At 40.3% G+C, this 63,973-nt stretch overlaps 1 protein-coding gene and 1 long non-coding RNA gene across 2 annotated transcripts in view; both read right to left on the bottom strand.

Annotated features, from left to right (window-relative positions):
- Positions 1-8,109: 8,109 nt before the first annotated feature.
- On the bottom strand, positions 8,110-55,675 carry LOC124115119. The gene is made up of 3 exons (XR_006857943.2): positions 55,535-55,675; positions 13,594-13,641; positions 8,110-9,233 (listed from the first exon to the last, which is right to left on the bottom strand). It is a non-coding gene; the product is annotated as an uncharacterized LOC124115119 (long non-coding RNA).
- Positions 55,676-60,323: 4,648 nt separating this feature from the next.
- LOC124115117 (histone PARylation factor 1-like) overlaps positions 60,324-63,973 on the bottom strand; it is a 27,429-nt gene continuing 23,779 nt past the window's right edge. The window contains exon 7 of the mRNA XM_046475938.2: positions 60,324-60,706. Within this exon, the coding sequence (XP_046331894.2) occupies positions 60,402-60,706 (305 nt within the window). The 3' untranslated portion in view covers positions 60,324-60,401. The remainder of the gene's footprint in view (positions 60,707-63,973) is intronic.

The following is a 63,973-nucleotide window of genomic DNA, read 5'->3' as shown; positions in this document are numbered from 1 at the left end:
TCCAAGAGAAGATATATATTTGCCATCATTTACTTGTGGGCCTGCATTTTGTTGTGTTCACGGAAAAAAAAACATTCCCGTGAGTCAGTGCGCTCATACCACAATAAGTCCAGTTTGGCCCTTCGATCGCCCGGAGCTACCCCCGTTATGTAGCTCCGTTATTGCAGCTGGCCTTTGGTTATTCTTCCCCACCCTGAAGGGAGTCTGTAGCATGAACTGAGAGTGACTTCATCTGGACATGTTTTTAACCAATCGCCTGTCCCATTATGTGTCGCAGCCATGTTTCGTAATGCAGATAATTCATGCAATTTGTTCATTAGGTTTTTAAAAGAGTCAAAACCGTTTGGGGAAAATATACATTTAACTAAAGTTAACTGGTCTACATTTTGTAAAAATAAACTATTGCGCATTGAGCGATTATCTCCTTTAGTTATAGGCGTAGTATATAGCTTTATCATGCACTGGACTGCCTCCATGGTATAATGGTAGAGCGTGCGCCCGTAGAGCGGAAGGTTCGGGGTTCGATCCCCGGCGGCGTCATACCAAAAGACGTTAAAAGATCGTACTTGTTGTTACCCTGTCGGCATTAAGGTGCTTTTAAAAAAGGACTGGTCGGCTCGGAGTCAGTATACTGTGTCTGAGAGGGGTATTCATGTTAAACTGCGGCATGGTATCTCAGCAGTCCAGAACTGTAAATCGGCATCAGTCCAGACTAATACAAGTAGCCACACACGCACTCACACATGTTCACGCACGTCGCTATATAAGTGAAATAATCTTGGACCCGACTTTAAACCCCATTTCACCTCAGCTTCATCACCCACTGACCTTGCAATGCTGTACATCTTATTCAAGCCGTATCACCGAGAGTGACTGATTAGCTCCCTTACCCGAACACCTCTATTGCGCTATCTTTGCAATGTATCGTATGTTATTCAGGCAGACAGAGCATATGTTCGAGGGAGCAATTCAGGTCAAGCATGTAACGTGCACTCAATCTTTTCCCTTCACGCTGCTATTGCAACTTATTGTTAGACACGATTAAATACCAGACTTCTATAAAGTATGACTTTGTTTCATAAACAACTCATGTAAAACAACGAGTTTTGTGATGAGTTGTCTTCATAATCACATGTATGGTGAAGTGAGGTGAAATTGGGTTTAACGTCGCGTCCAAGATTATTGCACTTATATAGCGACGTGCATGCACGTGTATGTGTGTGTGTGGCTGCTTGTACTAGTCCGGACTGATGCCGATTTATAGTGCTAGCTCACTGAGATACCATGCCGCAGTTTAACATGAATACCCCACTCAGACACAGTATACTGACTCCGAGCCGACCAGTCCTTGTTTTAGCCCCTTAATGCCGAGCGCCAGACAGGGTAACAACAAGTACAATCTTTTAACGTCTTTTTGTATGACGCGGCCCGGGATCGAACCCTGGACCTTCCGCTCTCCGGGCGGACGCTCTACCACAAGACCACGGAGGCGGTCTCACATGTATGGAGCTTGGGGTGCATAGTGGTGCACAGTATTGTTTCAAGTTTTTCACTGTATGTAATGTATGATTCATACCGTTTCATGCAGCAGTTTACAGTTCTGCATGGTTTATTGCTTTGACAGGTTTCTTATCTTGTGAGTAAGTTGGGTTTTAACGCCGCTTTGAATATACTGAACCAAATTAAAAACTTCACAATCCTAAAATTTTAACATTTTGACGAGTTATCATTGTGGGCCCTTATTGTGTATTTAAACAGTAATGGCCACATATTGTCTTCAGATAACACCCGTTTTTGTGCAGGTGAATCGATCCAAATTATGTGCACAGCACTATAGTGGCAAAAGTGGTTTTTCACGTGCAACTGGTCACGTGGCCATAATACCGCACGTGTTTTCAGCCATACTTGTTAGTAGTCATTAACAAAAAAAGAAAAACACAAGAAAACAAAAGTCTTTACGGCCATTTGTCATGCCATGCCTTTCAAATGTGCAACGTGAACGTGGCATCGGCATGTTGCAGACGGGAACGTCCGTAGCTGAAGTCGCAAGGACGATGGGTTGTAGTCGACGGACTGTTTATGATTTACAGACGCGTCTACAGCTGGCTGATTCTGACTCAATTACACAGACGTCAACATCAATTGTGGGCACAGCGACACTTACGATGGACTCAGAGGAATTGGAATCAAGTCATCTTCAGTGATGAATCCCGATTTAATCTTCGATTTGCGGATGGTAGGGCGAGGGTGTGGAGGCGCCGTCATGAACGTTACGCCCAGTGTTGTGTACAGGAAGTTGACAGATTTCGAGGCGGAAGTGTCATGGTGTGGGGTGCTTTCTGTGGCAATGCACGTTCCAGGCTTCTTGTCATCCGTGGCAACCTCAACGCTGCTGTTTACTGCAACCAGGTACTGGCACCAGAACTTCTGCCTTCTATGGCAGCACATGCACCCGGTTTGATCTTCCAACACGACAATGCCAGACCCCAAACAGCAATTTTGACAAGGAATTTCCTTCAGAATGCGGGAGTCAACGTCAAGAACTGGCCGTCAAGGTCTCCTGACCTCAATCCCATCGAACACGTCTGGGATGCTCTTGGCAGAAGTCTGCGCACTCTTCAGAACCAACCACAGAATTTGCAAGATCTTGGCACCATTTTGCAGCAACAATGGCGTCGTCTTCCCAATCATGTGTTCACAAGCATCACAAGATCCATGCGGAGGCGTTGTGTGGCAGTTGTCAAAGCACATGGTGGCCATACACGCTACTGAACTTGTGTGCCATCAGATTCTCGTGCTTGGGACTTATGATTTAAACTGTTCATGTTATTACCGAATACCGTAGGTGCTTGGAACAAATTATGGTTACCACCGTTAATTGAAATCCTTCTTTGGACATTAATCATTAAAAATTACCTTCTCTGATACATTTGTCCGTTGTATATCATATATGTTCGTATATATATAAGTTTTTAATTTGACTCAGTATAGTATTCCACTTATATCGCGGAGTGTCAGCTTAATGTGGGGGAAAGCCTGAAGTGATGAAGGTCTTAGTTGGTTCTCATTAAGTTCTCCTAGTTTTGAGTATGTTTATGAAGTTCTCACGCAGTTCTTACTACAACCACCCCGTCTGAAGTACGATAGGACAAGCTAGGGTATAAATACGGCTAGGGTTTCAGGTTCATCAGATGGGTTTGAGATTTCAGGCAGTGCACATCGTTTTCTGACGTGAAGATTTTCAAGGTTTGTGCCCAGAACCATGGATAACTTTGCATACATTAACATGTTGAATGTTGGTTTTATCCAAGGAAGAGTACATTGAGATGGTAGAGGAAGAAAGAAGGGGAGAAGTTGCTGAGGATTTCCGCATGCGCTGGAAGCTCCCACATGCCTGTGGTGCCCTCGATGGGAAACATGTTGCCATCAGAAAGCCTCCCAGGCTGGAACTATGTACCACAACTATAAGGGCTTCTTTTCAGTCGTAATAATGGCCCTGGTAGATGCTGACTACAAATTTATGTGGAAGGATGTTGATGGTTTTGAAAGCCAGTCTGTTTAGAAAATGACTCTGTTGGACTCCCTCCACCTTCAACTTTTCCAGGACTTTTGCTATTTCCTGCTCGAAGCTGATGCTTTTGGTCTTTGCACATACCTCATGAAGCCATATTCAGGCCATCACCTGACTAGAGAACAAATGATTGCAAACTATAGGATTTCTTGCGCCAGACGTGTGGTTGAAAATGCATTTGGCATTCTGGCCCAGATATGGAGAGTCCTCTGGTCAACAATGCAGCTGTTGCCAGTGACTGTACAGACCATTGTTGAAGCTTGTATGTGCCGTCTCAACCTCATCCGTATCTGAAACCCAGCCATTCAAAACATTCAAGTGGATGCCGAAGATGCTGCACACAACCTCATCCTTATTGTCTGGAGACAAGATGCCAACCTGGCAGACTGGCACGTCCCACAGGGAGGAAATAGGAACACTGTTTTGGCCAAGAGACAAAGGCATTAAAAAGCTTATTGGGTGCCATGGCAGGACGGGACGATTGAACTATGAGAGCCATGATTGAAACACTGTTTGGTGTTGAATTTTAGCTAATGACTTTATAACATCATTTCAAAATGTACATGAGATGTCAAGCTGTGCTGTAATGAAAGTTTTCTATATGAAACGATGTTGTTTTAGTTGTTTCATTCGCGTTTTCAACAATAAACATGGCATTGTATCTATCTATGCCCTGTCTATCCGAATCGACTTCTGTTTGGAGGCATGATGTGTACAGCTCGGAGCCCTGAACTTGAATGAAGACTGGCTACAACGTGCTCGGTATCCATAGGAGTCGGGCCAGGACGCGAATACACACGCAACAAGGACGAGATGAGGACGTAGTGCGAACGAGTTGGTCGGGTTAAGAATTAGTTAGAACTGGTTTGGACGTATTGTGAACGAGATAGAACGAGGTTGAACTGGTTAAGAACGGGTTGAGAACGGCAACAGACGTGCTCGAACTGCTTCAAAACGTTGTCGGCAAGAGGTGAATGGGCACTTTTACACGATCTGAACTGGATACAAACGGACTGCAGACTGGCTAAGGATGAGATAAGAACGATATAAGAAAGTATTGAGGACTGCTTATGAACGAACTCGTATCGTATTTTATGCCAAACTACGGGTTCTACCGTGATCACAGCCCCTTTCAGTATTTTTTTTAGAACTGGGTAGAACTACTTTGGTGTGATGGTAGCATTATGAGTTATACCTGTTTGTCATTAATCATGACCCTGCGTAATGGCCAGTACAGTGCCTGTAAATGGAAACTTCAAACATTAAAATTTTTCCTCAGATCCGAGCAAATTCCGACCACTGGACGATATATGGATTTGCAAAATTGTTAGTTTAAATCATAATTTCTAGATTATATAAATAATAAGAATAAGAGCCCCTAGAAAAGACGTCTTTAGAGGAGGATAGAATTTCTTTCCAAGACCGTATTTTTCGGCCCTTTGATGGTAGCTCAGGGTGATGAAGGAAGACAAAACTCAGTGGTGAAGTTTAAGATGACAGCAGGCGTGTTTATTGATGATGAGTTGGAATAGGTCGAAAAGGTACATGTTGTTATAACGTGACAGAACACACACAGGGACCAAGTGGCCAATCTCCCTGGTGCGGAGACCCGCTTCTGTGGAGATTTGGGCCCGTCTCTCTAATTGACCATGTCAGTCAAGTTTTGAAGATGGCGAAATTACGTAACGTGGGTCAAGGTCAGTGACTCATGTACATGTGTTTAACTTCTTTCAGTGGCATTTAGAAGTTGGTGTGATGAAGTAAGACGAGTTCTATGGATGAACAACTTCTTTATTACAATGAGTGCAACGTTTCGGTGTAGATTCTAACACCTTTATCAAGCCAGTGATGGATAGTTCTAAACAACATAGGTACATATACTTATTAACATCAATGTTTATACAGTAAATTGATTGATGGACACAGAGAGCTGATTAAGATAACTGGAAGCCAGTGGATGACTAATGAACACAGTCAACAAGCAGACTGATAGAGATGATGGAAGCCAGTGGATTAATTGGATGGACATAGGGATTAAGCAATTAGGTGATGGTAAAGGTTCGTGAAAACAACGTCTGTCTTGCATCGAAGAACTTCCCAACGAAAACGTAGAGAAACAAGAATAATTCTTTTCAATGCAACAGCAAATGAATGAAAACAAAATGCAAATGTCATAATTACAACCTAACAAAGTTATGTGTAAACATTTAGGCAGCTATACAAAAAAAACTTATACGATGTCACGTGTCTCTGTAACAATCAAATATTTTAAAATATATATAGCGTTTCGGGATATTATAACCTGTGTTCGTTTTTCAACTGATCACTTGGTTTGTTTCAGGTGTTTCACATAGGTGTCAAGTCTCAAAGGTCAGCTGAGAAAGCCCACGTGACACAAGGGAGTTTCGCCAAAAAATGAGTGGTTGTATCAAGTCTATTTATGAAAGTGTAAAATCGTGCGTTAAATGTAATACTTTAGTTTCAGATATGTTTGACTGTAGCGAGTTCGTCAGGGATGTGTATTAAGCCCCTTGTTATTTTCATTGTTTATTAATGATCTTGTTGATGAAGTAGAAAAATCATGCTATCCTGGCATCCAGTTGCATCCAGACTTGATTAATTTATTCTTACTTTTGTTTGCGGATGACGTTGTTCTTTTTTTCATACACTATTGGTGGTTTACAAAAACGAATTAACGTGTTACAACAGTATTGTCATCAATATGACCGAAACGTAAATCTAGATAAAACTAAAGTTGTGGTTTTTAAGAACGGTAGTATCCTTTCTAGGTGTGAAATGGTATTTTGAGGGCAAGCGCATTGAATGTCTTTCATCTTACAAGTATTTGGGTATAATATATTCTAGTAAGTTAACCTGGAATATGCACTTCATGAATTCTTCGTTGCAATCTAGAAAGGCATTATTTGGTATCTTAGAATATCTGTCGTAACTTAGACCCTTGCGTATGATGTTTTCTTCAAAGTTTTAGATGGTAAAGTGATGTAAATTGTATTGTATGGTGCCGAAATATTGGGACTAGAAATCGACTCAGATTGTAAACTCAGCAGAGTTATTGAAGGCGTTCATGTCCAGGCATGCACATATTTTCTGGGTGTGAATTCGTCAACTCCAAATCATGTTGTACGTGGTGAATGTGGGAGATACCCTGTATATATTTATGCCTACAAGCGGTGTATAAAATACTGGTATAAATTACTATCCATACTAGACTCGCGACTAACAAAGAAATGCTATAATATGATATTGTTAGATATGAGTCATTGTAAAAGCAATTGGGCTTCAAAGTTAAGAAGAATGTATTGTTTAAAATGGGATTTGGCTATGTTTGGGATAATCAAAGCATTGATAGTATCCCATCATTTTTATCAGAATTTATTATAAGAGCAAAGTGTATTTATCAGCAAGACTGGCATGCATCCTTGTCACATTGTGCAAAAACGTTCAATTATTCTATGTATAAATCTATAGTGTGTCAAGAGTATTATATTAAGTATATTTCGATCCATAAGTTTCGTGTAGCTTTAGCCAAGTTTTGATGTAGTTCTCACCAAATTGAGACTGGCAGATATGCAAATGTTCCAAGAAATGAAAGGTTTTGCAATGTTTTTAAAAAAGGTTTCGTTGAGGATGAGTATCATTTCTTGTTTGTATGCAAGTGTATGCCGAATTGCGTTAACAGTACATTCCAAGAAACTACTATGTATTTCCCACATTTCATAAATTCAATGTCTTCATGTCAAGTGATAAATGTAATATCATAAGAAATTTGGCTATGTATATTTATAAGTCAATTAAGGACAAAACTGCTGATGTAAATTTCAATTTCAAGAATGGCTGCTGTACAACTGCTGTGACATGGGTCGATGGCCCACGTGACCTTGATGAATAAACATAATAACAATAATGACAACTATTTTCATAATGTCCACGGTTCTTTAAAACCAATATAGTTAGATAAGATGAATAATCAATCAACGTATTATCATTCCAACTTCTAAATGCCACTCAAAGAAGTTAAACGTATTATCGGCTAATCCTGTGAACAAAGTATCTTGTTTTTACATCGGCACTTCACGCCCAGATATGGGTGTATTCCGTCTCACTTTAGTAAACCTACACATGTAAACAATTACGTTTGACAAATCCACTGTGCAAGGTAACAGTGATTAATCAATCACAGTATTTTCGGTTGATCCTTTGAGGCGAGGAACGATCAACTGACTTACAAAAATGTAAATCAACTGATCACTCCTCTTGCTGGGCTGCCACGTGCATATTACATAACATACAATTCACCCCACTTCAAACCTGGATTCAGATTAAATAATTACCCCAGACACAAGAGATGCCATGTGCTGCTACCACTGATTATACACTCTTCAAAAAAAAGAAACGCATAGTAAAAAAATAAGGATATTTATTAAGCAGATGTAAAAGTATCTACACAGAATATGCGTGAACACAATCAAATGAAATTACACACAGTGATCGACAAAAGCATTGTCGTCATTGTCAGCTTTAATTCAGTTCAGTCATTGCACATGTGTAGCCACAAGGGGGCGTCATGGTAAGTACCTGGTCACACCACCTCTTGCAGCCGTCACTGCTCGACACCTCCCTGGCACAGATTGCACAAGTCGTCGGATTATTTCGTGGTGAATTCTTCGCCATTCCTCCTGTAAGGCGTTGGCGAGTTGTGCCAGTGTGTGGGGATTCTGGTGACGTTGACGGACGCGTCGATCAAGTTCGTCCCATAAATGTTCAATCGGATTGAGATCAGGCGATTTGGACGGCCATGGAAGGACATTGATGTTCTCATTAACAAGGAAATTAAATGTTGCACGTGCTGTGTGGGGCCGAGCTTTGTCATGTTGGAACAGCTCCCTCTGGCGGTCCAAAGTTGGGAGGAGGTGAGGACGCAGAATTTAGTCTATGTATCGGTTTGCTGCAAGATTGCCCTGGACTAACTGTGATCTACCCATGTAGGATATGGCTCCCCACACCATGACACTCCCTCCACCAAATCGGTCCACCTGTCGAACGCAGTTCATGTCGACGTCGGTATACACTTTATCTTCCATCCCGTCGCTGAACCAAACGCGTCGCCAGTTCCTGAGATCCCGTGCCTGAACTCTGTTGCACCACCGGACACGTCGTTGACATTGTAGACGTCGCAAGACAGGTCCAACTTTTGGTCGTCTCGCTCGAATTCCCACTTACCTCAGACGATTTCTGATGGTTTGGTCGGAAATTCTTCCGAACCAGGCACTTGCCCTGCAGTGTCCGTTGCTGTAGCAAATCGATTCCGAAGGTAATGCAACCGGATGTACCGATCCTGAGCAGGGGTGGTCACTCTTGGTCTTCCACTTCTGGGATGATCTTGAGTCGAATTAGTGCGGGTATATCGATCCCATAGTCGAGATATGGTGCTTTGGTGAACGTTGACGTGTCTTGCAACGGCAAACTGGGACTCCCCTGCTTCCAAACGTCCCATGGCGATATTTCGGTCAGCTGCTGTTAATCTTGGCATTTTTCGATCTCTATTCACGTCAGAAAACTCGTAATGAACTGATGAATTTTGTACGGTCTTTTATAGCCAGTGTCTCTACTCTTGTTTCCAACACTTTGCACGTGCATTGTGCTGAAAACAATGAAAGCACAATCCGTGCATCCTTTGCATTTTTGCTGATAAACGTTTACAAAAAACATTTTGAGATGTGTTTGCGCGCAATGCACAATAAACATAAGAATTGTCTTTATGACGATTGCTGGGGAAAAAATCTGGGTGTGCGTGTGTGTGGGGGGGGGGGGGGGGGGGGGGGGGGGGGGGGCTTTTAGGGCTGCCTACTTAGTAGTGAGAACAAATCTGGAATTTTGAAATAAAAAAGTGCGTAAAACAGATATTGCCTCAAAGTTTATTTAGCGGTCATAACAGACGAGAGCCCAGTCTCTTGTCACGCTCAGTTGCGTTGACCGCGCGTTACGGCAGCCAGTGAGCCCTAATTGGCAGTGTCAGACATCCGAGAAGAAGTCAGAGATTAGTGCACTTATAAACATGGGTCCTCCTTTGGTCAAACGTTTGTTGCCTCTCTAATGAGTGTGTCGCGCGTTGCCCATGCGTGTAAGGGGAATAAACTTCTGGGCAGTAGAGTACCTGCCACTTTTTTAAATTTCGATAAGTAGCCACAATTTTCCCATTGCGACCGGTCGATGACGGTCTATTCCGAAAGATGACAAAGACTTCACGTTACGCAACTCGTCCTTCTGAAGAGATGAGTTCCACTATGTCGTTAGATGTGCTCTTCACCAACAAAAGTTATTGAATATACCAAATAAATATCAACAATGATCGAATATACCCGCACTAAAGAAAAATGGAACGTCTAAATCTGAATAATATGAAAAAAACCATAACAATTCGAAATGTGCTTAATAATTATTTAATCAAACTAAACATTAGATACTAGTAATTAAAAGCATTGGCAAATGTTACCTCTACAGTGTATGGATAAATTTGACAGTGTATACAATTGCCTATGTACCATATATATATATATATATTAACTATAATGTAGGGATTGGAACATATTATTGATACACGTCCATGTTTTTCATGCTGGGCAATGGTGAGGACTGACACCACTACATTTGTGCCATAATGTTTCAGTGGTTTATTTAGGATATCAAATGACTTGTCTTTGAATGTGTTTGAGACGGGTTTGATCTGCATACGCTGTGGCGGCATACGCTTTGGATGCACATAATTCACAAACTGTTTTTCATGATCGGCAATAGTGAGGACTGGCATCACTGTATCGGTACCATCATGTTTCCGTGGATTGGTTATGAGACTTGTCCGTGCATGTGTTTGTGACGGGTGCCACAATCCAGTGACTGATATCATCAACATCGATCCACGCAGTTGGGATACGCTGACATGCATCAGCCAAGTCAGCGAGTCTGACCACCCACATCTTACGACAAGCATAATCGCCTCTTACAACAAGCATGGGTTGCTGAAGACCTATTCTAACCCTGATCTTCGCGGGTTGTCAAAAGTATGTGTAGTTATGTAATGCTATATGTACAAGAAATCGTATTCAATTATCCAGTTGAATTGATTAGAATATACTAGCGTCGGTGTATATTGTATTAACGCCCACAAACCGTATTTTTAAACACATATTATTACAACTCATAAACATGCATGGTAAGATGAATTTAATTACTACTATATCATCCAGTGTTGGGAATTTGCTGGGGTGAGAGCAGATATTGTGACGTTGAAGTCACCAGAGTAGGTTCCGTTTACAGGCTCTGTTCTGTCACTTATGCAAGACCATGGCAGATGGTGACAGCTGATGATTAATGTCTATCAGACGACAAGCAGACGGCGCATTAATAATTCCACAAGAAGAGAGAAATACAAACATACCCACAAACAAATCTACTCATCTTGTAATTATAAGAGTTTTCAAGACAACAAACTGCGCTTAAGCTCATCACTTTACTGAGACTTTATTGTATTAAAACATGTATCGTCCTTGTTTCGAACTATAATTTTGGTTTATTTTCCATCATATCTGCAAATGAACGTATTTCCAAGCAATCATCCGAAATATTCTAGCATGTTTTTGCAGCTCTGTATTGTAAGGTCTACTTTCGCCTACAGGGAAGTTCGCCAACAGTCATATAATTACACCCCTTTGTTGGTAATGGATCCGTCCCAACAGCAGCCAGGCGTATTGCAATTGGTCGCGATGTATACAGTGCTAGTAATGTGTTTTGTGATAGAAATTATAAAGAATGAAATTTTTTGTCACTTGACGTTGAGTAGATGACAGGTAAGACAGCACCTTCCTTAGGCAAGAGAGTTAACTGACTTTAAAAGTCCAGTTTCCGCCCTTGCCGAACAAGGCTGGAGTTACTGGGCTCGATTGTTGCGCCACCAGTGGCTATTACGAGTTATGTCCCCTCTAAGCCTCTCCTATGGGCCAATCAGATTCCACCTCTCGTATCACTTGCGTTTGCTTCAAACAAAATGGCGCCGCCCAGTCAGGACGATCTGATCGATAATCAAGATCTATATTGTGATAAAACGGGTCTTACATCGCGAAATGCATTAAAGCACGTGAGCATCTTCATTATAAACATGAAAAGATTTGGAAAATATCTGCTGACAACGAGTTGGCGGTGCACATGCTTTGCAAATCCTGCAATCGATCGAAATATGCACGACAGTTTACGAACCGGATTTCGATTTCGGTGCACGATTTTGATTGGACTATGCATAGACTCGTTAGTCCAGCCAAAATGTAACTCTATAATACCAGCCTAGTTCGGCAAGGGTGGAAACTAGACTTTTATAGTCAGTTAACTCTCTTGCCTCGTGAAGGTGGTAAGACAGTTATGATATCAATGAATGCAACTGATCTGAAACAATAAATAGTTATAAGAGATTTACACAAGAAATTGCCCTCCTGAGTAGATTCCGATTGTTGTTTAGTAGCACAAGACCACTGATCATACCAAACACAAAGGTCAACAAACAGATTAGTTATTTAACACACAATTAATTCGAGATAACATTAGAGGGAAATAAGTGTTAAGTCAATGTGTAAACCCAGGTTGTACCACAATGTATCAACTGGATTTCGATGGATTTATGTGTGATGTGAAATTCATTGGAGCTTGATGGGATATGGGTAAATATTTTAGCTAGAAATAAGACTTTTGAAATTTTATTTACTGACAGCAAAACATTGTTCTTAAATTGTTGTGTGATCTCTCTTTGTTATGGATGGATACTGTTATGGATCCACTCGTAACAGCTCTATTTATACCGGCTGCCTGGGTGAGTCGAAAATGTAACTGAAGAGGTAAACTTGAAATTATATAAATCACTTGTGCATAAAGTTATTTTGATAACACTGTTGGCGAACTGCACTGATGACGCCCTTTATATGGTATATTTCATCTTGAAGATAGATAATTAAAATTACAAACAATAACAAAGACAATTTTGAGTGTAAATAACTGAAAGACTAAAGTAATAAAATAGTCCATTCTAATCGTTATAAGAAGCATCAGTTTTCATGTTTCCCAAGATTTACTTTCATTTACTGTTGTATCAAAATAATAGGCAACCGAGTGTCCGATAGAGCTAACTGTGCATGGCAGGGGATATGTGATGCCGGTAAACTTGTTAACATAGTTCAGGTTTAATGACAGTTTAAATATCCTGAAACTGACTGATCAGCAATCTATCTCGCTGCACTGCGGGGGACAGATACCAGAGAAAAGCATGCGACCACAGCCAGAAATATAAACCTCCTGCCTCCTGAGGGACAGATACTTTCTTAACCCAAATTGTCTATAATTGAAGCCAAGGACTTCCTAAGTCTATTCAGTGTCTGAAAAAGTGAAATTTATTTGTCTTTTATAGTGTTGTACAGAACGGTTTTTGATGAATGTTAAAACAAATGTCATCATGCGCTAAAAGCATGTAAAATATGTATGAAGTTGGACTGCTTGAAATAAGTTCACATGAATTTATAGCTCTCAGCTCCAAATTATAACGGCCATGTGCTAGATGTAGCCAGAAGTTGTTGAAGCTAGATTGTTCTGTTTGTCGGGGTCAAATTGGGATCAAATTGATTATGCTAACCTCGATAACATATCTGTTGCATAATTAATATTAATATTTGATCGCAAAAAAACTACTTGTATCACATTAGTTTTAGAAACTTAAGTCTTGATAATTGTAGACCTAAACAATGGTGGCCACATATAAAAACATTAACTGCTCCCTTTTGAAAAACGATAGATGAGAGTTATCCTCCTGAAAAGCAGACGACACTGCTCAGATTCCTTTTTGAGAACCTTTTTGTAATGTGACTTGCAAAACGTGTATTTGATCATTTATACGCTCCTACATGTTAAGGAGAGTTAAATATTTGAAATCGTTTTCCTTCATAAAAAGGTTCAATGAACATACTCACAAAGTGCTCCTGGCTCACATCCCTGGTCTTGTTCTCTTGAGGCAGCCACTGAAAGGGAGCAGTCATTGTCTCAAAATTCAACATTAGTACAAAACATTAAGTTTGTCTTTTCCTTTGCAGAATAAAGGTCCAGATGCTTTCCTTCTTATTCTAACTCAACGTATATGTGAAAGAGTTATATTTGTAATATAAACTGACGTCCACAAGAAACTGTACCAACTGAAAATATAAATTTCAGACAAAGTATCATTTTTTTTCGATGAAGTCCATCTAATACACATAACCTAAATACAACAATAGTGTATGCAATAAATATTAATCGTCTGTTACATGTTTGCGAGATAACACGCGAAAAAGTGAAACGGCAAGTCAGACATCCACAGTGATAAAAAAACACACAAAAGAAATGCCACGACTCACAGTCGAACAACGTGAACGAGCCTTGGGTATGGTACAGATTGGAGCCACCCACGCCCATATTGCACGAACCTTCGGTTGCTCCCGTGTTGCCGTTACCAACTTGATGCAACGTTACAGACAGAAAGGGCGGACCGCTGCCAGGCCAAGAACAGGCAGACCCAGGGTGACCACGCCCCATGATGACCGGTACTTGCGTACCTTGCACCTCCGAAATAGAGGACAGCTATTGGCAACGCAACATCGTCGTCTGCGATTGAGATGGGCACGGACTGTACGACGTTGGCAACGACGTGACTGGCAGAGGGTTGTCTTCACTGACGAAAGTCGATTCTGTATGTTTAGGGCTGATGGAAGACAACGCGTTTACCGCCGAAGGGGTGAACAAACGGCGGCGTGTTGCGTGCAGGAGGTCGTACCATATGGTGGAGGGAGTATCATGGTGTGGGGAGGGATCTGTGGGCAGGAGAGGACTCCGCTGTTCATCGTTGACGGAAACTTGACAGCTCAGCGTTACATGGATAACATTCTTCGTCAAGTTGTCCTACCATTTCTCCAACAGCAGCCACGTGGTGTAATTTATCAGCATGACAACGCCAGAGCCCATACAGCCAGAATTGTCACTAACTTCCTCTCGCAGCCAACAACGTCAACGTCATGCCGTGGCCTGCACGCTCACCCGACATGTCCCCAATAGAACACCTCTGGGACTTGATGGGTTATCGTGTTCGACAACGACCACACTCTCCAGCCAACCGGCAAGAACTGATCTTGGCCCTCCAAGAAGAATGGCGTCAAATCCCACGTGACCTCATCAGACGACTGACTTTTTCTGTGCGTAGAAGAGTTTTTGCGTGTATTGAGGCATTTGGTGGTCACACACGCTACTAAAGACTTTTTATTGAACGTGAGCAATTGTTTATGTACTCTGCTTATTGTCCATGATTCTGAAAGCTCGAGTTTTGTACCACACCCAACTTTGGGGGGCTCTGACGTCATTCTCGGTTGCGGTATGATTGTCATTTTCAGTGTTAATTATGTTGATATATTGATCTTCTCAATACACTTTACTTCATGCATGTATGTTTTGTTGTTTTTGAGCAAGAGTGATTTCAAACTCTGGTAAAGTTTCTTTTGGACGTCAGTTTATTCAGTTTAAAACCAAGTTCATATTTGGTACTACATGGCATTAATCTTGGATTAGTGGCAACCAAATTACAACTTAACAAAAGGTAACTTAACCAACATCTGAATACATATAGGACATGACTATTACCAATAGGTGGGTTTTTTTTATCGAAGCATAATGACACATTTCAAGAAGTCCAACCACACCACAAAAGACAATAAATTCAAATTTTTCAGTTTTTTAGCAGACTTGAGTACTTCTTGGCTTCAATTATAGCCAATTTGTGTTAAGAAAGTTCCATTGGTGTGGTATCTGCAGTATATTTTCTGACAGGTGGTAAGATTTTAAGCAGAGGGCAAATTTCGTGACCTTTTGACCTCTGGTGACTTATGTGATAACTGTATTAGCCCTATCTTATATACCAACATGTAGAACATCAAGCTACCAATATTTTTTTGCAGGTCATACTTCATCATATGACTATTGCTTTAAAGTTATTCCATTTTCGAGTTTCACCTACCCCAAAATCTGGTCCCGTGAATTCGATAATTGCTTTCAAAGTTGTATTTTCATCAATGGATATATGACTTTCAAGAAATCATACTGAGATTTTGCCACCCCAGGTGGTACCGCCTTATGTTGTTTTAGGATCTGGCTCATGGACTAGTACATCAACCAACGTCTCCCGACTGATCGGTGGACAACGAAAATGATTTACCGCACACCTAATTATATTGTAGGTATGTCTTATGCCTGAATGCTTTGGTCCGAATCGGTGAGAATACCATATTTTGGTATTTATCCACCTCGCCGACGAAAGAAAACAGAGTTATTCTCCCGAGAACAGTTCGGCAATAAGAAATGTACCTAAAGTGTTATCGGAGCACATTGAAAACAAGAAAGAAGTGAGAAAAGCTCACATACCCCCGTTATTCCCGCTGGTCAACAACAAATAGTAAATAGTATGTTACTTAATGAAATATTACATATTTCTAACTGATTTTAACTTCAATGTTTTATAAATGCAGATTGAGTTCCAGTGACAATCAATAAATTAATAATTTTCATCTAGCCTTAAGAGATATGGTAAAGAATTCATAAATTCAAACTAACACAAAGCACAGATACTTATGATGATCTACATGAGTGGAAACAATTTATGAAAATATATTACCTATACAAAACCAGTAATCAAAATTTCTAAATTCCATCATGTTTCCATGAAAACAGCAAAAGAGAAAACTTTCAGAATCTTATAAAAGATACAAAACAATCATAGTGGTTAATGTAGCAAGTTTGGTGAAGCTAGGATACATAATATTGTAAACATGGATCGTACAAAAACTCTACACAAAGTTTCTGTTTCACCACGATTCTATGGAAACGGCAAAAATAAAAAAAATAAGAATCTTCAAACTAGCAAAAGGCACAAGTACTCATTGTGGTAAATGTGTGTAGCAAGCTTGATGAAGCTAGGGTGCATAGTTAAAAAGATATTGGCCGTACAAAACACCCACCCTAAAGTTTAAGTTTGTTAATGTGTCCATGGAAACGGCAAAAATTAAAAAGTTCAGAATCTTCAAACTAGCAAAAGACACAAGTACTCATTGTGGTAAATGTGTGTAGCAAGTTTGGTGAAGCTAGGGTGCATGGTTAAAAAGATATGGGCCGTACAAAACACCCACCCTAAAAGTTTAAGTTTGTTAATGTGTCCATGGAAACGGCAAAAATTAAAAAGTTCAGAATCTTCAAACTAGCAAAAGGCACAAGTACCCATTGTGGTTAATGTGTGTAGAAAGTTTGGTGAAGCTAGGGTGCATAGTTAAAAAGATATAGGCCGTACAAAACACCCACCCTAAAAGTTTAAGTTTCTTAATATTTCCATGGAAACGGCAAAAATTTAAAAGTTCAGAATCTTCAAACTAGCAAAAGGCACAAGTACTCATCGTGGTCAATGTGTGTAGCAAGTGTGGTGAAGCTAGTGTGCATGGTTAAAAAGTTATGGGCCGTACAAAACACCTACCCTAAAAATCTTACCGCACACCTAATTATATTGTAGGTATGTCTTATGCCTGAATGCTTTGGTCCGAATCGGTGAGAATACCATATTTTGGTATTTATTCACTTCGCCGACGAAAGAAAACAGAGTTATTCTCCCGAGATCTATTTCATTCGGAAAATATCGTAAATATCCGGAGAATGGCATCTGGGATAATTAATTGGAGGTACAAAGTTGCAGCTTGTATGTTTCGAATGTAATGCCAACAGTTCGGCAATAAGAAATGTACCTAAAGTGTTATCGGAGCACATTGAAAACAAGAAAGAAGTGAGCAAAGCTCACATACCCCCGTTATTCCCGCTGGTCAACAACAAATAGTAAATAGTATGTTACTTAATGAAATATTACATATTTCTAACTGATTTTAGCTTCAATGTTTTAAAAATGCAGATTGAGTTCCAGTGACAATCAATAAATTAATCATTTTCATCTAGCCTTAACAGATATGGTAAAGAGTTCATAAATTCAAACTAACACAAAGCACAGATACTTATGATGATCTACATGAGTGGAAACAATTTATGAAAATATATTACCCATACAAAACCAGTAATCAAAATTTCTAAATTCCATCATGTTTCCATGAAAACAGCAAAAGAGAAAACTTTCAGAATCTTATAAAAGATACAAAACAATCATAGTGGTTAATGTAGCAAGTTTGCTGAAGCTAGGATACATAATATTGAAAACATGGATCGTACAAAAACTCTACACAAAGTTTCTGTTTCACCACGATTCTATGGAAACGGCAAAAATTAAAAAAATAAGAATCTTCAAACTAGCAAAAGGCACAAGTACTCCTTGTGGTAAATGTGTGTAGCAAGTTTGGTGAAGCTAGGGTCCATAGTTAAAAAGATATAGGCCGTACAAAACACCCACCCTAAAAGTTTAAGTTTCTTAATATTTCCATGGAAACGGCAAAAATTAAAAAGTTCAGAATCTTCAAACTAGCAAAAGACACAAGTACTCATTGTGGTCAATGTGTGTAGCAAGTTTGGTGAAGCTAGTGTGCATGGTTAAAAAGTTATCGGCCGTACAAAACACCCACCCTAAAAGTTTAAGTTTGTTAATGTTTCCATGGAAACGGCAAAAATTAAAAAGTTCAGAATCTTCAAACTAGCAAAAGGCACAAGTACTCATTGTGGTAAATGTGTGTAGCAAGTTTGGTGAAGCTAGTGTGCATGGTTAAAAAGTTATGGGCCGTACAAAACACCCACCCAAAAAGTTTAAGTTTGTTAATGTTTCCATGGAAACGGCAAAAATTAAAAAGTTCAGAATCTTCAAACTAGCAAAAGGCACAAGTACTCATTGTGGTAAATGTGTGTAGCAAGTTTGGTGAAGCTAGTGTGCATGGTTAAAAAGTTATGGGCCGTACAAAAGCTCGGACGGAAGGACGGACGGACTGAAGGACGGACGAACGGAACGCTATATACCCCCGATTTACTTCGTAAACGGGGGTATAATAATATCATGGGTCTCAGCCAATCAGAATCCGACATTCGTGTGTAAGGCGAGATACATCATATGCCGATTCCAATTTTCAGCGGCCATTTATATTTCTGCACGGTATTCGTCTGTCATATCAAAAGGAATGTGTACCAAATGATGCTTGTATTCAAAAACTGTCTATAGATCCAAAGAGGTACAAATTAAATGTCTAGCATCAGCCATATAGAGACAATTCATCTTTTCACAAGCAGTAGATTAACAATGATTCTTAACTGATACTATTTCCCCCACGCAACTGATGGATTATACATATCAAGAATTTGAATGACATTTAGAAGTGATACACATAAAAGATCACAACGTCTTTATTATGAAAGAACACAAGGTCTCGGAGCATATAGTTACTCCTTTATCAGATGAATAAATGCTGGGATGCACAGAGCACATACATGTACATGTGAAAACAAGAAAATTAACCCCTGCCTTCCATATGGCCATTGCCTATTACCAATCAGTGCTAATTGCTGGCTTACATTTGTCCATTGCCTATTACCAATCAGTGCTAAGTCCTGGCTTACATTTGTCCATTGCTTATTACCAATCAGTGCTTAACTCCTGGCTTACATTTGTACATTGCCTATTACCAATCAGTGCTAACTGCTGGCTTACATTTGTCCATTGCCTATTACCAATCAGTGCTAAGTCCTGGCTTACATTTGTCCATTACCTATTACCAATCAGTGCTAACTCCTGGCTTACATTTGTACATTGCCTATTACCAATCAGTGCTAAGTCCTGGCTTACATTTGTCCATTGCTTATTACCAATCAGTGCTAACTGCTGGCTTACATTTGTCCATTGCTTATTACCAATCAGTGCTAACTCCTGGCTTACATTTGTCCATTGCCTATTACCAATCAGTGCTAAGTCCTGGCTTACATTTGTCCATTACCTATTACCAATCAGTGCTAACTCCTGGCTTACATTTGTCCATTGCTTTTTACCAATCAGTGCTAACTGCTGGCTTACATTTGTCCATTGCCTATTACCAATCAGTGCTAAGTCCTGGCTTACATTTGTCCATTACCTATTACCAATCAGTGCTAACTCCTGGCGTACATTTGTACATTGCCTATTACCAATCAGTGCTAACTGCTGGCTTACATTTGTCCATTGCCTATTACCAATCAGTGCTAAGTCCTGGCTTACATTTGTCCATTACCTATTACCAATCAGTGCTAACTCCTGGCTTACATTTGTCCATTGCTTATTACCAATCAGTGCTTAACTCCTGGCTTACATTTGTACATTGCCTATTACCAATCAGTGCTAACTCCTGGCTTACATTTGTCCATTGCCTATTACCAATCAGTGCTAACCCCTGCCTTCCATTTGTCCATTGCTAATCACCCATCAGCCCTTATTTAATGTTGGCTTCCCTAGTTAAGTTACCATCTTTGTTATCTTATTACTTCTGTATAAAGAAGAGTATTTTGACATTGTAGTTACTTTGTTAGTTCTGTGTACATATATACGATAATGTGCGCGTAGAATACGAGTTATCGTTCTAGATTAAAGTATTTCTCGTTTCATACGCCCCATGGAAACCTTCGACAGGGTCACGTGTTTCCATTCGGTTTGTTCCGGAATGGCACGAGTTGGTCACAAATGCAGCAAACCTTGAATTTCTAACCAATTCCATCCTGGTAGAGTTCGCCTGATTGGAGCTCGGCGCGTTGTGCACGTGCACAGGACCACGTGTCACCAGGTATCACTCAATAACATTCTAAAGAAATATTCAAGATAATAATGCTTTTAAGGAACCTATCACACCTTCTAGGTAATACATTATTAGTTTATAATAAATCGATGTACTTGTGGACGATATGAATTAAACTTTACACTCAAAATAGTTTCAAAGACACATGTATACCAGGTCTTGACGCATTCTGTCTGAGGTTATCTCGCCACCCTTGTGCGATTGCAGTTATCCAACATATAATCTTAGATGGCAAATTGATGAAAACTGCTAACCAGTTCTATCGTTTGCGTATATTTATCAAAACAGGACTTTCCAAACTGGGATGTATCACATGTCAGACACTCAGCAATGTGCCAGCTATAGGACGGCGGTATGTAGATAATCCAGTCTGGTTCAGACATTCCAGTGATTCATATCATGAGTATAGACCCACGCAATTGGGACACGATGACATGCATCTACCAAGTCAGGGAGCCTGACCACCATATCCCGTTAGTCGCCTCTTCTAGGCCTATTCTAACCCAGATCTTCACGGGGGAAACAAACGTCTAGAACCACACAATTACAACATGGCAATTTGGGTTACACATAATCAGTTGATCATGTGGTGATGGACTAAGGTCCATTGTCAGCCACCTCACAGCACTATTTACCTGTTGGCTTCCCTCGTTTCCACCTTTGTTATTTTATTACTTTTGTTTTTCTTACATGTACATATACTAGTATATGCTCTCTGTTTCTTTGCATTCGTTCACCTGATGAAGGAGTGAGAATGCACTCCGAAACGTTGAGTTCCCCTTATTATGAATTGACATTCATAAATTATCTTCCTCATGTGTAGCACTCCTAAATGACTTTCAAAGACTTGACAGTCGTTCAGTCCATGATTAATTCATTGAAACAAGTCTCCAGATTTTGATGAGTGACCGTATTTACCTGACCGTATGTAACAAGGCGGGGCCATGTCGACCCTGACTGCAGTATGACATGCAGGCACAAGTAGTGAGTTGCACATGGATAGCAAACCTCTTTCTACTGCGTGAAATCGGAACAAGAGTTTTCACATCCCCCGACAGATAAGAAATCGAGTGTCCTATCGCTATCAGTTACGAGTTACCAACATAAACGTGCGTTGGAGCGTTGATTATCCTGTCAATGTATCAACCAGCCAATGGTATCAACATCGTCGCTATATGGTTGAAATAGTGCCGGTGCAACGTTACATTTGGCGCAACGTTCACTGATTTCGCATCATTTGCCGAGGCCGTTGATATCAAGTTTGGCGACACATGTCTTGACAAAACTCACAGACTGTTCAGCGCTGTGTACATATTCAACAAACGACTTAACAAGAAATGTTAAGCTTGACTATTATGTCATTTGGTACCAAATCAATCATGCCATTCATGAATCACAGCAACGACCAAATACATCAACAAAACGCTACAATACAGAACTTTACACCGCAGGAGAACCGCTTCATCGGTGCAAATGAAAACCAACCAACACGAATAGACCAATATAAGCGTCTCCTATCTATTTGAATAAAGCGTTGAATGAGTTTGAAATGAAGGCGTATTGATAACGAATTCATTTATAATGCGAACGAAATGCTATCGGATTTGACAGCGGTATACATGCACAGCCGCTATGGGAAACTCGCATGTTGGACAGTCAAGGCCCTGCTGGTTTCAAACATAGCTGAACTAACACGCAGTGTGATGAGTGAGTCAGTCAGTATCGTTGACGCCGCTTTTAGCAACATTCCAGCAATATCACGGGGGACACACACACAATTTACACATATTGGGAATCGAACTCGGCTCTTTATCTTAACAAGCGAACGCTTTGACTGCTACGTTACCCCACTCCCCAACATGGCTAGTTTGCAAACTATTCACATAGGAGTAAAATAATGGCATCGCATACCTAAACGGCGAAGATCGATGTTCAAACTGTCAAGCACGTGATTGTCTGGCCCCGGCTTGTTCTACAGGACGATGTGATATAGGTGTAATGTTGATTAGTATCACAGGAACTTCTTGTTCTGAGGTCTGACTACTGTTCCGAAGGCTCAACAGTCCACTGTGTAGACCTGTGTAAGCGCAGGCATGTCGACACTGGCGGATGCATCAACAGCTGGTGTGACTGGGCCATATCATAGCGGTCCCAGATGGATGGGCAACACCCTATATGTATGCTGAGTGTCAACAAGTGTCTTGTGCACCGACCACAGGATTTCATGTTTACTTGACACAGGCTTAAAACTGCCAGGCCAAAAAACTATACACTTGAACCTTGGGCTGAAACGTTACAAGGCGGAAAACAGTAGCCCAAACACTGCAAACTTAAGACCAAAACACACGTATGATACCCGTAGCATTTACATCACCATCGAATTACCATTTCTTGTTTGTATCACCTTTAGCCAACATCAAACATGGGGATATTTTTTTCCCGATAGTTTATTTATTTTGTCTCAAACCAAATCCTGCTATCCCCGCTACCCACCCACAACCCCTGACATCAGATTGCCCCTTATCCTGTAAGGACGTGACTATGATCCGAGTACTCGATATGGATGACATCCAACTATTGTGACCTGCATAGCAAGAATGAGTGAGTGAGTGAGTGGTTTATTTCAGTTATATGCAGATCACAACAACACTTGAGTAAAACCCACGAGCACAGGCTTGGCCCTGACAAGCCAAGAATCATAATCACGGCGAATCTGAAATTAGAATCCACGACCACAGGTTTCTGGCTCGCCTAAGGGACGCAACTCTGCACAGCGAATTGCAGGGCTGTCGGGTGAGAGAGTGCTGTGACGCCCCATCCGACAGTTCCCGCGTGAAGTGAGGCGAGAGTGTATCTTGGTCGCATTAAAAGAAAGCCCCAACCAATATGTACCTGGATGATATTGTGCCCGAGCTACCTGGTAGATGTCATACATTATGTTTACACGAGAGCTTCAGAATATAGTCCATGAATGCCTGAATGTATATAAATGCATATTATTGGAGTGAGTGAGTGAGTGGGTGTGGTTTAACGCCGCATTTAGCAATATTCTAGCAATATCACGGCGGGGGATACCAGAAATGGGCTTCACACATCTTACCCATGTGGGGAATCGAACCCGGGTCTTCGGTGTGACGAGCGAACGCTTTAACCACTGTCAGGAACCATCTTCGCGAGGCTAGAATCCGACCCAGAAGACCAGTTATCGTCCCTGATTTGCAACAGATCCATCGATAGCGAAGCTTGCGTTGGTGCCATACCTTACAGCCTTGGAATTTGAGAAACTGCAGACGAGTGCGGTTTAGCGATGAATCACGATTTCTTCTTCATAACGCCAACATGTTTATCGAAATGAGCGTTTTGCCTCACATTGTGAAAGATGAATTTAAAAATTCAAATTCGGTGGCGGTACCGTCATGGTGTGGGGGGGGCCATATCCTATATCACGAGATCTAACTTGGTTGTGGTTCAGGGAAATTTGACAGCATATCGCTACATGAATCAACATCTTCTTCCAATCATTGACCGCCAGAGGGAGCTGTTTCAATAGGACAACAGTTCGTGTCACGGTATACTACCTTTATAATGCCAACATCAACTTCCTGCCCTGGCCGTCGAAATCTCCAGATCTCAACTCAATCGAACACCTCTGGGATGAACTCGATCGACGTGTACGTCAACGTAAGATAACGCCACAGACACTCCCACAACTGGCCAACGCGTTACAAGCAAAATGGCGCAGAATTCCGCACGACAGAATTCGTACACTTATCTAGTCAGTGCCGAGGTGATGCAGAGCCATGATTGCTGCCCGGGGCGGTCACACGAGATACTGAGTTCAGCGCAACCTTGTGGCGTTATGTGACATGACAATGAACAGTTTTCAATGCCTTTGTACAACGACCACATGTGACTATTGAGCTTCAAAATTTCATATTTGTATCTATGATATTAAATTAAAAACATCGACTTTATTAGGTACAATAAATTTACTAAAAATCTACCTGCATGTGCGTTTCTTGTTTTTGAAGATTGTATTTGCAACAACTCTTCTCGTTAAGACAACACCAACGTATCTCCCGATTACTCATGTGCTTATCACGGCCTCTCCCCGGCCTCGGTATTCCTTTATGGCGCAGTATCTCACATCCGGGTCCTGGGTCAGGGCGTGTCAGGACAGTGTTTCTGCTAACACTAGGCACCAACTGTTCATAACGGTGTTCACACGTACTTTTGTGATATCGTTTGACCAACTGTTCACTTAAGTAGACACTGGCTACCTACAATACTCCCTAAGTGTTGGACCGCCTCCGACATGTCGGCTCGGAGTCAGTATACTGTGTCTGAGTGGGGTATTCATGTCAAACTGCGTCATGGTATCTCAGTGGGCTAAAACAAGGACTGGTCGCTCGGAGTCAGGATACTGTGTCTGAGTGGGGTATTCATGTCAAACTGCGTCATGGTATCTCAGTGAGCTAAAACAAGGACTGGTCGCTCGGAGTCAGTATACTGTGTCTGAGTGGGGTATTCATGTCAAACTGCGTCATGGTATCTCAGTGGGCTAGCACTATAAATCGGCATCAGTCCGGACTAGTACAATCAGCCACACACACACACACACACGCACGCACGCACGCACGCACGCACGCACGCACGCACGCACGCACGCACGCACACACACACGTGCATGCACGTCGCTATATAAGTGCATTGATCTTGGACGCGACGTTAAACCCCATTTCACCTCACCTCACCTCACCTCACCTCACCTCACCTCACCTCACCCTAAGTGTCGGGTCGTGACGCCATGGCGGACATGTATATGTATATATATATACATGGAGCTTCCTTGGTTGCTAACCTGCTGTGATAACCGCTCCATGACTACCTGCTGTGGGTCTGTATCATTACACCCAATTCAAATTACGCATCGGTCGAACCCATCGCGTGGTTAAACCGTGCAACTGTTCCTGGCGGGTTTGTGCAGTTGATGATAATACTTAAAGGTAAACAAGGCTAAATGAAGCCAACTGTCTTCACGTAAAGACGTGTGCATACATGATACCATATGTGGACATCATATTACTTGTAAGTCGATTTTATGACACCCTATATGTTTTTCGGAAGTAAACACAATCAGAAGATGATAACAAACCCCAAAATTAACATGCTTTGCGTATGAAAATATAGATCGGTGCTTTTTATAATAGTTGCTGACAAGCCATTATAACTGTATATGTTCGATTAGAACGACAGCTTGTCAAACATGATGAAATCTAATTCAGAACACACAGTTAAGTAAAGCAGAGATTGCCATCTGTGTAGAGGCCATACTTCAGGGTGGTTCCATTGGCAATGAGATGGGTACAATGGCCGCAGCACTCTTAGTCTGTCGGGGAAAAAGCCTTACACTTAGTCTTGCTCCATGTTATGCAAATAGCTGATACGTCTTTTAGCGACTAGAGTAACCAGTTCAATTTTGGAGACAAGAAGTGATTATTATAGACTTCAGAAGTATTTTCTCGGCGCTATTTGTATAGATCTTTATTAAGCAGGAAAATGTTTTTTTATTCCTATGTAATTTCAGGACCAACAAGTTCGAATTCTTTATCTCAAAATAATCAATTAAATCAATCATCACGTCCGTTGTGTGTTCTGCTATTGCGTTGATCGCGTTGACTGGGTCCAAGTATGTCCGTGTGTACTTCTGCCAGACGTGTGAAGACGCTGATGTCAGGACAGCTGTGATTTATCTGATTGATAATGTTTGGGACTAAACGGTACACTGGACAGCTCATTGACAAAGTCCAATTGTAAACTGGACAGTGCAAGTCTGAATACAGGGGATTAAAGTCAACTATTTCCAAATCATTTGGTATCCTCACGTTATGTGAAATCGTTCGAAATCTGTTTTCGGTCAGCCATTTCGCATTGATATTCTCGCGATACAAGACACGATATTAAACAACTACAGAACTAGTGACAACAAAATGAACTTCTCGTTCAGCTCAGACTGACAATATACTGCGATTTCAAGTTCAACAAGGTAAGCAGACAAAGCACTGGTAGACATTATATTACATTCTAATGTCAAAATTTCCAGTGTGAAACAATGTAATCTGTTTCGTAATCACAGGTTGAAAACTCCGATGGCACATGTTTACACCTAGCTATAAAAAGCACGTGAAAAAATAAGTGGGCCATTTCTTGTTTCAGTAAAAATGGACACAAAAAAAAAAATACTTATTTTGTTTTTCCGGTTTTGACGAATGGTCAGTCGACTGAGAGAGAGAGAGAAATAGCGCCAATGTCCTTCTGTGACTGTAGACATGGCGTATAGAGTTGTGCTGGATGGAGTGTCGGAGAGGAAGGCTGCACCAGCCCCTGTTTGCCTCCCTGCAGATGATGAAAGCACTGGGCCCTCGGGGGCATGCCTTGATATCTGAAATGACATTACCTAATCGTCATGGATGTCAAACAGGGATGCGTATACACATCATTACTCTGGTCTCACAGCAAGCATCCCCCCCCCCCCCCCCCCCCCCATCCCATCCCAACCCCCCTAGCCAACCCCACCCCACCACTACCACTACCGCTACTAATACTACCCATCTTCATTCACTAATTCACTAGTCTGTGGTCGCAAACCAGTGATATAAAAATGTAGACTTGATCTAATGTGGGTAATCTAAACTCCTCCGGAGGCCACATACGTTAATGCTGAGAAATCTTGACCTCTTTGACTTAGTAGTGCACAAAGGAGTGTGTAGGACTTCGTCACACATCGTTGTTAGGGACCAGCTTCCTCCACAAGGTTTGTTTGTTTGTTTGTTTGTTTGTTGTTTAACACCGCACTATGTACAATATTCCAGCTGTTTGACGGCGTTCTGTAAATAATAGAGTCTGGACCAGACAGTCTAGTGATTGACATCATGAGCATTGATCAACGCAATGGAGACAAGGGTGGGTTGCTGAAGACCCATTCAAACCCGAATCTTCACGTGTTCCTACACAGGGTATTTTCACACATTGTGCCCATGTGGGGAATCAAACCCGGGCCTTCAGCCTGACGAGCGAACACTTTAACCTTTCTCATTATTCCCACCGCACCTCTCTCACACGATAGCATATTGCATTTGGGTGAATGATTTGAGTACTGGATTTGGTTGCATGATCCAAATACTTGATGTGGGTGTGTGATCCAAGTACTGGATGGGGATGAATGATCCAAGTATGGGATGTGGATGAATGTTCTAAGTACTGGATGTCGATGAATGATCTAAGTACTGGATGTCGTTGAATGATCCAAGTACTTGATGTTAGTGAATAATCCAATCATGGGGACGTGGATGAATGATCCAAGTACTTGACGTGGATGAATGATCCAAGTACTGGATGTGGGTGAATGATCCAAGTACTGGATGTGGGTGAATGATCCAAGTACTGGATGTGGATGAATGATCCAAGTACTAAACGTGGGTGAATGATCCAAGTACTTGATGTCGGTGAATAATCCAAGTACTGGACGTGGATGAATGATCCAAGTACTGGATGTGGGTGAATGATCCAAGCATGGGATGTGGATGAATGATCCAAATACTGGATGTGTGTGAATGATCCAAGTACTTGATGGGGATGAATGATCCAAGAATTGGATGTGGATGAATTATCCAAGTACTTGATGTGGGTGAATGATCCAAGCATGGGGATGTGGATGAATGATCCAAGAATTGGATGTGGATGAATGATCTAAGTACTGGATGTGGATGAATGATCCAAGTACTGGATGTGGGTGAATAATCCAAGTACTGGATCTGGATGAATGACCCAAGTACTGGATGTGGATGAATGATCTAAGTACTGGATGTCGATGAATGATCCAAGTATGGGGATGTGGGTGAATGATCCAAGTCCTGGACGTTGGTGAATGATCCAAGTACCGGATGTGGATGACTGATCCAAGGACTGGATGTGTGTGAATGATCCAAGGATGGGATGTTGATGAATGATCCAAGTATTGGATGTCGATGAATGATCCAAGTATGGGGATGTTGATGAATGATCCAAGTACTGGATGTGGGTGAATGATCAAAGTAGTGGACGTTGGTGAATGATCCAAGTACTGGATGTGGACGAATGATCCAAGAATGGGATGCGGATGAATGATCCAAATACTGGATGTGGGTGAATGATCCAAGTACTGGATATGGACGAATGATCCAAGTACTGGACATTGGTGAATGATCCAAGTACTGGATGTCGATGAATGATCAAGTACTGGATGTCGATGAATGATCAAAGTACTGGATGTCGATGAATGATCAAAGTATGGGATGTTGGTGAATGATCAAAGTACTGGATGTTATGATTAATCAGCACCGATACGTACACATTTAGCATGAGAGGAGCTTGTCGAACAGATTGGGCATGTCCGTTCAATATTGGACATATAGCAAATATCTAGCATCTGGTAAATCACTTCCACCGTTTTGAGACCATGTGTTTGATAGGGGTACATATATATATATATATATATATATATATATATATATATATATATATATATATATACAATAGAAAGGCCGTGGTCTCTCCTTCTCATATCATGCTATCTAAACCGAAGGCCAAAAAAATATTTACCATAGTTCTAAATCACTCTAGTTAAATCTCAACGAAATCATTATTTAAAATGACAGTCACACAGCATCCGATATTGTCACGAAAGTTGCCTTAATTGAGGTAGGGTAGCAAAAACACGCTTTCAACGAAATGGACAAAGGACATACACACATCTAAAATCGCTCAAATTCAATGACACGTCACATTAACAGCGTGTATGACCAGGCCCTATTTCAAGACATGCAAAAACCAGGAAACATATTCGTCTGGTGAGGGCCTGGATCAGGATGTGGTCGCTGCCGAGCACGACATGACATCCCAGAGGTGTTCTATGCACGATATGTCTGGGAAGCGTGCAGGCCACAACACGTTGACGTGGTTGGCTGCAATGAAGTTATGTACGATGCTGGTTGTGTGGTGGCTGACGTTGACGTGCCACCACGTGGCAGCTGTTGTAGAAATGGTAGGTCAATCGGACGAAGAATGCCATCCATGTAACGGTGAGCTGTCAAATTTCCGTTAACGAAAACCAGTGAGGTTCCTCTCCACGTCATAACCCCTCTTCCACCATACGGCACGACCTCCTGAACGAACATGCCGCCGTTCCCAGGGGATCAGAATGACCAGACTGAAGACAAAAGCGGATCTGTCAGATCAGAGTAATATCAACTATTATATGGGGACCTGTTCTGTTTCCAGGTTTGTAGGTGTGTATGACGTCCAGCTTCTGAGATTGAAGTCCTCATTCAGAGGTTGCGTTGACACAGGATCAGTAAGATGATAACTGGATAGGACCATAAATACTCATCAAGGCAATGCTCCCGCTGTTAGACATTCCTGATATCATATATACGTTTTTCGCTGACGACTTTTCCCTTGTGTTTGGACAGTTTCAAAGACAAGCCACATCAAGCTTTGACAACTGAAGACTCACGGAATACAACCCATACAGCCACCACTAAAAATGTCTGCAATGCTCGGTATATACACTGTACAAAAACAATCCGCAAAGTGATTTCAACAGATTGTAATCGATCATTCAAAACTGGCACACATCATTGTCCCTGGCCCAGGATCCATATGGCACACATGGAACAGTAGATTTATAAGGTGAAGGTTATCTGTGCTCAGTATCTTATATGGCCACCATTATAGTCCAAAACTGACTCGCATCGTCGTCCAATGGAAGCAACCATATCCCGAATTGTGGCCTAGGGAATAAACACTCACTCTTCCTGCAGTGCCTGTGCCAACTGTCGGAGCTTCTGTGGTGTTCAAATTCGTTGATCCAGTAAATTCCATAAATGTTCGATTCGGTCTGAATCTGGTGACCTGGAGGGCCATGGCAGGACCTGGCGGGTATGTTGTGATTTGTGAAAGAGGCTGCTGTCAGTCTTGGCATGTGACGTCTGGCGTTGTCTTGTTGTAAAATGACGTTCGCTTGTTGCATAAAGGGAAGGACGTGTGGCCGAAGAATCTCATCTATGTAATGGTGTGTCGTTAAGTTCCCCAGAACTTGCACGAAGTCTGTCCTACCAGTGTAGGAGATTGCTGCAAAGATCATCACACTACCACCATCAAGTCTGTCCACTTCAATCTGTCAAGTGGCTGTGTTTTTGCGGCTTTTCCATCTTTTCACCAAAGTCTTTTCCACACAAATCGATCCCAATACATGCAGAAATGACCAATTTATTCTGCGTATATATTGTGGATGGATGCCGGCAACACGATTTTACTACTTTTGCGTTTCTTTTTTTTTGCAGAGTAAATAAAAGTTCAGGGACTACTGCGAACGCTTGGCCGAAATACAAGGGTTACAGGTTTGCTTTGGAGTTTTCATATATATTTCATACACATTGACAAAATCGGTCAGAAAATAACATCGACATCAAGTAAATGTAATTAACATTCAATGTTCAAAGGTTTATATATGTACAGAATTCTATTTAAGCAGAGGTGACTATATAGTAAATTAGGATAAACTTAGCACGTATTCAATGCTCGTCACATGATTGAACAAGGAAGATATATAAACATTAAAAGAGAACAGACAATTTGCAAACTTTGTAATTTGTGTGCAGTCGACGATGAGTATCCTACTTGTTTGTCCGGCGTTTACAATGTTAAGAAATATCTATGTCTATCCAAATATAAATAGTTTTGTTAAGCAGTACAACATCCACTGCAAAAAAATCCACATATACAAGTTTGGAATGAGATATACAAAATATACAAGTTTGTATTTATGACATATACAAAAATATACAATTTTGTATATATGATGTATCCAAATAAATTTTCTTTGTATATATTAGTAAAGGGAGATAATTGTAATGTATTCGTGTATAATCATTGTATATGTGCAAAATGAAGTATTTTAAGTTGAGCACTGTGTTTCTTTGTAAATGTTGATAAAGGGGGGTAACTGCTGGGTATTGTTCTATAATTGTTTTGTATGTGCAAAATGCCGATCAATATTGTTAGCAAGTTACAAATAAAACTGACATAGTGGCGTGTAACATTATTGGGATGTTTAATTAGTACTCCACACTGTTAGCGGGAGTACATACTCTCCTTGCAATGATATTAACGGGTAAGCGATTGAGGCGTCTGGTACTTTTCCTGGCGCGGCGCTTGGTATGTGGGTAGACTTTATTGTCAAATATACAGAGCGGATTAGTAGTCACCTGAAAGTGTTGAAATCGATTTGTGCTGAGCTTGGACTTGTTTGTACAGGATGCCGTGATGTGATTTGTAACATGTTCTCGTGCGCATAGCAGATTAGCCAACAGATTGCACAGAGGATGAAAGCTAATCATTATTACTTAAAAGTGTTGAATTTGGTTTGTACGGTTGAATTGAACGGTATACATTGGTATGATGTGAAATATCCGCGGAAACGCGGAAAATCGCGTTTTTTTAATTCAGTAGTCCTTGGAATAATCATCTTCAGCGTAAAAATATAATCAAAGATTTAAAAGAAAATACTCCGAGAAATATCGTGTTTCCGGACAACCGTCGCGGATTTTCCTGTTTTCGATCAGAGCTTTCAGCATCAAACATGCATTTATTATTATTCATAACACAATACTATTATTGTCTGATCTTAAGTTTTCGGACATCATACATTTTCTATCACGAATACTTGCACTATAACGAGGGGTGTGGCATCACACAGAAGTATTCCGATGATGGCTTGTTTTTATGATAACGTTGTCTTTTATAAGTCAATGAATTGTTTTACAGTTGTTCATATGAAAACACCATTAATGTTATCCAGCATCCGAAAACTCATAACACGGGGATATATGTTGCAATTAATGTCTTATATTTTACAAAAGGTAAGTAAGTACAAGGTAAGCTTTTCTCAATATGCTTCAACATGGGAAAAGAGTCAGACATTGCACGTTTGTAGCAGTATTGCTCCCCGACGTGGCGGGTAGCCGGGTGCGCTGAAGCTATTCCCAATTTTTACTAGTTAAACAAATACTAAATGATGTCGGACTGTCAGAAGTATTCATAAATTCGTCTATTTGCTCTACTTCATGGCTGGTTTCAAAGGTCGAGAGAACTCTTAAAGACCAATTTATTCAACAGTGGCGAGAATATCAAGTCCCCAAGGTTTATACTACCAACATTTAAAAGAATTACCAAAATTCGAAAAATGTCTATTACTTCCAAAAACTATTTACTTGCCAATTTTACAATTTCGCACATCCAATCATCATTTGTCCATTGAAACCGGCTGATGGAGAGGGTTACTGAGAGAAGACCGTGTCTGCACACTATGCAATTCATCTGCTATTGGAGACGAATTTCACTATCTTTTTAGGTGTGAAGCACTTCTCCAACAACGACTTCTTTACATCCCAAAGAATTCTTATATCTGGCCAAATATGTGTAAATTGCGTAAAACGTTATCACCTAAAAATATATCCACTTTGAAACATCTGTCCAGATTCATCGTACATTTGAACACATTATTACGTTAAGGTGTCTAATTTTTATTTTTGTTTTCATTTTATGAATTATTAGTAATAATTAAATAAGTGGAGTAAGATTGAACACAGTTTTAATAGGCTAGCGCTTTTACGAGTCTACTGAACCGCAAAAGAAACGCGAGATTGTAAAATATAAATTTTATATGGTAAAATGCGGTAAAATATATGTCAAGACTGTAGGTGTGAATATTCCGTGACGTCCTGATGCGTTTGTGAGACAAACATTCCATCGAACGGTACAACGATGCCTGATATTAGTCGCCACAACGCAGCCTTGTCCAAGGCCGTGGGTGACAGTTACCATGCTTTGCCGTGGACACCAACATGCCAACATGTGTAACTCATGGAGGCTCTGGGTATAAAAATCAACTTGAACTGCCTTTCTGGCACTCGCAATTTTGATGCGGCAGGTATGCCTCGATTATCCACACAACAGAGAGAACAATCGATCGGTCGATTACAAGCTGGACAACGGTTCTAGGTTGTGGCCAACACTTTCAATGTTCACGCCAGCACAATCCAACGTCTGCAGCAGCGCTACAACATCACAAACAATACTGCAGACCGCGCCCGACGTGGACGCCCCCGAGTGACCACGCCCAGGCAGGATCAGTTCATCCACCGCCAACACCTACGGGATCGCTTCAGACCAGCCAGTGTGACAGCTCGAAACACCATTGGCACTAGAGGGCGACCGATCAGTGACGATACGGTACGACGTCGGCTGACTACCAACAACCTGTAATTGCTGTCGGCCCGCTCGAGTGCCCATCCTCACCGCAAGGCACCGCCAGGCACGGCTGCAATGGGCTACACAACACCGACATTGGCGGCATCAACAATGGAGGACAATTGTCTTCTCTGACGAGAGCCGGTATTGTGGATCCACGTCTGATGGGCGAGTGAGGGTGTGGCGAAGAAGGGGTGAACGCTATACGGACCATTGTGTCGTGGAAAGAGACCCGTGGGGTGGTCAGAGCATCATGGTTTGGGGTGCTATAGGCCTGAACCAGAGAACTGGCCCTCATGTGTTTCACAATATTGGCGCTGGCATGGGGAATGGCATCCCAGCGCAACGCTACATTGACCAGATCCTGAGACCTTACATCGTTCCCTACTTCGCACGTCACCAGAACCACGTGTTCCAGCCGGACAACGCGCGTCCCCACACGGCCAGGCTCACCAGGAACTTCCTGCACCAGCACAACATCCAAACCATGCCATGGCCGGCTATGAGCCCGGATTTAAACCCGATCGAGCACCTGTGGGATGAAATACAGAGACGGCTGAACCAGGTGGTACCAACACCAAGAACTCGTGCTGATCTGGAGGCAGCTTTCTTTAGGGTGTGGGCACAGGTGCCTATGGCCTTCGTGAACCGCCTGCTACACTCCATGTACCGTAGGTGTATGGCTGTGTTGAACACCCAGGGAGGGCATACAAGGTACTGACATTTCCCACCCCACCATTTCCATGTGTGTGATCGGCCCAAAGCAAGAACTTGCAAGAACGTTCCATGGACTGTGGCCAATGTGCATGCAAAACATGAACTGTCTCAGACTTGATAATCATAATTGACCTCTCTGTCGCTTTCTGAATAAACCATATTTTACAGTCACACAGTACTCGCGTTTCTTTTACCGTTCAGTATATATATATATATATATATATATATATATATATATATACAATAGGGAAGCAATTTCGTTTTGGAGTAATTATATATATATAATAGAGAAAATATATATATATATGGTAGTTGTTCAGAGAAATAATAAGTGAAACTGAAACTGAAATGAGATTGGTCTCTATTACGGAGCTCAAACAAAGCTCCCCGGCCGGCGCCCGTGTCAGCCTAGTGTCACGTGTCATGCTGTACACATCGCACATTAAACGCGTGAGTATTGACGCCCCTCGTGTTATCACATGGTGTCAGAAGTCAAGTAGGTGCCGTTTTAGACATTATACAGCAAATCATGGCCAAGTTTAATTCTCTTGAGATTTTTGACATCGCAAAGCAGAGCGAGTGGCCGGCATTGCGACAGAGATGCATGTGGTATCGTTCCGCCACCAAGACAAGGAATCTGATCTTGTCCAACTGAATTCCCTAATGTATGCCATGGGTACGGAAGCAGTACATGTCTTTAACCCTTTCACTTTTGGAGAAGGCGAGGAAAGCAAGTTTGAGTTGTGTTGAAAAAGTACGGTTGACATATCATGCCAAAACGAAATGTAATTCATGAGCGGGAGCCGTTTATACGATTGTACTTGGGCCTTTATACTGAAATACACTTCTTCTACTACTTTAAATTGGATCAGGCAATACACATGGCCAAAGAAATAAAACTGATCAAATCAAAAGTTAAACATCAAAACATTGCTTATGAGCACTGTTTCAAGTACATGGAGATCTATTACGCCCAGTTGCCTTCTGTACACGCACCATCAAGGCCTCGGAAGTAAGGTTTGCATAGAGTGAAAAAGAGTGTCTTGCATAGAGTGAACAAGAGTGTCTTGCATAGAGTGAACAAGAGTGTCTTGCATAGAGTGAACAAGAGTGTCTTGCATAGAGTGAACAAGAGTGTCTTGCATAGAGTGAACAAGAGTGTCTTGCAGGTGTCTGGGCACCCAGCCTGCCCACTTCCGACTCGGATCTTTTAATTGCATTACCGTGCTTTTCGGTCTGCGCATCTGTTTGATTACGTGTCCACCACTCACGCCAGTAATTAGAAACAACATAGAAGACGCCTTCGGTTGCCAATAATCGTGTGGAATATAGGTCTAGTTCCCTTCCTTGCCGAACTAGGCTGGAATTCCGAAGTTTCATTTTGGCTGGTCTAACGGGTCTTTGCATAGCTCAATCAAAAGCGGGTAACGAAATCGACATCCGGTTCGTAAACAACATGGTGACTGCCGTGCAGATTTCGATCGATTGCAGATTTTCCAAAGCACGTGTACCGTCGATAGATAAGATGAGATGAGAGGTGGAATCTGATTGGTCAATTGGAGGGACATAGAAGTAATAGCCACTGGAGGCGATACGATCCAGCAACGAAATCTCAGCCTAGTTCTGCAAACTAGTCCCATTATGTAAATTGTGCATTTGTATTGATGAATTTTGAACATATGTATTTCTTTATTTCGGTACTCAGACCGATAGTACGTTACCAAAATGATAATGTAACAGTGATATATTTACTAAAGTGCAATAGGTTTCCTTTGTAACATTGCATAATAAATAAACATGACCAGAAACTGCAGTGTATCGTGATGTACTCTAGCTATCCACTTAAACGATTTTGCGTTTGCATCATAGTCTTTTATCAAATAATTATAGAAAATATTAAAAAACTTTGTGGGTCCGTTAAAATTCAAAAAATTATGCCAGAAGCAAATCATCCGTTTAAACACTTTATTTATGAGGGGTTCCCTTCCAAGTTCCCCATAAACCATAAAATTAGGTGTTGAATTCCTGAGACCAGTTACTATTTAAAAAAAATTCAATTGCATTTTCTCTATTATTTCTAAATTTTCAAAACCCCATATTTCGGAGCAGTAGAGAAATATTGGCACTACCATCACATCAAACGCCTCCAATAAACAGTCTAATGGTAGGATAACATTTCGTGCTCTTTTTATTAGGCAGTACTTGTACATTGCTTTTGTCACGTTTGCTCTTTAGTGATTTCATATAAAACACAAGTTTTTTTATTTCTGTGAAGATTTATACCTAAATATGAATAATTATCAACAAACTCCAGTATCTTTCCCCCAAAATGATACATTGATTTGGTTGATTTGGCTTGACCCCTCCAAAGATTATTATTTTTGTTTTTGAGATATTTACATTGAACTACCATTGTAAGCAATATTGATTAAAGGAATCTAATGATTTTTGTAATCCAGATAGGGTATCACTAAATATGACTGTATCGTCTGCGTAGAGTAATACTAAAATATGTAACCACACTGTGATGTCATTTCCTGATATACAATCAAATGAGATCCCTTGGCATCCTTGTTTTGTAAGTTACGATTCAAGATCATTTAAAATTTTGAAAACAGTAGTTGTGATAGATTTTCGCCCTGTCTAACACCTGACTGACAAGGGAAGTACTCCGATTCTGCGTTATTTGATTGTACCATTGATTTAATATGACTATACATATTTTTAACTAAAGTTAGAAATCGGCCCTCAATTCCACTGTTTTGCATTTTAGACCACAATCCTACTCTCCAGCCAGTATCAAATGCTTTTGTTAAATCTCTGCACGCACAATAAAGTGTTTTTTTTATAATAGTTTCAAAATATGCATCAACAAATGGATAACGAACATATTATCAGCAGTTTGAAATTGTTTCCTAAATCCCGACTGTGCTGGAGTTAGGATATTATTGGCACCTAGAAATTTTGTCAGTCATTCGTTTAGTAAACTGGTGAATAGTTTTCGGAAACAGCTTAATATCGTAATAGGTCCATACGAGTTAGGATCAGATGGATCGCCTTTATTTTTGAAGATAGGTATTATAATTCCTGAGAGCCACGTTTCAGGGATTACACCGCATGAGAGTACAAGATTGAAAAATTCCGAATATAGTTGGGCAAGTACTCAAATTCTATCTATTATATGATCATTCGCGACAAAATCTAGCTCGGAAGCCTTATTTCTTTGAAATTTCTTTGCAGCCTTTATAATTTCTTCAGTCGTTATGTCATCGTTTAAGATTTTACAATCAAACACCAGTGTTGCAGTTGCACATCTTACTAATTCAGAGTCATCAATTTTGTTTTCATTTAAGTTTTATAAAAATTATAGAAGGAATTTATATTAGGAGTTTTCGGATTTGTTTCCTTCTTACATCCTGTTATATTAGGATCTGCCAAAATTATTTAGGCGAGTGGTGAAGGTTAGGTCAAAAAGTCTTATTTAAATTTAAATTGTCTATATATTTAAGTATATTCTTATCCATAAATTTCTTGTAAGCCTTTGCTTCTTGGTGATATGCCAATTCATTAAATAATGTTTTTGATTTTTTTAAGACGCCGTTTTGCTTTATTAACTTTCTTACCGGAACCATCGTCTGCATTCTATTCCGAACCAAGGTTTACCTTAGTAGTATAGGTAATGGTGATTCTGGCTCACTTCCACTGGAGCCGGATTTATATACCTATACCAACACTACAGGTGGAATTTTTTATGCAAAAATGATGATGCGATTCAACGATAGCCATTAGATTAAGTTCAATTGGCTCTATCTCACTACCACCTGGAGTCAATCAATGCTACCATTAGTACAAAAATGATGATGAGATACTCAACATTTTTACTTAGTTCATCGTTCATTTTACAAGTAGACCAGACTATATACTCTTCTTGGTAATTGATGACCGTATTTGGTTGGTTTGACATCACTGATATAATATATACCTTGTGGTAATTCTCTCCATTTGATAATTTTGTCCCTGAACATAAATGTTTCAATAGCTTTTTCGATTTCTTCCTTTGTTGGTTTGTAATTCTCCATTATTATATACTTACGTAAGCATTTGTTTAAATGTGATCTAATGATAGTAAGCAATCTATTTTTAATCTCCAACCAGTTCTTTGGTTTTGGCACGGAATAATTGACGCGCTTGTTGTCTCCCCTGTTCTGTAAACTTTTTTTTCTCGTCTTCGCTAATACCACTGGTCTTACAAGATTTTGATCGAATCTCCTGCTTCATTGCGTTGTATTTGGCGAGTTCTGACAAAACTAAACGAAACTCCTCCTCGGATATCTTACAATCAGCCATTGCTGTTGAAATATGATCCTCAATGCTGTTCAACTTTGCTTCGGCGAGTATTCGAATATTATCGTGTTTTGATGCTTTCTTTTGCAACCTATGAGAAATGAATTTTATCATTATTCCTGCAAGTCCTGAGACTCCAGCCGCTATTTCCATGCCAAGTACGATAGGCGCGGCGATTATAGTTGATAATAAACCGACACCGGCTACACCGAGTCCCATGCCAGCTGTTACAAGCACGGTGTCAACTCCGTCCAGAGCATTCACGGCTCTGCGATACTTTTTATACAATCCAAGTCTAAACTCCCTCTCTTTTTCTATTTGATGTTTTATGTTGCTTATTTGATGTAATCGAAATCCATCAACAGTATCCATCTTTTCAAATGCCTCATCGAGCACCGGATATAAACTCATAGTGTATATTACGGTCATATAATAGTCTTTAACTGATCTTGCTTAAATGTTTTGAGAGTATACATCAACCTTATCAAATGAATATTATACAGCAAGAATATCTTAGTAAGAGAAATGCTGTCACTTTTAATAATTTGGACCCCCTCAAGGGTCGCAACGGGTGAAGCTCCAATATGAATAATACTGCAACGTTGACGTTGGTGTTTCTTGAGCCATTTAATCGATAGTCCTGGTAATATTTCGAAGGCATTTTCCGGTGCATCTCCGAACAAAACTTCAATAATAAGCGTAGAAATATTAGGTATTGCACTCAAGTTAACTTTAATATCATTGAATTCTGTAACCAAATTTAAACTAACATTTTTTACTGCGGGACGACTATATAACATATGACCTGGGTTTTCTAGCAGGGGGGTGACTAACACACTTTTTCGTTTTGATGGGATATAGGCCGCGAGTACGATCCCACTATTTATTATCTTAGTTAAATTATGTGCCTTGTATTATCTTGTAAGTGTAAAGCGTATAACTTACCATCGGTACCGGGTCTACCGAATCCTTCTGTGTCTCTGAGATCTGAAAGCGCAATTGTATTACATTGTCTGAGTGTTCCAGGGCCTGATGAATCAACCATTATTTATAATATGGAGTGTTACACTTAAGTATCCTTTATGTACAGGTTGGTGTTTTACATCTAATACAGAAATTTTGAGATCTGAAATAATACCACGCTTTAATTTTTTATATTGTAATGATGAGAAAGAGTCCGTTCTACCGCTATTGTATTTTTCATCTTTCACTGGAACAGCTCTGAGCAGAGTTGAAGGACTTTCTAGTTGAATATTATCCGTCCTACTGATTTGATCAAGATGGATGCAGAACTCTTTATAGGGAAATAAATTGGGTAATTTATCTCCATCAAATGGATATGGTGACTTGAAGAATGTTATATCTCCGATTGCAAATCCAAGTGTAATTGCTAAGTTCTAGTTAAGCTTTACATCCTTTTCTCCAGCGCTTAAAATCAGTATCCCATTCGACTCATTTTGTGTGAGACTAATTCCATTAGGCTTAAAAATTTCATCATTGAGTGAGCATACGCTGTAATACCCATCAGGTATAATAATGTATTTGTCAATACCATTGCCATCTAATATATGTATCTTATTGTTATTTCTCACAGCATTTATATTGGTCCACCGTGGGTAATACGTTACATCGCATAGAGCGACTTCAAGTTGACCATCCGAGTTATCGATAGTATGAAGCAGTATAATAGACTGACCATTTGTTATTCCCGGGAGTGTGACATACATATTAAATATACAATGGTACTATATCATAACTTCAATATGAAATCAAGATACATTACTAATCAGTCGATTATAGTTACTGCCTCTAGTGCGTATTTGTCAGGAATTTAATATTGCTAAGAGTAAAGATTGGCGTATTAAAGGAATTAACCATGGTCTGGGTGTTCCATCAGCGAAAAAAAACTGTTAAAGAAGAAAGCGATGATTTAGTTAAAAAATCTCATAAACTATTTCGATCCATTTAAGTTGTTACAGAAAAACAATCTTTTTGTAAGATTGCATAATCTTAATCATGGCTGGGAACTTTCGAGTAATGATTGGAGAGGTTTTTCTTATGAGTTTTAAGGGTGGTTTGGCTTATATTGTTACAAAATTTGTACAACTGAACGATATCGCAAACGCTTGGAATGAATTTCTTAATGATAAAACAGAAAATAATTTTACTAACCCAGGAGTTGTAAGAGTTAATGAATCAATAAGAACTTATGTATGGGCAATTCTCGGTGCACAATCGCAAACACCAACGTCCATTATTGGTTCTGGGATGGCGCTCGATGCACAAAAACAGTTTATCGCAAACGTTGAGGATGCTATTAATTCACCAGTTGACATACCATCTTCTATAAAGTGTTTTCAAGATGTATTACAGTACGCTCAATCCAAAGTAGACTACGTTTTTGCGCCGGGACTATACATGTCTCCGAGTAATATGGAACTTAAGATCGGTCAAGTGATAGGTTATAATAATAAAATTGTTATTGCTACCGATCAACAAAAATCAGATATAAATTCAGATATTAACACTGAACTAATAACGCAAACAAACACAGGTGAAACGGGAATAGTCAAGCCACAGATATCTGCTCAACCATCTACTAACGCACAACCACAAGTGCCACCACATATTGCGGTTAAAAATCAACAACATATCGATGAAAAAACAGCACTTGTAGTAGGTGGAGTCACGGCCGGTTTACTCATGATTTGGTTAGCGGATACGTACAACAGCCCTGCAATTGCTACGATCAGTGCCCACAAGTTTTGACTAAGCCAAGTTGTGGTCTTAGCTAATAAATTCAAGAGCCATGAAACTATACTCCCTATTGTACCGGGAAGTGCAGACGCAGCTTTGCCAGCGAGCTTTCCCAGTGCTGAACCTAATGCTTTTAAATGCTTTTTTATCCACTCTTTTATACCATCCCTATCAGTAGGCGGTGATCCGCTACCTCCTGTACCACCGATTAACGAGAGAGTCAAAGTCGATATAATAAATCGCATTGCGGTTAAAATACTGGCAATGGTTATTCCTTGTTCTCTGAACAATGTTTTAATTTTATCGGCCAGTGTAGTATCATCGTTGAGTACTTGATCGATAGTTTCTCGAATTCGACTGATTTGTGAACGAAGTGCCTTTCTATTACTTGAAGCAGCTTCGAGGCGGGCCGATCTTTCGTCTTCTAAGTTACGTAATCTTTCTGCAACGCAACGTCTACTGAATTCATCGCCTGCCTGTTCAAGTTTTGTTTTCTCATAAGCTATATGCTTCTCGATTTCGGATATCTTGGCTATATTATTGATTAGTTCTCCCCACATTGTTTGCATTGCCTTGTCAAGACCTCGTAATTCCCTAATACTGAACTCCAAGGACGTGGAATTATCGTAGTAGGTATCTAAGATTTCTCCGAGTCTGTCCGAGGCCACCTTCAAGCTTTCTTCCAAATTATCTATGTTACCGAGTTCAGTACGCACAGTCCTAAGAACCTTAGTAGTCTTCGCGGAAAGTTTTGCTCCTCGTGAGTGGTCTGGAAAACCTAATTCATCACTAACAGTGCTGATGCCTTGTTTAGCAGCTATCGTAGGCAAGGCTAGGGGCTTATGAGTACGAGATTTCATAAGATCAATATCAGGTTTGCCACGCAGTCGCAATATTCCTTTACTATCTAATTCAAACTTTAAATAGTCATGACCAATTGGGGTTTCTTTAAAGATATCGTAATTATCATTAACGGTTGATTGTAAAAGTTCATCGTTAAGATTCATGCCACCAAAGCTGGTTTAATCAGTACCCTCTTCGATTGTACTAGTATCAGTTATGTTATCTAGATTAAAATCATCCATTTTTATATTAAACATAAGGTTACATAATTTCAATATAACAATGTCTTTGCAATACGGACGCAAGTTAAACCCACAACGTAGACTTTGAGATCCATTAGGGGTCAAAGCAATTCGTCAGTCTGTAACTATAACTAATAACCCGAGTACCATTGACCAGAATCAAAGTCTGGTTCGCTTTCCTAATCTCGTCGCACACGATGTGTTAGTTCCGGGAACTGTCCAACTAGCATTTACGATTAATTTGACTTCTGCCCACGTTAACAGGGAGCCTGTTCAGAACATAGGTCATGCTATCGTTAAGAAAATCGCGATTAAAATTAGTGGTAATGAGGTTTTGAGTATCAATGATAGCGATGTATACTATTGTTACATGGATCTCTGGAGAACGGACAAAGAGCGGGAAAACTAACAATACCAATGTATTTGTAATCGGAACACATTGAGACTGCGTGTAGATGCTTCTAGTGGTGATAGTACCGTCGTAAAAGATCAGGCCGTTGCCGACGCATTAGGTAACCGCTTCTATACTCCCCTAGACTTTGAATTCCTAGATTCCCACATGCCCTTTTATCGAGCATCCCTAGGCGATAGGTTAAAATACGAACTCACTTTTAATGACTACAGTAGAGTAATCAAAGTCACTGGGGATGAAACGGCTAGCTATTCCATTGACAATATCTCGCTGGAGTATGATATGATAACAGATCCTGAATTAGCCAGACAAATTCGTAACCAGTATACAGGTAGTTTAGCCATTTTGTACGATCTCATGCTTCGACATCGAAAAATCACAAGGGTAAAAAAAGATACGACGTGGAATATCAATCTAAACGTCCCCACGAGATCGTTGAAGGGTATTTTGATGTTGTTCGAGGACCCCTCCAATGCATTTAAAAGAAATACCGAGAAGTTCTACAATCCCAAGATTACTAAAGTAGAATTGACTATCGAGGGCGTTCCTAATCAACTATATAGTCAAGGAATGCTAGCGTATCAACAATGGGATGAGATTAAAAAACTTCCTTCTATAAAACGAAGCCCAGAAGTTAACGCGGTCGTGAAAGATCTGTCTCTCAGGGGTGTATCGATGGGTGAATACCTCACCACGAAGTACGCGCTATGGCTCGACATGCAAACAACGGACGATGACCAATTACACGGCAGTGGGAGGAGAATAGAAAATGCTAGCGAGGGTGTCACTATACAGATAACCAAGCTCCAGGAATTAGCTGGTAAATTAAACATATATTTGTACGTGATTATGGATGCGCAACTTAATATACAGAATGGACGATTCGTGCAAGCAATCTATTGATAATCTTTTACCTAAAGAACCGAACTGCTATCATATGCGGGCAAACGGGTTGTGGAAAAACAGCCTTTATTCTAGATATTTTACATAGTCATTATCGGGACATTTTCGACCATATTATTATTCTGTGCCCGACTATAAGCGTTAATAAAACATACCTATCGAGAGATTGGGTAATGAATGACGACGGGGTACACAGAGTCGATCCAGGCGATCATTTACAAGACTGTTTACGAATATGTCATGAAAAATACAAAGGAGAATCAACCCTTTTCATAATAGACGATTGCAGTGCGAGTAAAGAACTCACCAAAAAGAAAGATATGCTTTCGTATTTAGCATTCTCCGGTCGGCATACTCAGCATAGCGTTTGGGTACTTACTCAAAAATACAACTCTGTCCTGAAAGATCTCAGAGAGCAGATCAAATGGGTAGCTCTGTTTCATTGCAAAGACTGAGATTCATTCGAGGAATGTCTACGCGAAAATGATGTTATTTATACCAAGCTCGAACGAGATAAAGTCAGAAAACTGTTACCAGCAACTAAGCATTGTAAACTCGTATTAAAAACCGATCAACCAGCTGCTTATGCAATTGCTTAGTAAAATATGGCAAAATTATAGCAAAATGTGGCAAAATTATAGCAAAATGTTGCAAAATTATAGCGAATATGGCAAAAAGGTTGCAAAATGTGGCAAAATTATAGCAAATATAGCAAATATAGCAAATATAGCGAAAATACGATAAATTGAACATTAGCGGTTAATATGGCATAATGTGGTTTGAAATTCTCATTCTTTCGCAACAGTTTATTATTACAGAATGTATTGGATATGTCATATTATATTATGTTAGACTTAAATATCTCCTTAGGTATTACATTATGGAATGCGACGAACTCATCGAAACAAATGCTCAAAGAATCTGATCAACATGCAGAAGTAGTTACAGATAAATCTTCAGATAAACATAGAGAAAGTCTCGCGACTTTGGTAGCCGGTGGAAAATGTTCTCAATATTTTGGGGAAAATTATACCATCGAAAAAATTGATAACATGACCGACGAAGAAATTAAAAAACTGTATGCGCGTTACGAGTCTAGGCTGGGAGCTACCATGACTAAAACGATAGGGTCGGCTATATTACAACTATACACAGTCGTAGCTAGTACGTTTCTCCCTATCCCGGCAGAACATCGCATTTATTTATGCGAATCTCTCAAGAAAGACCCATTCATCGAACACGCTATGAGCTCAGTGAGCTGTGAGTTTTATCATAGATACGGAATGTTCTTAGCTCTACTCACCACCGCTTTAATAAAGGCTAGGTATTGTCAATTTAAACATACATGCCCACTTAATAATAATGGAGACTCAACAGGTGACACCACAACAGATTGCGAACGAGGAAATAACCCCGATTGCAAAAGAGATAGTGAATGAGGAAATACCACAACCACAAAAACAAGCCAGAGTTACTAAGAACCCCCCAAAAATAGCTGCAGGAAGAATGGGCGGACTCGCTCGCAAAGTGAAACTAATGAATAATTCAAATATTGATCCGATTAAAACTTGGGCACTAGTAGGAGTTGTTGCTATAGCAGCTGTATGGTTGTTTTATAAGACGGGAGAAGAGAAAACGTCACCCCCGATGTCACAACAACAAGTTCAATTAGAGGTTAGCCCTCATATAATGCTATAAGAAGCATGACTACTCCAGTTACAGACGGTAAAATGTTAGTAAATGCAACGTATCATTCAGCGGTGGTCAGCGACTTGGCCATTGGCTATGCCCCTATAGCTAAAATGATTACTAAAGCCACACCACCCAAGCTAGATTTTAATGGTTATGATATCGGTATGATGATTCTTCATATAGGATTAGCAATGGCAACAAAAGATATGCTCATCAAACAAGGGCTTATCCCGGAAGACATAATGAAGTAATTAAACATTTGAATATTTTATATTATTGAACAATTGAATATGTTATATTATTGATCATGGTATCAATTGCGATGATGGTCGGTGGAGCTGTTGTTAATACTCTAGCTTCTTCGGGGAGTATTTTTTTATTTTCTAGTATGAGAGGTTCTGAGCAGAAAAAACATAATAAAGCATCAGAACAACTCGAAGCAGCCCAGTCACAATGGACCTGGTGCAGAATAGAGAGATTAGATTGTATTCATGAAGAACTGCGTAGACAGGGACATTCAATTCAAATGTTTAAGGATGTTGAATCTACCATGCACGAATTTGTGTTCTGTATGTGGGATTGGGGTTAAAGGTAGTTACTGTTTATGTAAGAGTCACGGCGCTGACAAGAAACGGTTTCAAGTTATTTATGAGAGGAAAAAGGCTTACCGAAATGAGATAAATAGATTGGGTAGAATTCAAACCAATTAGACATTAGTTCACATGTATTTATATATCACAATGACTTATGTTGTCAGAGAGCTGAAAGCTTTAGCAAAACAACGTGGTCTATGTGGATATTCTCGAATGAGAAAAGCTGAATTGATTGATTTACTTGGTTTGGAATACAACAAACCCCAGACAGTTACAGAACTCAAAGCTCAAGCAAAAAACAGTGGGCTGAGAGGTTATTCTCGAATGAGAAGAGCTGAATTGATCGCTTTACTAGATAATGATCAACAAGATGATGTTGATAATGTTGATAATAATCAACAAGGTGATGTTGATAAAAAACAACAAGAATTAAAATTTGTACCCACATCCGCTGGCATTGGTAAATATCTAAGAGGTTGGAAGATGGATATTAATTCCAACATGGATGTTAATGATGTTAAGCCCATAATATCGAGCAAAATTAACGAGGAGTTAGATGATTTACATAGTATAAAATACCAGCTGACGATTAAAATGTCATTGAGTAAAAGTAACACAGACGATAGGACTGAATAAACCGAACCATATTTCCGGAGCAATCAAGAAGTTATAACCGAATCTGATACTATAAACGCATCATTAGATACATCAATTCAGAGGATACAGGAAACTTTAGAACGCTGGACTAATAGATGTTCGGGATGGGGTGTAGATAAAATCGACAGTTTATATTTAGATATAGCAAATTATATGCCCTTCAAAGGTGGATCTTATATAGATTTACCACCGTATTATAAAAAGAGAAAAGCCATAATTAATGTAAAAAATAAATCTGATGACTGTTTAAGAATGATGATAAGATCTGCTTTGTTCCCCATAGACAAAAATCCGGATAGACCTTCTAGCTATCCTCAAAACGATGGACTCAACTTCGATGGTATAGACGAACCTACACCAATATCACAAATTGATAAGGAGGAAAAACAAAATAATTTAGCTATAAATGTTTTCGGACATTCTTCTAAAAAAATTGTTGTACACAGGATAAGCTCCGCTCCGGAACATATTCCCAGAATCAATTCATTTCTGATCGAAAAAGATGGAAAATATCATTATACATGGATAAAGAGTTTAAGCAGACTATTATGCTATCAAACAAAACATGCAGGAAAGAAATATTTCTGTGAAAGATGCCTACATGGCTACAGCAGACAAGATCTATTAGAAGCGCATAAAGAAAACTGTAGAGGTGTTGGACAGACTGCTATCAGGATCGATATGCCTAAAGAGGGAAAAAATATATTAAAATTTGAACATTCTTGTAATCAAATGCCAGTACCGTACGTAATTTACGCTGACTTCGAAGCACTTATCAAACCTATAGAAAATACGGAACACAATACTGTTAGTAGTTTTACATACAAAACTCAAGAACATATTCCTTGTGGGTTTGGATATATAGTTGTAAGGTATGATGGGAAAACAAACCCGCCCATGATTTACAGAGGTCCCGATGCAGCAGGAAAGTTCCTAGAATATCTACAAAATGAAGAGAGAATAATCAGGGAAAATGTATCGCGTAAGAAACCAGTATGGATGACGAGCGATGATTGGAGGTCCTATAAGAGGTCAACTAGTTGTCATGTTTGTAATGGTAATTCCGTAAGAGATCATTGCCACGTCACGGGTAATTATCGGGGAGCCGCGCATAACGAGTGTAACTTGAAACTAAAAATGAATTCTCAAACAATACCCATCCCCGTTGTGTTTCATAACCTTAGAGGATACGATTCTCATCTCATTATGCAAGCTATCTCAAAGACCGACGGCGGTTTAACGTGCATTCCTAATAATATGGAAAATTATATATCATTCTCGTTGACTAAAACTATACATTATAGGGACAAGGATGGGAAATCCAGAATAAAGCAAAGTAATGGGCTTAGATTCATAGACTCTACAGTTTCTGTTATCTTCCCTGGACAATTTAGCTAATGCGAACAATCCCGATGACTTTGCAATAACAAATAAATATACCGATAGGTTAACGCGTAGTTTTTGTTGTTGAGAAAAGGTGTATATCCTTACGAATATATCGATGATTAGTCTAGATTCGATGAAACTAAATTACCACCCCTTGAATCATTCTATAGTAACTTAACAGAATCTAAAATAACAGATGCCGATTATGAACACGCTCTGACGGTGTGGGATAAATAAGGTTGTAAGAATTTAGGCGATTATCACGATCTGTACTTAAAAACTGATGTACTGTTACTCACCGATATATTCGAGATATTTAGAAAGACATGTTTAAAACAATACTATTCCAGTCCCGGACTATCATGGGATGCATTGTTGAAGAAGACCGGCGTAGAACTAAAATTACTCACCCATATGATATGCACTTGTTTATTGAGAAAGGATTAAGAGGTGATATGTTGATGGCAGCGAAAAGGTATTCTAAGGCTAATAATAAATTAGTGGAAGGATATGATCCGAGTAAACCTGACACACACATATTATATCTCGTCGCCAACAAATTGTATGGATGGGCTATGAGTCAACCTTTACCCACGGGTGGTTTTGAGTGGGTCGATAATATCAAAGTGGATGATATCCCCTCAGATTCCGATAAAGGGTACATACTAGAAGTTGACTTGGAATATCCAAATTCGTTACATAAAGACGATAACAGTTATCCGCTAGCTCCAGAAAGATTAATGGTGAATAAAGGTTGGATGTCGGAATATCAACGCTCCTTGATGGGTAATACAAGGTTAGCTAACGTAGAAAAACTCGTACCAAATCTGATGGATAAGACAAAATATATAGTTCACTACAGAAATCTCCAGTTATATCTATCGTTAGGTATGAAACTAAAGAAAATACACAGAGTTCTAAAGTTTGATCAAAGCCCTTGGATGGAGCCCTATATAAGGTTGAACACAGATTTAAGAAAGATAGCTACCAGCGATTTCGAAAAGAATCTGTATAAGCTCATGAATAACTCAGTATTTGGTAAAACGATGGAGAGTCTAAGGAAGCGTGTTGATGTTAATTTAGTCAGATCTAATGAGGAAGAAAGACTCAGGAAACTTATAGCCAGTCCGGCTTTTAACAGAAGCAAGATATTTGATAACCACTTAGCCACGTTGCATATGCAGAAGAGTAATATGAAATTCAACAGACCGGTGTACGTCAGTATGAGTATTCTTGACTTGTCAAAACACTTAATGTGTGACTTTTATTACAACGAACTTAAGAAGCAATACGGCGATAGATGTAAGGTGTTATATACCGACACAGATTCTTTGTTGATGGAAATACAAACCGAAGATGTGTATAAAGATATGGCAGAAAAAATAGATATGTATGAGACGAGCGATTACCCAAAAGATAATCCACTGCACAGCGTAGTAAATAAAAAGGTGTTAGGTAAGATGAAGAATGAATGTGCTGGGACCCCTATAGCGGAGTATGTAGGATTTAGACCTACGATGTATTCTATAAAGAAGTCCGATAATGGAGAGATAAGAAAAGCTAAGGGTGTTAAGAAGTATGTGGTAAAAAAGCATATCATACACGAACAGTATAAAGAATCATTATTCAATGGTAGAACGTTCAAACAAGAGATGAACTCTTTAAGAAGTTACAATCATAGGATATATGGATTAAGGACGAACAAGACATCATTATCCCCCTTAGATACAAAGAGATGGATTGATAAGGATGGTGTAACTACCTGCGCTTATGGTTATTTAGGGCGGTAATACTGTACCGTCGGGAACTATGAACAACTCTTCTCGTACAAATGCCCTGCCCGGTCAATCTCTAAGATAATAAAGAATATGCTCTCCTTCTTTCATAACAAATCAACTAATATTATATATCTTAAGAGACCAAATCGGATCGGTTGCGCGACGTAGGCCTCCTTCGAGTTCACCGGGCTGATATAAATATCTTACGCTTACTCTATCCGCAAGTTTTTGTTCTTTGCCTCTCCTCGGTGCTGAAGACTCGGAAGTCACATATTTCATTTTAATTGCATCGGATGGTTTCTTCCCTATTAATCTCGTTACTTCATTATTCAGCACTGATACAACAGCTGATAATCGTGTCACCCATTCGGTTGATCTCAATCGTTCCGATTTCATTTCGATCCCATATTGATAGCCAAACAAACATTCCGCTAATGTCCGGTTAAATCTTTCGACCATAGCTTGAATACGGTGGGCCTCTTTTTCGCCATGCCTGATTTCGACATCGTGCTTTGTTAACAGTTTAGTTATTGATCCCATAAACTCGCGACCAGGATCTACTTGAAATAGCTTAGGCCATTTTAGTGGTCAACGTTTATATATACGACTCAGTGCATTAGCTACTTCTGTTGAATCTTTCGAGGTTAATGGCTCAGCCTCTTTGTATTGACTAGCCACATCCACTACGGTTAAAGCGTATTTATACGTTTTGCGTCTTACCTTATCATGGGGAATAAACAAGAGGTCAGCCTGATGAACTTCATTCTTAGTAAAAATATCAAACATCTTCCTCGGTATAAAACGCGGTGCTGGTAGGTATATTTGCCACATCGCTTGTTTCTTTAACCAATCCTTGGCCACATCTTTAGATACCTTAGCCGCAGTGGCTAATTTTTTTATTGCTCCTTTACCTTTCCAATATCCTCGTGGGCTATAGTAAATTTTAATCATTATTAATTAATATTGATGTTTCTTTTAATATGACTCATGATTATCGTTGAATATCATAGAAGCATTGATTGACTCCAGGTGGTAGTGAGCTAGAGCCAATTTAACTTAATCTCATGACTATCGTTGAATCGCATCATCATTTTTGCATAAAAAATTCCACCTGTAGTGGTGGTATAGGTATATAAATCCGGCTCCAGTGGAAGTGAGCCAGAATCACCATTACCTATACTACTACCTTTTTCGCGTTGTCTGTATTTAACACTGTTTTCTCTGACTCCGAATGTTGATCATGCAGTGTTAACAAGCACGTGCGCGATTTCATTTGCGAGTCTGTTTACACTCGACGGGTCGCCGTGACCTGTCCGTGCTTCGTGCACAGTCTTCATCAGTTTATTTATCTGTTCAACATTTATATGCTTTATGTATATATCAGATTTATCAAGTTTGTAATGTTTAGGTTTGTTAGCGGTATTTGTATAGATGCGCGGTAGGCCTTTACATGGATTACTTACAGGATTGACTATAGGTGAGTGGGCAGTGCACGTCTGTGTAGAGGGGTGAGTAGTCAATTATATCAAAATCAGAAAAGAGCGGAAGGCACATATGAGATACAATAACATAGTCGATAACACTTTTATCTTTACATGTTGTTTTACATGTCATTTGATCATTTCCTAGCCTGCCATTACCAATAAACAGATTTAAATTTTTACAGATTTCAATAGGTTTAAAGCCAAAGTTATTTATTCTTGTTTTGTTCTGTGTTGCTCTCACGCGTGGCAACCCAAGTTCATCGAGCACAGATTCAGGGTTAAGTTCTGATCTAATTTAATCCATTACCAAATTAAATTCTTCAATTATGTATTCATCAAGAATTTCGTATTCGCATAGATTATTTGTCCTGGCATTAAAGTCCCCAGTTAAGTGACATACTCACTTTTTTGACATAATATTAATTATTGATTGCTCAATTTCATAAAACATATCGTTTGCGATATACTTTGATCCTTCGGGTGGGATATAAACAGTCCCCAAGTACAGATCCTGATCAAACTAAATAGTTTTTTTACATACTTTAGTCCAAAGAATGTAATCGCATTCTTCTCCAGCTACGGATATATAATCTCCATATTTACTTTTATATGCTACATCTATACCTCTTGATTGCTTTACAGTACCCAACCTATTCTGAAGAAAAAGAGTATACCCGGGTATATTTAACTCATCCAAACTGTTTGTTTTCGTTTCTTGAAATCCAATTATATCTCTTTAAGCGATTAGGTAAAGAAATTCCTTATTTTCTAAGTATGTCTGAGGCCACATACATTTAGACTTAAGAAATTAAGACTATTATTTTGGTAATGATCAGTACAGTCACCATGATGATGATGATCATCATCATCATCATCATCATCATCATCGTTGTCGTCGTCGTCATCATCGCAATATTCATCAACAACAACATCATCTGCAACAGCATTGGCAGCATTATCACAATTACTAGCAAATTCAGAACCATGATTTACGGCATTTATATTATCAAGTACAGATTTGTTTTTCAATAATTTACATGAAATCTTTGCTTTATGGACTGTGTTAAAAATAACTGGGGTACAGTAAAAATATTTTCCCTATCTGAGGAAACATGGTTATTCAAAATATTCCATTGTATCATAAACATTGTGAACACCATCTGTGTTTTCATTTGCCTTGCTTAGTACATTGACATCAAAGTCTTTCTGAGGATTATTTGTTGACAGAGTGTGATCTATGGTATTCAGAATACCAGAAACATTGTGGGCATGATTTGTGTTTTCTGTTGAATTCACTATTACATCTACATCAGAACAATTGTCAAGATTACATACAGCATGAGCACAATTAATCAGTACATTTGAAACGTTCACGTTATCAAGTACTTGGTCGAGAACATTAGTGTTTACAGTTGTTTGACTTAAGATATTTACCTCAGAATGTGATTAGTTATTTGGGACATCTGTTATTTTATCAGCTGTGATACAAGTGTGATTATCCAAAGCTACTGCAACAAGCATACCGTGACATATTTTATCAGCATATTTGTGTGCAATTGATTGGGTTAAAACAACAAAATCGCTATCATCATCATCATCATCATCATCAACATTGACATAAATATCACAATTACAAGTAAACTCTGAGTCATGACCTGCAGCATTTACATTATTAGGAACAAATGTGTTTGCCATTGGTTTACATGAAACACTTTCTTCATGAACTCTGTTAAAAGTAACTGGGGTACAGGTGGGATAGTTCAGGACATCTGTGACATTAATGTTATTAGGTACATCTGTGTTTGTGTATGTTTGAGTGAAAATATTTACATCAGTATAAGTGTTTACCTTTTCTGAGGAAACATGGTTATTCAAAATATTCACAGAGTCCATTGTATCATAAACATTGTAAACACCATCTGTGTTTTCATTTGCCTTGCTTAGTACATTAACATCAAAGTCTTTCTGAGGATTATTTGTTGACAAAGTGTACCAGATACATTGTGGGCATGATATGTTTTATGTTGAATTCACTATAACATCTACATCAGGGTTATATTGAATATGTCTTTCAAAATATTTGTTGAGCTTTTATATGGTAGATATATCATTGTTAATACCCTCTGCGTGAACCTCTTTGTTGATACCTGGTTCATTTTGACCATTTAGTTCGGCATCTGTTATTTTATCATCTGTGATAGAATCATTAAAATCAGATCTTAGTTCTCGCTACCGCTAAACAAAGATCTGAGGACATCCCGTTACGGGTCACGTCAGACCGACCTTGCGCGAACTTTGACCGACCAATGGAATGACCAATCAGAAAGCAGCTTTCTCGTGCTTTACGGCACTATTTTCTAATTGGCTACAACGCTTCGAAACATATTTTGACAAATTCTCGATTAAAAATTTGAAACCTGAACAAAAGAAAATTCTGAAATCGCTAATAGATGGTCTAGATAGTATGGATTCAGTCGTTTAACCTGTAACTATCGTTCGGAATACCCCGTGTTAAAGTTTTCGAGGATGCATGATTAGAAATCACATTCCGACTGTCACTTTCATGATACGTAAGCGACGCTGTGATTGGTCGATTGAAAGGTCGTTCTGACGTGACCCCAACTGGGATGTCCTCAGAACTTTGTTTAGCGGTAGCAACTTGTCAAACAACTTGTGAGCAAGAATTGTATGATGCGTTTTGAAATCTTGGTAGGGAGGGCATGTTGGATTGTGAAATGTAGACACCAAGGACTGACGCTGCAGGAGTATAACTGGACACCAAGGACTGACGCTGCAGGAGTATAACTGGACACAAAGGGGACAGTTGACAATTGGAAAGTTGAAGTCATCCCTCTTGTCATACAGTCTTGTGGAGAGTGTTTTGATAGTTTTAATCTTTAACAATATAAAAACATTTGTCAAACTGACGTCCCGTGGAGTTATTGATTACTTTTCACTGACACTGATACAGACTGCCCAACAGAGCCGACGGAACCCACGGGACCGACACCTTTAATAGTTGATAGTATAGCAAACATCATTCATATGGCTGTGTTCATGAAATGACTTTATGATATATAAACGGTGACAATGTTAAATACAACAAATAACTTCGTTAGATAAATGTGCCCAAACCACGCATATGTATTATCAACGTTTGGCTTCACTCTAATATAAAACTCGTCCATTCTCGTTTATACTGGATTCAAAAGCTCCAGACAAATCCATTTGTCACTAATCGTGATTAACATAGATGTGATTGCATCTCAGTCTTCGGGGTTTTAGGACATGTGTTGAGGATGGGGACGGAAGTGATCAGAGGGGTGCTTTGAGGACACAATGTGAAGTGATGAAAGTCCTCATTGGTAACATGTATGTAAAATTTGGGGATAGGATATTTAGGCAGAGTTAGGCACGCCCATGAGCACTGATTGTGCAGCAGCTCCAGCCTTGGGGGTCTACATTTCACAACTTGTTTGGTACATTCGAGCAGGCTCTTTCTAGGAAGATTTTAAAGAGCGTCATACCACACTTGCTCAAATCATGTTCGATCAGGGTCACATTCAAAGCCTAAGTAAAGCTTTCAAAACGTGTAAAGGTAGACATGTGGAGGGCATTTCCAATTGTGATGCATCAGTGCCAAAAATAATGTCCGATGCAATTCCCTAAGTTACATTAAAGGTTCCCGTCTTTTTCAGATGAACAATTAACTTTCCTTTGCATGTGTTTGTGATGGGTGTCACAATTGGAGCAGTATGCGTTCATCTTTTCGCAAACACCAAGCAACAGCATGACAAACGAAATATTTACAAACTATTTGACAGTGAATCATAAACACATGCTAATGGATTTCTTCTGAATATGGAAAGGGTTTCGTCGCGGGTTTTTTTAAAATTAAAAACCCTATCTTCTTTCTCGGTAGTTTTCACCTTTGAAATACACTGCCTACCTTTTCTGTAGACTTCCTGGTATCACCTCGAGTATCCAGCCCCAACCTACCTGTGACTATGAGAAGGAAACTTCATGGAGCAGTTGAAGCATTCCACTGTTCTCGGCTACCTTACGTTTACTGAGCAATAAGCGAGTTAAAGGTGACGTCGTGCACTTCCGCAATAGACTGCCACTGAGCAGTGAACCACAGGTCAATTCAGCAAAACACGGTGGAGCTGGCAACTAAACAATGTATCGTCAGAGCTGCGATAACACGTAACCTTCAGACATGCTCCTTAAGAACATAGGGGGGGATTAAATCCAGGAATCCGGGTGCAGGCAATCTTGCATAGACTTGCTGAGATATTTTAACCTCCGATATTGAAGTGCACTATCGTGCAATATCACCACAGGGGGCACCAGACATGAGCTTCACACTTTGTACCCATGTGGGGAATCGAACTTAGAACTGACGAGAACTGATATCCGCAAATTATGCATTAGTATTTCTCCGTTAACATTAAATTTTATAACATATCAATACTAAAAATAAATGGGGATATATCTTTAATGAACAAATTGCCACAGTATATACCTTTCAAAATACGTCTGCTGCTGGATGTACTTGCTCATCTTGATCTTAAACATTCATTCCGATATTAATCCTGAAGATCCGGGGTAGAATAGGTCTTCAGCAACCCATTCTTGTTGCAAAAGACCACTGCGTTTGTCGTAAGAGGCGACTAACGGGATCGGACGGTCAGGTTCGCTGACTTGGTTGATGCAGGTCATCGTATCCCAATTGCGTAGATCGACACTTATGATGTCAATTACTTGATTGTCTGGTCCAAACTCGATTATTTATATAGCTGGAATATTGCTGAGTGCGGCATTAAACAAACAAACAAACAAACAAATCATTCAGATATATTAGAATGATAATATGTATACGATAATATATTATAACATACTCGAGACATATTTTATGAGTAACAAAGCCGATATGTCACACCCTGTTGAAGTGATTAGGAACACGACTTGGAATCCATTTGAATACACGACATACATCTCCTTAAGAAAATATACAAGCAATAACTAAAATCGAGGAGAGTGGTTTATTGTGTTTCTCCCAAAACAACTACACACCATGCCAACATCACTACACTTAGTTAAACAACACAGGCAAACTACCCACTGATGTAGTGGACGTAGTCAAGGAGCAGGGGTTAGATGGAGAGGAAGATGCTGAGAAGGATGTCCTCATGTTAACTAGAAGTTGGTTTGTTCAAACATGTATATTCATATAGCCACACCAACTATATATGAAATCGTTGAGTGCATCTTTGAAAAAGAATACAAGCACACACGTATTTCAAATAAGAGGTGGTGTTGAAGGACGGTGTTGAGTGATGGTGTTGAGTGCTGGTGTTGAGTGTTGGTTGGTGTTCAGTGATGGATTTGAGTGATGGTGTTGAGTGCTGGTTGGTGTTAAGGGGTGGTGTTGAGTGGTGGTGTCGAGGGGTGGTGTTGAGTAATGGTGTTGAGTGGTGGTTGGTGTTGAGTGGTGGAGTTGAGTGATGATGTTGAGGGGTTGTGTTGAGTGATGGTGTTGAGTGTTGGTTGGTGTTCAGTGATGGATTTGAGTGATGGTGTTGAGTGCTGGTTGGTTTTAAGTGGTGGTGTTGAGGGGTGGTGTTGAGGGGTGGTGTTGAATGATGGTGTTGAGTGGTGGTTGGTGTTGAGTGGTGAAGTTGAGTGATGATGTTGAGGGGTTGTGTTGAGTGATGGTGTTGAGTGGTGGTTGGTGTTGAGTGGTGGCGTTGAGTGGTGGTGTTGAGTGGTGGTTGGTGTTTAGTGGTGGAGTTGAGTGATGGTGTTGAGTGCTGGTTGGTGTTACCTGGTGGTGTTGAGGGGTCGTGTTGAGTGATGGTGTTGAGTGCTGGTTGGTGTTGAGTGGTGGAGTTGAGTGATGGTGTTGAGGGGTTGTGTTGAGTGATGGTGTTGAGTGGTGGTTGGTGTTGAGGGGTGGTGTTGAGAGATGGTGTTGAGTGGGGGTGTTGAGTGATGGTTGGTGTTGAGTGGTGGTTGGTGTTGAGTGGTGGAGTTAAGTGATGGTGTTGAGTGCTGGTTTGTGTTGAGGGGTGGTGTTGAGTGATGGTTGGTGTTGAGTGGTTGTGTTGAGTGGTCGTGTTGAGTGGTGGAGTTGAGTGATGATGTTGAGTGCTGGTTGGTGTTGAAGGGTGGTGTTGAGGGGTGGTGTTGAGTGGTGGTGTTGAGTGATGGTGTTGAGGGGTTGTGTTGAGTGATTGTGTTGAGTGGTGGTGTTGAGGGGTGGTTGGTTAAGTGATGGTGTTGAGTGATGGTGTTGAGTGGTGGTGTTGAGTGGTGGAGTTGAGTGATGATGTTGAGTGGTGGTGTTGAGGGGTGGTTGGTGTTGAGTGGTGGTGTTGAGTGGTGGTTGGTGTTGAGTGGTGGTGTTGAGTAATGGTTTGTGTTGAGTGGTGGTTTTGAGAGGTGGTGTTGAGTGGTGGTGTTGAGTGATGGTTGGTGTTGAGTGATGGTTGGTGTTGAGTGGTGGTGTTGAGTGGTGGAGTTGATTGATGGTGTTGAGTGATGGTGTTGAGTGGTGGTTGGTGTCAAGCGGTGGTGTTGAGTCATGGTTGGTGATATATAGGAATATCCAATGTTTATTAACGAAAAACCAAAACAATGAAAATGCAACCCATTTATTTACCCCAATCGAACACAAACAACTGTTCTATTGTCTACTGTTACGACACCTCTTTACTCTGCAAACTCACCTGTCTAACTAAACTCCCAGAAACTCCCATGTCCCAGTCATTAACAAAATCTTCACGGAAAGCACGTGCTTTCCGCGAAGCTGGGTGTGTTTTGTACACTTGGCTCTGATAATGGCTGGGACATGTGCGTTTCTGCGAAGTAGGTAGCGTTTGTTTTTAAAACCCTCTCCCGAACAGTTGGTGTTGAGTGGTGGTGTTGAGGGGTGGTGTTGAGTAATGGTGTTGAGTGGTGGTTGGTGTTCGGTGGTGGTGAGTGATGTGTTGAGTGGTGGTTGGTGTTGAGTGGTGGTTGGTGTTGATTGGTGGTGTTGAGTGATGGTTGGTGATGAGTGGTGAAGTTGAGGGGTGGAGTCGAGTGATGGTGTTGAGGGTAGTGTTGAGTGGTGGTGTTGAGAGGTGGTGTTGAGTGATGGTTGGTGATGAGTGGTGGTGTTGAGTGGTGGAGTCGAGTGGTGGTGTTGAGGGTAGTGTTGAGTGGTGGTGTTGAGTGGTGGTGTTGAGTGATGGTGTTGAGGGGTGGTGTTGAGTGGTGGTGTTGAGTGGTGGTGTTGAGTGATGGTTGGTGTTGAGTGCTGGTGTTGAGTGCTGGTTGGTGTTGAGTGGTGGTTGGTGTTGAGTGGTGGTGTTGAGTGCTGGTTGGTGTTGAGTGGTGGTGTTGAGTGGTGGTGTTGAGTGGTGGTTGGTGTTGAGTGGTGGTGTTGAGTGATGGTTGGTGTTGAGTGGTGGTGTTGAGGGGTGGTTGGTGTTGAGTGGTGGTGCTGAGTTATGGTTATGAATGGATAGGTGGGTTAGTTACAAGTGCAAGTAGTCAAGTCCATATCAAGTCAAGTGTTATCACCTTGAAGACAATACGTGGACCAGCATGGAATGCAGGTTGTACAACTATTGATGCCAGTATGTTGTCCCGGTAGTACTATCCAGAGACGCTTCCATGTATAAATATACTATGGTGTTCTGGCAGGCATAGTGATCCCGACCCATATCATAACAGAGTCGTTCGCAGGACGTTCTTTTGGACGCTTCCACACACGTCCATGCATATCCAGTGAATCTGACCTCATCTGAAAACATTACTAGAGACGATCAGCGATTACCCCAATTCCTATGTTCATTGGCATGTTGTAGAAGTGTCCATTTGATAAGGTGGTGCAACATATGGTCGCTGTGTAGATAGCTGCATCCAGAGGATTTCCCCTGACCATGAGCAACCGAACAGCGACTTGATTGGGCTTGATTTCTTAAAACCTGGTTTCTGACCAACTGACCTGTGGGGGCCGATCATTAACATTTTGTTTCTGCAAAAAACTGTTCCTTAGTCTGCAAATAACAGGCTGAGACACATTGAACATATTGATAACCTTCTTGAGCTCTATCAGTTTGAAACATGCCAGTAGCTCTTAAGCGACACATCACCTTGTAGACGACACATGCCCAATCTGATTAGAAATATTGCAAAAAGTAAGAAGAGACACCCCATACTTTTTTAAGTTACTCCCGAGATATCTTTAGCCCCACTAAATGCCAAACAGAAAAAGAAGAATACAAAAAGCGAGGACCGAACCCTTGCTTGACAAATCTGCCACTGTACCCTTCCTATATAATGTTGGGTGGTGTGGTAACATGTGGTTGAAGTGTTCGCTCATCACGCGAAAGATCCGGGTCTGATTCCCCACATGGGTCAGTGGGTGAAGCCGTATTTTGGTGTCCCCTGCTGTGATATTGCTGGAATGTTGCATTTGCCCAAATATTGGCTTTTAGGAGCCATTAGAAATTCTTCTTGCCACATCTTGTACTGAAGGCTGCGGAGACTAGATCACATTAACATCACATTACCAGTCTCCTCTCACGTAGTAGGGTATTCAAACAATGGGTAAATCACAAGAAAGCCTGACATCTGCCAGGATTGCTCTGACAGCAAAACACTTATCTTCTCCTTGATATGCAGACAAAGAGTCTCAATCCTACTCAGAAAATGTGTTCTTAGTTTCATAAAAGAAGCAGAAAGTCTGTCTGTTTCTAAAAATTTATCATACAAATTTACAGATCTTGATCACTCATAACCCATTACTTTCAGTGACTCAGCATCTAGTCCAGTTCACTCAGGTCAGCAGTATGTCGCCGGTGTCGCAAGTGAGTAGAGATGATCTTGGCATACTGAGTTCGTCGAAGTAGTTGGTAGGCAAGGGGAAGGAGATGGAGGATGGTGGAGTGGAAGACCTTGCCACCGAAGCTGAACAGGTCCATCCCCAGCTCAAGACCCTCACCGTAGTCGCACTCATCATTGGCAAACTGCACCAGCGTGATCAGCTCCTGCAGCGGGTCGAAGAACTTGTTCCTCTCCGTCTCCGTCCGTGCCTCCACAATTTTCTTCAGGATCTTCTTCAGGTCACCTGGGACAGCAAAAGAAAAGATGTGAGACTGACAAGATTAATGCTTATTTGGCAAGGTATGCTATTCTAGGGTTGACTGTTGGGGGCATTATAACTATCCACAAGCACTGACATAGTCAAAACTACTCCTGCAATAGTACTATAGAAAACTTTTACATTCATACCTGTGTACAGTAATATTGATATTGCAGTGATTTTTTCATCAGATTTTTGTATATGTCTATACTTAAATCTGTGGGAATTAAATGGTGTTTTATATTTATTGTTTAACAGTAAAATAAGAATAAAAATAGTTTCTCATTGATACATAAATGTTCTTCATAAAATAATATTATTGTTTCTCTAAAAAGATGTTCACAACTACTGAACGTTTTCAAATATTGATAAATCTACAAAAATTCAAGATAGCTGTCAATTTCAAGATGTCCGACAAGTTTTCCTAATAGGAGTGTAGACTGGAATCTTTTAACTCAGTGTGCCTTTAAACAGAGTGCTGGGACTTATATGCTTACAACTTGTCACACTAACTCACTGAAGTATAGTTTACACTTTTAGATAAGAAACTCCATTGGCAGAGCCCCCCAAATTCCAAGATGGCTGCTAAGAGACTGATGGATAGACATGGAATATCAATACACTGTTGGTCTCTGATGACATATTTGAGTGATTTGAAGAGCTTCAAGAATGCATGCAGAATACTCAATCATTTGCATAAATCCAATATAACGAGCAAATATCAATAATTATCTCTTTGATGACATGTTGATTGTTATTGTCTGTATCTACTTATTCCCATGACTATAAACACTATAACAAGTTTTGTTTTCATTCATGTAAATACTAGTTGGAAAGAAATAAATTCTGTTGCAATTTGTTTCAAGTGAAACATTATTTTGCCTGCACCATTATATGAGAAAATAGTGCCTATACACCGTAGCTCACCTGGATATTTAGTCAAAGTTCAGAAACAAAGACAACCATAGGATAAAGTTGCTGTCACAATTTATATTTAAATATCTTCTGCTTAAATACTAAAAACTTTCACTCAAATCAAACAAATGGACTGAAACCAACATGCCAAAGTCATTTCCCTCCGTCTGGCAGTTTCAGAGAAGTATACGAAGGCAAACATGCATTGTGAGAGAATCTAAGTGCAGGGTCAAACAAGGCCAAAGTCATCTCCCTCCGTCCGGCAGTTTCAGAGAAGTTTACGAAGGCAAACATGCATTGTGAGAGAATCTAAGTGCAAGGTCAAACAAGGCCAAAGTCATCTCCCTCCGTCTGGCAGTTACAGAGAAGTTTACAGAGGCAAACATGCATTGTGAGAGAATCTAAGTGCAGGGTCAAACAAGGCCAAAGTCATCTCCCTCCGTCCGGCAGTTTCAGAGAAGTTTACGAAGGCAAACATGCATTGTGAGAGAATCTAAGTGCAAGGTCAAACAAGGCCAAAGTCATCTCCCTCCGTCCGGCAGTTTCAGAGAAGTTTACGGAGGCAAACATGCATTGTGAGAGAATCTAAGTGCAGGGTCAAACAAGGCCAAAGTCATCTCCCTCCGTCTGGCAGTTACAGAGAAGTTTACGGAGGCAAACATGCATTGTGAGAGAATCTAAGTGCAGGGTCAAACAAGGCCAAAGTCATCTCCCTCCGTCTGGCAGTTACAGAGAAGTTTACAGAGGCAAACATGCATTGTGAGAGAATCTAAGTGCAGGGTCAAACAAGGCCAAAGTCATCTCCCTCCGTCCGGCAGTTTCAGAGAAGTTTACGAAGGCAAACATGCATTGTGAGAGAATCTAAGTGCAAGGTCAAACAAGGCCAAAGTCATCTCCCTCCGTCTGGCAGTTTCAGAGAAGTTTACGGAGGCAAACATGCATTGTGAGAGAATCTAAGTGCAGGGTCAAACAAGGCCAAAGTCATCTCCCTCCGTCTGGCAGTTACAGAGAAGTTTACGGAGGCAAACATGCATTGTGAGAGAATCTAAGTGCAGGGTCAAACAAGGCCAAAGTCATCTCCCTCCGTCTGGCAGTTACAGAGAAGTTTACAGAGGCAAACATGCATTGTGAGAGAATCTAAGTGCAAGGTCAAACAAGGCCAAAGTCATCTCCCTCCGTCTGGCAGTTACAGAGAAGTTTACGGAGGCAAACATGCATTGTGAGAGAATCTAAGTGCAAGGTCAAACAAGGCCAAAGTCATCTCCCTCCGTCTGGCAGTTACAGAGAAGTTTACAGAGGCAAACATGCATTGTGAGAGAATCTAAGTGCAAGGTCAAACAAGGCCAAAGTCATCTCCCTCCGTCTGGCAGTTTCAGAGAAGTTTACGGAGGCAAACATGCATTGTGAGAGAATCTAAGTGCAAGGTCAAACAAGGCCAAAGTCATCTCCCTCCGTCTGGCAGTTACAGAGAAGATTACGGAGGCAAACATGCATTGTGAGAGAATCTAAGTGCAAGGTCAAACAAGGCCAAAGTCATCTCCCTCCGTCTGGCAGTTACAGAGAAGATTACAGAGGCAAACATGCATTGTGAGAGAATCTAAGTGCAAGGTCAAACAAGGCCAAAGTCATCTCCCTCCGTCTGGCAGTTTCAGAGAAGTTTACGGAGGCAAACATGCATTGTGAGAGAATCTAAGTGCAAGGTCAAACAAGGCCAAAGTCATCTCCCTCCGTCTGGCAGTTTCAGAGAAGTTTACGGAGGCAAACATGCATTGTGAGAGAATCTAAGTGCAAGGTCAAACAAGGCCAAAGTATATGATATTTCAAACAACTGAAACATGATATAAGCTATGCACCACTTCAACACTAATTCCACACTACTGCAAATGTCATCATATTTTAAAGCCCCACCCTGACTATAAATAGCCCGCAAAGTGGGGGTATTTCAGTTTCGAACAGTGACTGACAATGTAAACACAACCGAGTGTTGAGATAAGCCTTTTGATAACCATATGTTAACAAGATCATCATTGTTCGTCAAACTTTATATCAACTTGAATGACAAACCTTGATAACCACAAATGGTCACTGCATTCAACAGTTAGATCTATACGACAAAATAATCAGATTATATTTCTAAAACTCAAATCATTACACAGATTTTTAAACAAGTGGGGCAGCCGGGTAGTCTAGTGGTTAAAGCGTTCGCTTGTCACGCCGAAGACCTGGGTTCGATCCCTGAAATGGATACAATGTGTGAAGCCCACTTCTGGTGTCCCCCACCATGATATTGCTGGAATATTGCTAAAAGTGGTGTAATACCATTCTCACTCATTTTCA

Source organism: Haliotis rufescens, unplaced genomic scaffold (assembly GCF_023055435.1).
Source record: "Haliotis rufescens isolate VD_foot unplaced genomic scaffold, xgHalRufe1.0.p SCAF_14, whole genome shotgun sequence".
In the NCBI taxonomy this organism is placed as follows: Eukaryota; Metazoa; Mollusca; class Gastropoda; order Lepetellida; family Haliotidae; genus Haliotis; species Haliotis rufescens.
The sequence above is the reverse complement of the archived record's forward strand: the minus strand, read 5'-3'. Positions and strand labels throughout refer to the sequence as shown.